The sequence below is a fragment of the Peromyscus californicus genome, unplaced genomic scaffold (assembly GCF_007827085.1).
Source record: "Peromyscus californicus insignis strain IS unplaced genomic scaffold, ASM782708v3 Scaffold_5__1_contigs__length_169319896, whole genome shotgun sequence".
Classification (NCBI taxonomy): Eukaryota; Metazoa; Chordata; class Mammalia; order Rodentia; family Cricetidae; genus Peromyscus; species Peromyscus californicus.
In genome coordinates this window covers 18,055,562-18,115,166 of record NW_026294573.1, presented here as the reverse complement: position 1 = coordinate 18,115,166, position 59,605 = coordinate 18,055,562, and the positions used below count along the sequence as shown (strand labels likewise).

Here is a 59,605-nt window from a genome sequence, read left to right as displayed (position 1 = left end):
GTGGTTGTGAGCCACCATGTGGTTGCTGGGAATTGAACTCGGGACCTCTGGAAGAGCAGCCAGTGCTCTTAACCTCTGAGCCATCTCTCCAGCCCCTCATTATGAATTTAATGAAAGTTTTGGGTCATCTGTGTTTTTGTTGATTTTTGAGAGTTTTTTTTTTTTGTATGTTGGGGATGTGAGCTTTTAAACAGGTATTTGATTTGTGAATATTTTCACCAGTCTTTAACTTGCCTTTCCATATTTTCTATCTACCTAGTATCTATTATATATCTGTCTGTCTGTCTGTCTATCTATCGCTCATCTCTCAGCAGCATGATGTGATCTCAAACTCTCAGTCTTCCTGTCTTTCTGTCCCAATGGCTGGGGTTACAGATGTATGCCAATATGTATGGCTTTGATAGGATTTTTTATCCAAGATTCTCATACCTGATTTGGTAGCTACTAATAAAAGTTTCATCTTCTGGCTGGGTGGTGGTGGTGCACACCTTTAATCCCAGCACTTGGGAGGCAGAGGCAGGTGGATCTCTCTGAGTTTGAAGCCAGACTATTCTACAAAGTTTCAGGACAGCCAGAGCTACACAGAAACCCTATCTGGGAAAAAAAAAAAAACCAACCACAAAACAGACAAATAAAAAAAGTTCCATCTTCTGATTTAGGCAAGGGAGAGAAGAAGCATGCTTTCTGGACTCACTCCTGTATGGACATATCCTCTTTTTACCATTTCTCCCATAAACCTCCATTCTCACTCAAACCACCATATATATACACACTCAACTCTTAGCCCCCTACTTCTATATCACAGTCTTAAACTGCCCAGGACCTTACAATTTTATGCCCAATTAAAGAGCCCACTTCAAAGTCTTGTCTCTACATCCATTCTCTTGAGGGCAGATCAATCTGCCTGTGCGTACCCTGAGAGATCGTGGGGAGATGGATGGAGCTTGGACCTGCGCACTGCACACCACACATGGCTATGAGGACACCCCTGGAAGAGCAGAATCCAGTGGCAATGGGAAAAGAAGGGGCAGGCCTCCATTTAAGCCAGTGGTTCTCAACCTATGGGTTGTGACCCTTGGTGGGGGGTTGAACAACCCTTTCACAGGGGTAACCTAAGACCATCAGAAAACATATATATTTACATTATGATTCATAACAGTAGCAAGATTACAGTTATGAAGTAGCAATGAAAGTAACTTTGGGGCTGGAGAGATGGCTCAGTGGTTAAGAGCATGGTTAAGAGCACTGACTGCTCTTCCAGAGGACCTGGGTTCAAGTCCTAGCACCCACATGGCAGCTCACAACTGTCTGTAATTCCAAGATCTGATACCCTCACACAGTCATATGTGCAGCAAAACGCCAGTGCAAATAAAATAAAAATAAATAAATTATATTAAAAAAACAGAAAGTAGCTTTATGGTTGGGGGGGTGGTCACCACAACATGAAGAACTGTATTAAAGGAAGGCTGAGAACCACAGATTTAGACTCATGCTTCAGTCCTGATCCAGGCTCACTACTGTATGTTTTCATGAGAGACTTATTTGATAAAGAGTCAGAACCTTGAGACCCAGACTATGGAGGCCTGTGGTTTACTGTACAGTTTAGTATGCTATTGTAGAATAGAACATACAATGTTCGTGCACCCAGGTGGTGGTGGTGCACGTCTTTAAACCCAGCACTCGGGAGGCAGAGGCAGGTGGATCTCTGTGAGTTTGAGGCCAGCCTGGGCTACAGAGTGAGTTCTAGGACAGGCTCCAAAGCTACACAGAGAAACCCTGTCTCAAAAAACAACAAAACAAAACAAGAATAGAACATACAAAGAAAGGGAGTGTAGGATAGAGAGAAAGACCACAAGATGCCCTCCTTACTTTGACAGGCTCCAGGCAGTCACATGGTGCACAGGCATACACAGGCAGGCAAAACACCCATACACATAAAATAAACTGGAGAAGACAAAGATTTGGGCTTTATTGAGCTTATATTTTGGTGGGGAGTTGGGCAAATATATTCATGTCCTATGAAGAAATCAAGGCATATCAAGGACATATCAAGTGGTAGAAATGAAGAAAATTGAAGCGGGGGTGGGGGGTTGGGAACTGATTTTATAGACAGTGGTCATGGGAAATGTCTCTAAAGAGGTGCTGATTGGGGTCCGGGAATAAATCAGTGGCAGAATAGTTGCCTAGCACATGCAAAGCTCTGGAATGGATCCCCAGGCTTGCAAACAACGGTTGATCTCTGAGCAGAGTTCCGAATGAGTGGGTGAGCTACCCGGGAGAAGGAGCTGAGCACAGGTAACACTGAGGGGACAGCGGTCAGGTGGCTGGTGTGGCTGAGCTCAGGGATGAAGGGGTTGAATGGTGGGGGCAAAAGTTATCTTTACAACTGTTTTATTTTTGTTGTTTGTTTTGAGACAGGGTCTCACACTGTAGCTTGAGCTAGCCTTGGAACTCAATGTGGGTAGCCCAAGCTGGCCTGGAACGTCCCATGGTTCTCCTTCTTTAGCATTCCAAGTGTTGGGATTATAGCTTTGAGCTGCATTCATGGGGTTAGAGTCTAGTTGTTGAGTTTAAGTATGAATTCAAATTTCAGGACCAGATAGAGATAAAGAGACATGGAAATTGGGCATGGTGGCACATGCTGGTTATCCCTGTGCTTGGGAGGTTGAGACAAGAGGATTGCCAGCCTTGGGCTACATAGTGAGATTTTGTCACACACACACACACACACACACACACACACACACACACACACACACACACACCATACCTAGCAAGTAGTGAGAATATCACTAATGTGGAAATGGTAGGGGCTGGAGTTGTAAGTGGAGTGCTTGGCTAGCATGCTCAAAAGTCCTGAGTTCGATCTCCAGCACCATGTCAACCTGATGGGATGATTGGGACAGTGCACAATCCCAGCACTGGTGAGGGCGAGTCAGGAGAATCAGAAACTCAAGGTCATTCTCAGTGCTACATAAAGAGTTTGAGGACTGCCTGGATTACATGAGATCCTGTCAAAAAAGAAAAAAAAAATAGTGCTAGCAAAAGCATGGAAAGGAATGAGGAATCCTGGATGGAGTGAGAGTGTTGTGAAGCATGGAATCCTGGAAACACCAACAGTTAATGAGCTGGAGGAGAGGACCCTGAAGGAAAGACCAGGACAGAAGAATCACGGGGCAAAGGACCTGTATATTTCAAGATGTTCTAATGTGGGCAAGATGTCTAGTGAAGTTTGGAATTTGGAAGGCTGTAAATGGAAAAACCTTATATTGTGGTTATTATTCATGATAATTACAGAGCACATGCCCTGTCCTGCAGTGGATATTTTAGCTTAAGGGTAATGAGGGCTTAGTTATATACACAGTCTATTTAGTGTTTTGTTGAATTTCAAAACATGTGCTAAAGTTAGACTGAACGCTGTAATTACTCCACAGCACCACACTGATGTTGGAAACAGGATTCACAATCCCTGTAGAATTGGATTTGTGAAGCTGTGTATTTATTTAATTATTTATTTAAATATGACTGGCGATACTTATCTTAGACTCTGACAGGACTTGAGTTAAAAAGTTGCACCTCTGTGGCCTGTGGCTCTTCTGCCTGCCTATGGGGGAGCCTGGAAATAATTAGGGTCAAAGGAGTTATGTGAAGCAGCCTGCTGGGATGCGGCTTCTGGAACAGAGGTAATATCTACTGCTGTTGCTTGTTCTGGTCTCTTTAAAATGGATGTGGAATTTGGTGTCACTGGGTGTGTGCTCTGAGACCATGGTTGTGAGTTGCCAGGGAATTTCACTATTGCAGAATGGAAGAATGTTGTGTCCGAGTATTTAACACTTTAAAATTGGATTTGATAATCCTAACTGGAATTAGAATTGACTGTTGCTTTTTTTAAATTAGGCTGGGAAAGGAGAGCTCTCTTAGCTAAATTTTCTGTTTTTCCTCCCAGTATTCTTCCTCTGAACCTAAGAAGAAAATTCACTGTTTAAAAAAAGGGGAGGGAAACTGAAGGGGTGGCTCAGGGGTTAAGAATGCAAACTGCTTTCCCAGACCACCTTAGTTCAGTTCCCAGCACCCATGTTGGATGCATCACAACCGCCTGTAACTCCAGTTCCAGGGGATTAGATGCCTTCTTATGGTCTCAGAGAACACTTGTATTCACAAACAAATTAGGTTTATTAGCCAGGCATGGTGGCGCACGCCTGTAATCCCAGCACTCGGGAGGCAGCGGCAGGTGGATCTCTGTGATTTTAAGGCCAACTTGGTCTACAGAGTGAGTTCCAGGACAGCTAGGGTGACATAGAAAGACCTTGTCTAAAAAAATAGATGTATTAACTTTATTTATGTATGAGTGTTTTGTCTGTCTGCATGCATGTATGTGTGCCATACATGCTTGATGCTTATGTAGAACAGGAGAGGGTCAGATTCCCCTGGAACTGGAGTTATGATGGTTGTGAGATACCATGTGGGTACTGAGAATGGAACCCAGGTCCTCTGCAAGAGCAACAAGTATTCTTAATGGTTGAGCCATCTTTCCAACCCCTAATTTTTTTTTTGGTTTTTTTTGAGACAGGGTTTCTCTGTGTAGTTTTGGTGCCTGTCCTGGATCTCACTCTGTAGACCAGGCTGGCCTCAAACTCACAGAGATTCGCCTGGCTCTGCCTCCTGAGTGCTGGGATTAAAGGTGTGTGCCACCACCACCCGGCCCAAAACCCAATTTTTAAAAATATTGCCGGGCGGTGGTGGCACACACCTTTAATCCCAGCACTCAGGAGGCAGAGCCAGGCGAATCTCTGTGAGTTCGAGGCCAGCCTGGGCTATCAAGTGAGTTCCAGGAAAGGCGCAAAGCTACACAGAGAAACCCTGTCTCGAAAAACCAAAAAAAAAAAAAAAAAAAAAATTAATGTAGGGGCCAGAGAGATGAAATCAGTAGTTAAGAGCACTTGCTGGTCTTCCAGAGGATGGGTGTTTGGTTTCCAATACCCATGTTGGGCAGTTCACAATTGCCTGTATTGCTTGCTCTAGGAGATCCCATTCTTTTTTTTTAGCCTCCACTGCGCGCGCGCGCGCGCGCATGCGCGCGCGCACACACACACACACACACACACACACACACAAATATCTTTTTTTTTTTTTTTTCTGAGACAGGGTTTCTCTGTGTAGCCATGGCTGTCCTGGAACTTGCTCTGTAGACCAGACTGGCCTCGAACTCAGAGATCCACCTGCCTCTGCTTCCTGAATGCTGGGATTGAAATATACACAAAGGGCTGGAGAGATGGCTCGTCTCAGCTAAGAGCACTGGCTGCTCTTCCAGAGGACCCAGTTCAATTCCCAACACCCACATGGCAGCTCACAATTGTCTGTAATTTCAAGATCTGACACCCTCACACAGACATACATGCAGGCAAAAACCAATGTACATAAAATAAAAATAAATACATTATGTCTTTAAAAAGTGAAATGGCAGCTGGAGGTGGTGCCTCACACCTTTAATCCCAGCACTTAGGAGGCAGAAGCAGGTGGATCTCTGTGAGTTTGAAGCCAGCCTGGTCTACAGAGTGAGATCCAGGACAGGCACCAAAACTACACAGAGAAACCCTGTCTCAAAAAAAACCAAAAAAAAAATTAGGGGTTGGAAAGATGGCTCAACCATTAAGAATACTTGTTGCTCTTGCAGAGGACCTGGGTTCCATATATAAATAAATACATGTAAATTTTTTTATTCCATGTATAAATAAATAAAATACATACTACAGCCGGGCAGTGGTGGTGCACGCCTTTAATCCCAGCACTCGGGAGGCAGAGGCAGGTGGATCTCTGTGAGTTCGAGGCCAGCTTGGGCTACAGAGTGAGTTACAGGACAGGTTCCAAAACTACAAAGAGAAACCCTGTCTCGAAAAACAAAAACAAACAAACAAAAAATTACATACCACAGTCTGGCTATAGAAAATAACATCTTTAAGCCGGGTGGTGGTGGCTCATGTCTTTAATTCCAGCACTCAGGAGGGAGAGGCAGGCAGATCTCTGTGAGTTCAAGGCCAGCCTGGTCTACAGAGTGAATTCCAGGATAACCAAGACAGAGAAACTCTGTCTTGGAAAAACAAACAAACAAATAAATGATTAATGCAAAATCTGGAGTCACAATCCTGACCAGGTATGGTATGTGGTGGTGCTAGCCAGTGATCTCAGTGCCTGTGGGTGGCAGGGGGAAGAGGCTATCATGCTGTATAAGACTGGTCCCCAGAATTCAGAAGAGGAAAGTCTATAGAGGGAGGTATCTTCCTGGCTGGAGGTGTCTCTTCTAGAGTGTAGAATAAGGATTAAATCGAGCAGGAATTTAGAGTTTCATCAGAGTTTGGGTCTAGATCCCCTCACGTCACCTGAGCCGTCTTACATGCCAGTTTCATTTTAACTCTGTAAGATGCATTTTCTCCACAAACCAAATTAATATTCCTAAGACATCTGGTTCCATATGAAAGCCAGCAATAGCATGTGTGACATACTCAATACAATAAATGATATTGAAAATTATCTATAAAGATGCTCCAATAAATGGAAACTCACTTTCCATTTAAAAATACCTTTGATGATGAAGGGCTGGAGAGTTGACTCAGAGATTAAGAGAAATTGTTACTCTTCCAGAGGATTTGAGTGTAATTCTCAGCACCTCCATGGTAGCTCACAACCATCTGTAATTCCAGTTCCAAGGGATCGGACACCCTCTTCTGATCTCTGCAGGTACCAGGCACACATGCAGTGCACAGAATACATGCAGGCAAAATACCCACATTAAAGAGAAGGAGGAGGAGGAGGAGGAGGAGGAGGAGGAGGAGGAGGAGGAGGAGAAGAAGAAGAAGAAGAAGAAGAAGAAGAAGAAGAAGAAGAAGAAGAAGAAGAAAACCAAAAATAAAAGCAAAACCAGAAAGAGTATATCGGCCAGACACAATAATATACACCTTTAATCCCAGCACTCAGGAGGCAGAGGCAGGCAGATCTCTGTGAGGCCAACCTGGTCTACTGAATGAGTTTCAGGACAGCCAGGGCTACATAGATAGATCCTGGCTCAACAAACAAAGAAGCAAGTCTTCATTCAGGTTATGAACAGCACATGTGAAAGCTTTTATCTGAATATTCTGGTGTCCTGGAATTTTTCTAAGATACAAAAGCTTATTTAAATTTTTTTTTTTTTGGTTTATTATCCCATCACAGGTATTCTGCCACAGCTATACTAAAATATACTAGCCCGGCTAAAATTTTTAAAAAAGATTTATTTCTTGCCGGGCGGTGGTGGCACACGCCTTTAATCCCAGTACTCGGGAGGCAGAGCCAGGCAGATCTCTGTGAGTTCAAGGCCAGCCTGGGCTGCCAAGTGAGTTCCAGGAAAGGCGTAAAGCTACACAGAGAAACCCTGTCTGGAAAAACCAAAAAAAAAAAAAAAAAAAAAAAAGATTTATTTCTTATATGTTTGGGTGCTTTGCCTGCAAATATGATCACATATCATCATGTGTGTCTAGGGTCCAAGAAGGTCAGATGAGGGAGTCGGATCCTTTGAAACTGGAGTAACAAGCCTTTTTTTTTTTTTTTTTTTTTTTTGGTTTTTCAAGACAGGGTTTCTCTGTGTAGTTTTGCGCCTTTCCTGGAACTCACTTGCTAGTCCAGGCTGGCCTCGAACTCACAGAGATCTGCCTGGCTCTGCCTCCCGAGTGCCAGGATTAAAGGCGTGGGCCACCACCGCCTGGTGTAACAAGACTTTTGTGAGTGACCATGTAGGTGCTGGTATTGAACCAGCTTCCAGAACTTTTTTATTATTATTCTTTCCCCAAGTTGGGGTCTGAACTTAGGGCCCTTTGTATGGAAGTACCCACTCTAACACTGAGCTACAGTCTCAGCTCCCAGCATGTCTGTGTTTTACATCCCATAATACTGCCTTGGTACTAAACACCTAGTGGGTGCCATAGCCTCTTTAGTATAGCTGTGGCAGAATACCTGTGATGGGATAATTTATAGAGAGCAAGGTTTTATTTAATTTTGTGTTTGCGTGTGTGTGTGTGTGTGTGTGTGTGTGTGTGTGTGTGTGTGTGTGTGTGTGTGTGAAGGGAGTGCAGATCAAGGGCAGAGGAGGATGCTGGATGTCCTGCTCTCCCACTCTCCACCTTATTCCCTGGAGACAGGGTCTCTCCTTAAGCCTAGAGCTAAACTGGCAGCAAGCTCCTGTGATTCTCCTGCCTCAGTGTCCTCATCAGCACTGGGGTTTACCGGTACATATGGTCAGGCCAGGCTTTGCACACAGGCGCTAGATTCAAAGTCAGGTTGTTTGTTTTGCTTTGTTTTTCAGGACAGGGTTTCTCTGTGTAACAGCCCTGGGTGTTCTGGAACTCACTTTGTAGACCAGGCTGGCCTCGAACTCCCAAGTGCTGGGATTAAAGGTGTGTGCCACCACCTCCCGGCTCAGTCAGGTTTCTAAGCTTGCATTGAGTCATCTGTCCAGCCCCGAGAACAGAGTTTAAATTTTTACAGTTCTGTAGGCAGGGGAGTCCATCGTAGTTGGGCACACGGGGGTAAGGGCCTTCTTGCGGTTGTTACCCTGTGGTGGAAGCTCAAAAGATTCAGAGAAAATCAGTCAGACATCAAACTCACAGCCTGAAGCCCTTCCATAGTCAGCATTAACCCATTGAGGGTGGAGTCCTAGTGCCTGAAACACCTTCCATTAAAGGCCCCACCTCTCAACACTGCCACAGAGGCGTCAAGTTCGGCACACATGCATTTCTGCAGATGCACTTTTAAAAGTGCAGGGGTAGCCGGGCGGCGGTGGTGCACGCCTTTAATCCCGGCACTCAGGAGGCAGAGCCAGGCGGATCTCTTTGAGTTCGAGGCCAGCCTGGTCTACTGAGTGAGATCGAGGACAGGCTCCAAAACTATACAGAGAAACCCTGTCTGGAAAAAAAAAAATGCAGGGGTAGATGATCAATAATTACATTTTGGTTTCTCGGGTTTGAGAAACTTGATCATCAGCTATACACTTGGAAGCAGATTCCTTGACCTCCACTGAGGTGGCAGCTGGGGTTGGGACAGGAGTGACAGGTGAGCGGTTTATGAATAACAGGAATTAGTCTCTTTGGGGGAATGAACGCTTTGCCCCCTGCGTAGATCCAGTGCCCTACCTACTCTGTGCTCCAAACTCTGGAGTCTCTGACTTCTGTTAACATGGCTCTCGAGTCAGATCCACTTTATTCTGTGTGGAAAGGAGCCAGGGAGGGAAACAAGCAGTTTCCCCGATCGTTCCAAGGGATGCTTTTCTACAGAAAAATCTCCAGCCAAACGAGTCAAATCATCCTTCAGTTGTGTTTTGATTAGAGCCAAGATGATCTAGCGACGGAGCCGGGCGCGTGGCGAAGGGTGTGTTTGGGAACCTACGCGATCCGGCCTGCCAGCAAGGCGTGAGGGAGGATTGGGGATAAGCAACTCCCGCGCCGGGCAGCAGCAGCAGCAGCAGCAGCGCCATTGCGGAGCGTGGCCGCAAGGACCCGAGGGGGCGGGGCTCCGGAGGCGGCCACGCGGCGCGAGGCCTAGATTTTCAGCCTCGTAACCGTGGTAGACGAAGAAGGAGGAGCTTCGGCCACGCAAGGCCTGCAGCCCCGCAGCCTCGCCACTACCAGGGGCTCCCACCAACAGACCCCTTTGTGTGCATGCCCCCGCCCCGGAGGCGCCTCAGCCAGTGGCGCTGAGAACCCTCATTGGCTCAGCCCGACGGCCACACCGATTGGCTCTCGGAGTCACCGGCATGGGGGCCGCTTTCTCTCTCTCTTATTGGCCCGCTGAACTGCCTATCAGACAGCCTCACGAGCTGATTGCTCGGCCGCACGGAGTCCCTGGAAGCAGTTCCGGGAAACCCCGCGTGCTGCCGGGATCGCGTCCCTGTCCATGAGGGGGGGGAGGGGGTGGCGCGCGCGCCATTTCTAGTCGTTTTCAAAGCGCCTCGCGCTGATTCTCACGGGCCAGGCCGCCGGCCCCCCGCTCTGCCCTGGTGAGTCTCGCGCTGGCCCGTGGGGGGAGGGGCCGGGAGTCCCGGTCTGACCGGACTCGGCCGGGCCCAGGCTCGGCGACCCGCTCTGCAGTTCGGGTCTTTGCTCCGAGGCCCGAGGGTGGGGGTGGGGATGGGCCGGGGGCGGTTTCTGCTCGGGCCGGCCGCGCAGCCGTGGGCCTGAGTCCTGCCGCTGCGCCTCCCCTCTTCGCTCCTTATCCTCAGCCCCTCCGGTGCCCGGCCCCTCGGGCCGCTGTCCTCCGCGCGGCCTGCCGGTCTCGCGGTGCTTTTCCCGCCTCCGCCCGCCGCTCTCGCCGGCCCGGCCGGGCGAAAGGGTTTCAGGCGTCCCCCTGACTCCGTTGCTTCCCCCCTAGGCCTGCGGTCAGGCCCGGTCCGCATCTCTCCGGGCCGCGAGTGGGATGTGTTGATAACCGGGTCGCGCCCGAGGGGGTGGGGTGAGCCGAGGGCGGGGTGCAAATCCTAGGGCTACCTGAGCTGGGAGCAAACTTTTGTGGGAGTCGGAGCCGAGGGGCCGAGGTGTGTGTGGGGTGCCTCCCACCCGATCCCCATCCTGCATGCTTGGAGCCGAGATTTGAAGGAAAAAATGACTACTTAGAGGCCGTGACACTTGGTTTCGAGCGGCGCCTGAGCTAGGTAATTCTGAGAATGTCATAGGCGCTCCAGATTGGAAAAGCGCTTCTTTTTCTTACACGGTAGTAACCATGTGGCCAGAATTTCAAGACGAAAGCCCAGGGTTCTTGAAAGGTTCAGGCCTTTCTTGTTACCTGTTTGAGATTTTTTTTCCCCCTGTCCTTCAGAGGCAGAATGTATGTGTCAGGAATCAGTCGTAGTGATTAAGGCTTGACACTACCGAGCTTTGAGATAACGGTTAGCTTTCGTTGGTTCTTTTAAAGCCCGTCTCTTAACATTTTGCTTAGAGATGCTCGCCAGAAGTCAGGGAGGAGCTAGTACTGACTTCCCAAGTCTCCCAGCGGCCCTTATAAATCTTACTTAAATGGCTTTATTTTGTAATTTTATTTTTTTTCTTTGCAAAAAAATGTTTAGGTTAAAGGATTCCAGTCACGTTAGTATATTTGCTGCATCCAGAAATATGGTTTGGCTGTGTGGCATTGTGTTGAATTGACATGAGTTTTAAATGGTCTCATAACATAAGTCTTTTAAATGAGTACTTTGTATTCGGCTTGAAGAGGCTTTTTTCCCCTCCTTGTTTTGAAGGTTTTATTTTCTGGAGTCTATTTTACCTTTTTTTTTTTTTTTTTTTTTTTTGGTTAAAGTTGACAAAATGGAAATTTTAAAACAATTTCAATATCGATGATAGTCATAAATATCTGTCTTGTGCTTAATACATAACTTGTCGTTTTGCTTCATGCATATTTTAAAAAACCACTCCACCTTAACAGTTGTTCATTGAACTTCTCCGTTAATTTGCCTCTCCTGTAACGAAGTATTCACAGGTGCAGTGCTGTGAAGGTCTTGTGATCTTACTGTAGTGTTTGGGAGGGATGGGAGGACACTATATGTTTGAGGATTTTAGAATGCTTCTTCATAGGACTAGATTGTATTAAACAGTAAATTATGCTCATCTTATGTGCTAATAGTTTCTTCCAGTTTTGGATGTTTCCATTATTTGCTAGTTCACCATACTCTGAGGCTTGCCTTGAGATAGATTTATCAGTCCGCGGCTCTCGACATTAGGGCTAGGGTGAGTTTTGTGATGATGGGAAGTCATGCTGTTCAGGTCATTCTCAGAGTAACACTGTTCACATTTTCCTTTCTCCTGTTGCCTCCCGCCCTCTTGTGCTTTTCCTCTCATTAACTTCAACTAAGTATCAGTGGGTGTTCAAATGCAGAGTTGTTTTATGTCAGGAAACAGCCCCTGGCATATTTGCATAGTGTTTGATGAGCAATCTGGAAGTGATTGGTTATCTTAGGCTTTAGTGCTTTTAGGTGTCTTGTGTTTTCTTCTTAGCTGGCTATCTCGAGTTTCTTTGAGGAAAGTAGGCACTTCTTGAGACTCACCTTCATCATGCCTTTATTTCAGTATGTGTCGCAATATCTTTATTGTGCCACCAGTTATCTTCATCACATTATGATTTCACCACAAACACACTTAAATTCCCTGACTTTGAGGTAGTATAGACTGGCTTTGTATGTTTTTGTGATTTACTCTCTCTTCAGGGAATTGGTCCATTTCAGCATTATATACAGGCTGAACATACAAAATGATTTTGGTAGGTTAATCTGAGAAATCTGGCTGAAGTTTATGCCAACTAGATAGTGTTTGTGAAGTTTTTTGGAAATTGTCCATTCTTCAGTATTTTTTGCAACTTTCTTTCACTGACAAGAAAAGTTTAATTCGTATGTCTGATCTTTTTTTTAAGCAAGAAGCAACCTCAACTATAGCTCACTTATTTTTATGTAGACTTTAAACAATGGCTTAGCTTTTAAAATTGGTCATTTTTTCTTTTAAATCTGTGAATGGGAATAGCGAATTAATCTTAGAACAAAATTAATTTGTGAAAGTTGTGTTTTTTAAGTGAGGTGAAGAGAACCTAAGCCACTAGCTCATTGAACTAGATACAACATGGATTTATTTCATACCTATGTTGTTTCTGAAGCAGAGCTAGGAAAAATGGAAAGTTCTTAAACCTTGACTAAGTGATGTGTGGGTGTTCATTCTGTTTTAAAGCAAACTTTAGAAATCTATTAAGCTGAGGGGCTTTTAGGATTTTGTGGTGGTTTGTTGATCTGCTCCCCAGAACACAATGGCTGCTTTTGTTACTCAGCAATTGTACCTTCAGTAAATTTAAGCCCTTTTAACTCAGAGTACATGAAGTTGCTTAAGGCTCTAATACTTCCATGTACATTTTCTATAGTTTCACAAGATTAATATTGAAAATTTAGATCAGATGCTCACAAAAGGCATAAAATATTCTGGATAGTTGTTATTAGCAGCATGTGTACAAATTAGTTCACATAAATCATGCATTGTCCTACAAACTAGTTATTTCTGGCTTAATGTAATATAGCTCCTGAATTTTTTCCAGCAGCATAATAAAATGGCTAATCAGGTGAATGGTAATGCGGTACAGTTAAAAGAAGAGGAAGAACCAATGGATACTTCCAGTGTAACTCACACAGAACACTACAAGACACTGATAGAGGCAGGCCTCCCACAGAAGGTGGCAGAAAGACTTGATGAAATATTTCAGACAGGTATAATATGCATTTCTTGTTTCTGACTGGTTATGAAAGTGAGGGCAACCACGTTGAATTTTATAGATTTTTAAGGTTAAATAATGCTTACTGTTTCTGTGTAGAGCTGAATATACTTTCCCTTCATGGAGGGCATATTGGGTTTGACTTTGATATTCCTATTTCATTATTTTGAAGCCTTCTTAGTGTTGAAAATGCAGTCTTAGTTGTTTCAGAACAGATCATCAGTTTGTCTTAGATTTACTACCAATTAAAATGTATGTTTCAGCATACCAAAATTTGCATTTCCCCCTTAACCTAAATCAGTCATCATTTTGCTTTACTTTTCTACTTTTAGCTTTTTTTAAAGTGACTGTTAAATCAGCTTAGGTATGATTAGGTGGCATAGTAAGAGGAATAGTTAGACTGTATTTTCTGAAACGATAATACATGTCAGACTTCTGGAGAGTTTGTGGCCTGTCTAGTTTCTTACAGACAGAAATTCACATCTCTCGGTAATTTGGAAGTGTTTGGTTTGTAACAGCTGTTTTTTGTTTTTGTTTTTTCTTTAATGTGTTAAGTCCCATGGTTAAGTGCTTAAGCAAATTTGAACATCTTAATATGGTCGGTTGTAAGTGGTTTGAAGTTTTAAAGAGGGAGAGAAATATTTACCCTTAGGGAATGGTGTTCGTAAATAAATGTGGCCTCCTTTGGGGCCATAGATGGAAACTTTCTTCCTCTGTGTTTGTGTGCCTATCCAGATCAGTAGAGAGAATTGAATTGTTTCTCTTAGAAATATGTCTTAAATACAGTAGACAAATAGCTGTGCTTTTTTTCCCTTAAAATATTTTAAATCTCAACAGCTGAGATTTAATTTTAGATACTAAAATGGCTTTTAAAAAATGACTCCTGGGTGATGGTCCCATTTGAAAACCAGTTCTCAGGAACTTTCTGTGACATTCTGCCCTAGAGAACTGGCAGTGATCTGCTTAGAGATGCTCCCTTGTATAGTGTTTCGTTACTGCTAAGAGGCTGATGGTCTGGTTGTAGGATTGGATTGATAGGATGGATTGATGATTGTCCTGAGTTGTGGCTTTGGGTGGTGATGTGAAATATTCAAGTAAGGAAACTTTAGTCATTTAGCCATGCTCATTTTGAGCTTTTAAAACATGGCATGGCAACATTTTTTAGCAATAACTTTGCAAGTGGCATTACATTTATTTTCAGTTTATTTACTATAGGAAATAAAGTTCTTTTTGGCTTTACCAAAATAGAATCACTTTCGGTGTTGGTTCATATGGACTTGGGGAGGGGGCTGTTAATCTGTCAAATATTTCTGTTTTACATTGGACCAATTCTGAAAAGGTGCCTTATATATTAAGTTATTTTAAACAGATATTCTTTGTGTCATTAAGTAGACTACATATGTAGAATGCAGCACATATATATATTCTGCATACTTTATTTAAAATTTGTAACATTTTTATTGGCATTTGAAAGAGATTGTCATTATTGACAGTGTTGTGAATGCCACAGCATCTTTTAAGTCTCAGCTTGTTACTTCAGAAGAAAAAGATTGGTTTGAAATACGGCTTCAGAATTGATTTAGCAAGCTGCACTTGCATTTGTAGAATAATTTAAAATTATGCCTTTCCACATTCTGACTGCAGCAAAGTAGATGCTTGGATAAACACATTTTAATTTATTTTTGGTGCTAAGGAAGGAAAACTTTTGACATGTCTTTGGAGTGGAAAGAATTAAGTAAAATTGGTTCTCATATTTTCTCCTACCTCTTCTATAGTAAACAATTATAACAACCTTTAATTTGAATATTCTGAAGAAATAGTGTATTCTTGCCACTCTAATACAAACCAGAATTTCTTAAATGAATGGTTCATCTGTAGTACAGTATGTGTATCAGACTTTCAGAACTTACTGCTGTTTGGGGAGTTGGAAAAAATTTAGGATCCTAAGTTTTTTTAAGTTAAAAATTCATGTTTATAGTTGACATTTTATGTTTGGTTTTTGTATTTATACTATCTATATCTTATTTGTATAACTGTGTATGCATATAGTTAAATGAGAATGTAATTTGTCAGAGATGGTATTGAATGTAACAACTCTTGCTAGGACAGTGTAGCTTGCCCCTTTTATTGCAATAATGTTAACCCTTTTCAATTTGATTTTTAGGGTTGGTAGCTTATGTCGATCTTGATGAAAGAGCAATTGATGCTCTCAGGGAATTTAATGAAGAAGGAGCTCTCTCTGTACTACAGCAGTTCAAGGAAAGTGACTTATCTCATGTTCAGGTAAGGTCAGTACTAGCAAACGCCTCTGAGCAGTTGATGATCCGCAGCTCTTGAACTGTGACATACTCTTTTCCCTGTGGGGAAGTGGTCTTTTTTGTTTGTGATTATCTCTCCTTTGAAAAACTTATGGGAAAAAAGATCAGTGTCAAAGAGTTTCAGAAGCATAAGCACAAGGCAAAAGCCTTCCTCCACCTTCTTATACAGTAAGTTTCTTCAAAAACTTAAGGCCATGGTTTGATTAGTGTTACTATTAAGTTTTATATGTTTGAATTGCTTACATTTAAAAAATACTTTTGGGTTATTTGATCTATTTTTATGTGAGAAATACTTTTAGACATCTTGGAAAGATAGTCCAGCTTCAATTAAATATTAACAAATGGAAGATCATTTTTTTCCCAGTTTGGAAGGTAAGCTCCCTGAGGCACTGTCTTAATGTCGTCTGCTCCAGCCTCTGCTACATGGTGACTACTCATCAAAATATTTGTTGAATGAATGGAATGATTATTAAATTTCACTGTGTATTTGACCCTTCAGAGATTCCTGGTAATTCTTCCTTTTGGATTGCTTGCATGTTTTAGAACAAAAGTGCATTTTTATGTGGAGTTATGAAGACCTACAGGCAGAGAGAGAAACAGGGCAGCAAGGTGCAGGAGTCCACAAAAGGGCCAGATGAGGCAAAGATCAAGGTAAACACGACTGGGGGGGTTACAGTATTGATGAGAAGCCCTAATTCAGACTCTTCCTTTTCTGACTGAGGGGCATGTTTATTACTTTCTTTATAAGCACTGTTTATGTTTTGTTTGTTTGCTACAGGGTCCCATTATGCAGCTCAAGCTGGCATGGTACTCACTATGTATCCCAGGCTGGTCCCAAATTCATGGTGATCCTGCCTCAGCCTCCTGAATGCTAAAATGATAGGCCTGAGCTATCCTGTCTGGGACTTTTTCCCCTTGGGAAAGAGCTATTGTATTGTAACTTTCTTCCTTTTGAATTTCCCCTGACCTCAGTTTATAAAGTGGTAATGTTTGTGCTTCCCTCCTGGAGTTGTGAAGATTCAGTGGATTCATATGTAAAGTGTCCACCCTCCCCAGTCATTATTATTATTTAGATAACTGCTTTGAAAGGCAAATAGGCTTTCCTGAAAGACCTAGTTAAATGGGTATTGTTGATGTTGCAGAGATTACCCCCCAACCCTAGCCCTGGGGGTCTGACCCAGAGCCTCACACATGCTAAGCAAGTGCTTTATCCTGGTCTGTACTCCCAGATTTAATTGGAATGGTATTGAATGTTGGCGTTGTTTGTTCAGGTGGTTTATGTTTAGTATAACTAGCTTTGTAAAGTGCCTTTATACTTTTCTCCTCACCATTTGTAAAATGACCTAGTCCCATTCTTTTAAAAATTCCAGACTACTATATAAAAACTCTGTTTGGCTGACCAACCTTAAATTGGGGGAGAAAGACCTCTCAAAGACCCTTAAAACCCCCAGCCCTTGAAGACTTCGGCTTCTTGAGTACCCTCTCTGTTTTGAAGAGGATCTTTCTCTGTGTATCCCCACTTTTCACATCCCTAATAAAAGCCTTTCTTTACTGCCCCCAATTCTGGTTTGAGGTAATAGTTTAAAAATTTACATTCTCTGAATAGTTGAGTACCTGGCTATTTTAGTAATGGGTATATTATAGAAATAATATGTGTATATTTTTGTCTTAGTTAAGCGTCTCTATTGTTTTGATAAAACACTATGACTAAAAGCAATTTTGGAAGGATAAGATTTATTTCATCTTACACTTCCCTATTACAGTTTATCACTGAGGAAAGTCAGAGCAGGAACTCACGGCAGGAACCTGGAAGCAGGAATTGATGCAGAGACCATAGAAGAATCCTTCTTACTGGCTTGCTTCCCATAGTTTTTCCAGTTTGTTTTCTTATATACCCCAGACCACCTGCCCAAGGTGGCACTGCCTCCAGTGTGCTGAGCCCTCCTATATCAAGATTAGTTAATCAAGAAAATACCCCAGAGACTTGCCAGGCAGTTTTATAGAGGCATTTTTATCAGTTAAGATTCCTTCCCAGATATACCTAGGTTGTGTCAAGTTGACAAACCAACCAGTACAATTGCTAATTTGTATGTTATTTGTATAATATGTATATTTGGTTATGTTGCTGTTACATATATATTTGTGTTTAAAGGCTTTGAGTCAAAGGTAGAAAAATGGAAGGCCCAAGATGTCTATCCCTGTGGAATCCCAGGGTTAACTAAACCTAATACACATAAATGTGGTATTGCTCTGTGCAATTAAAAACCTAACGTGCAAAGCTCTTCTCTTACTTGGTAGATTGCAGATTGCAGATTGCCGGGTTTTTTTTTTTTTTTTTTTTTTTTTTTGGTTCTTTGAGACAGGATTTCTCTGTGTAGCTCAGGCTGGCCTCGAACTCACAGAGATCCACCTGCCTCTGCCTCCTGAGTGCTGGGATTAAAGGCGTGTGCCACCACTGCTCGGCTTGATTGCATATTTTGTTTGCCAACAAAAGATGTTCTATAGGCCTTTCATGTGAATGCTATCTATATATAGTGCATGCTCTTTGAGGGCAAGGGCATATTTTCTTTATTTTTTGGGGGGGTGGGGTGGGGTTTGAGACAGGGTTTCTCTGTATAGTTTTGATGCCTGTCCTGGATCTCACTCTGTAGACCAGGCTAACCTTGAACTTACAGAGATCGGCCTGGCTCTGCCTCCCGAGTGCTGGGATTAAAAGTGTGTGCTGCCACCGCCAGGCTAAGGGCATATTTTCTTTTTTAGGTTTATTTATTTATTATGTATACAGTATTCTGTCTGTATGTGTCCTTGCAGGCCAGAAGATGGCACCAGATCTCATTACAGGTGGTTTTGAGCCACCATGTCGTTACTAGGAATTGAACTCAGGATCTCTGAAAGAGTAGTCAGTGCTCTTACCCGCTCAGCCATCTCTTCAGCCAAAGGGCATATTTTCTCTGACTTCTCTTAACCAATGTTAATGAGATAGGATGATAATCAAGAAATAGTAAGGTTTCTTCTTTTGAAATCTGAGTATTTATTTGGTAGTTGCCAAATTTAGAGTCTATATTGTGAGATTGTCCAGTTTTTCTGGAGCTTGTGTTATAGTAAGAATATGCAAAAAACAAATGGAACTGGAGTTAAGGACAGTTATGAGCCGCCATGTGTGTGCTGGGAATCAAACCTAGGTCTTCTGCAAGACCAGCAGGTGCTCTTTATTACAAAGCCATCTCTCTGGCCACCCCCTTTTAGATATTTTATTGTTTTTAATAATATGTATAGGTGTGTGTCTGAGTGTAGGTTTGTGCACATGACTACAGTGCCCATGGAAGCCAGGAGAGGGTATTGGACACCTGGACCTGGAGTTAAAGATAGTTAATTATGAGATATTTTACCTGGTTGCTGGGAATTAAACTATGGTCCTCTGCAAGACCAGTAAACTCTTTTAACTGCTAAGCTATCTTTCTAGCCCTTGTTTTGTTTTGTTTCATTTTATTTTTCAGGACAGAGTTTCTCTGTGTAACATTCCTAGCTACTCTAGAACTTCCCCCTTGTAGACCAGGCTTTCCTCAAACTCACAGAGATTCGCTTTCCTCTTTCTCTGCCTCCTGAGTGCTGGGATTAAAGGCATGCACCACCACATCCAGACCCCACACCAGGTTTTTATGTTATACTGGGGATAGAACCCAGGGCCTCATGCTAACTAGATAAATACCTTTATCAACTAAGCTATATTTCCAGCTGCCCGCTTTTAATCTAACCATAAAATACATTTCATAAAATGTTATAGTAACTTTTAGAAAAGATTAATATATTGATTTGTGTGTGTTTATAGTTTCAAGTATAACAGATGTGTAATTATGTTTAGGCTTTGCTTGAGAGGACTGGTTATACTCTGGATGTAACCACAGGACAGAGGAAGTATGGTGGTCCTCCACCAGACAATGTGTACTCGGGTGTGCAACCTGGAATTGGAACAGAGGTAAGTGTTCATATTCCTTTGCCAAAAATCTTTCCAATCTATTAACTGTATTATCTAGTGTATGATGTGGGTAAAGTACTTCATTCCTTTCAAAGTGGCTAGTGTTATATTGGTGATATTTATGTGCACTTTGTATCATTGTTAGCAAGGATAATCTTGGTATAGATACTTTTTTTGTTTTTGTTTTTGCCTTTTGAGACAGGGTTTCTCTGTGTAACAGCCCTGACTGTCTTGGAACTTGCTTTGTAGACTGTGCTGGCCTTGAGCTCACAGAGATCTGCCTGCCTCTGCAACCACGTGCTGGGATTAAAAGTGTGCATCTCCAAGCCCAGCTTGATACTTTTTAAAATTAAGAAATAACAGATAAGAATTCTTGGAGCTTACTGCTAAAGGGAGAAATAGTTGTGGTTTTTTGGTGTTTTTTTTTGGTGCTAGACATTTGAGTTTGGGGCCTCATGCATTCTGAACATGTGTTCTACCACTGTTCTATGCTCTTGACTCAGACAGACCTTTTATTTGAAATGGTATCTTAGTATGTAGCCCAGACTGGTCTTGAACTTGCAAGCCTCCCTTGGGAGTGTTGCAGTTATGGGCATATGCCAGTGTCCTCAGCTCATGTTTATTTTAAGACAGCTTATATGTAACCCTTCCTGGCCTAAAGTGCTCTATGTAGACCAGACTGGCCTTGAACAATTGGCAGTTCTGTGTGCCTCCCAAATATAGGGGTTGTAGTGCTGGGGTGAGCCATCATGTCTGGCTCCATTTTTGTTTTGTAATGTCAGTATTTTGTAAACTGTGCTTGTCATTACTCTTTGCTTTCTCTCAACACATAAAATGCATTTAGTAGTTAATGAGAAACATTGTAAATGGGAGGGAATTCCACAAGGGAAGGTGTAGCTGTAGAATCAGAGAAAAAGAGTTGAGCATATTGGTTCATACATGACTAAAGAAGTGGCTCTTAGGCTTTTGTACAAGTTTCTCTTGTACAAAAAGTTTGTACAAAGCAAGTTCCAAGACAGTCAGGGCTGTTACACAGAGAAACCCTGTCTCAAAAAACAAAAAGTTTCTCATACTGCTGGAGTGCGGGGGTGACAAGTTTACTCCATACCAGGTTTATGCAGTGCAAGTTTATGCAGGAGCCAACCCAGGGTTCTTGTGTGCTAGGTAAGCATCCTACTCATTGGGTTCCTCCCACATCCTACAGCCCTAGTCCATGTGCTTTTAATTGTAGCATTCTCTGATCTTTTAAATGGAGAAACTAGGCAACAAAAAATAACCTGTTACAGCAGGGACTGATTTCTGATTTGATGTCTCCATTGTCTATATTTAGTACTTAGCATAGTGCCAGGAACACACTGCACACAGTATTTGATGAAAGTTTGTTTTTTTTTTTTTTTGGTGTGTGTGTGTGTGTGTGTGTGTGAGAGAGAGAGAGAGAGAGAGAGAGAGAGAGAGAGAGAGGTGTGAGTGGTGTGATGTAGGATATGTGTGTAAGAGTACAGGTGTGTGGAGGGTGGAGGTCAGAGAACTGCTTTTGGGAGCCTGTTCCTTCTACTGTCAGTTCTGGAGATTGAACCCAGATCATCAGACTTGTGTGGCAAGTCCACGCTTGAACTTGCTATCTGGCCTCTCAGATACTGCGATTACAGGCATGTGCTACCTTTCCTTGTTTGTAGGAATTTCTTAAATAAACAGCATGATGGAGGTGAGGAGAATAAGGGTAACTCTTAGTCATGGTGTCTGCTCATTATTTGGGGAATAGTATCATTGTTAGACAGTAGAGTTAAATGTTTAGGTTGTCAGAGTTATAAGAAATTAAAAATTTACTCTCCTATATGAACAGTTTTTAAGGAGACAGTGACGTTTTTGTACTGTTAGAAATTGTATGATCATAAAAGCTAAAACTTACTTTTCAGATGACCAAAACCAAAGATCATAATTTTTTTGTTTGTAAATGGATAAGCAAAGATGACTGTAGTTAGCATTACTCTAAAGAAAAAAGTGTGTGTATGTCTGATGTGTAGATGTGTGTGTGTGTGTGTGTGTGTGTGTGTGTGTGTTTGTTTGTTTAAAAGTAGAGGACAACTTTGTGGAGTTGGTTCTTTCTTTCTTTCCACCCTTACCTGGGTTTGAGGATCCAGCTTAGGTCCCCAGGCTTGTGTGGGAGTACCTTTACTTGCTGAGTCAGCTCACTGCTCCCGTCCCTATTTTATTCTCTTAGTATAGTATGCTCAGTGCCTTTTGTTCTTTGACCTTCTTTATCATGTTATAATAGTTAATATCTCTTTCTTAGTGTTTGATAGTAAAAGAGATTCTAAGCATTTTTGGGTTTAGAAACACTAAAGCCATCTGCATATTATTAGTTTGTTGACTGTTTTAAAATCATACAATGTGAGCCTGTTAGAGGACTCAGGGGATTAAGGTGCTAATTGCCATGGCTGATGACCCGAGTTGGATCTCCAGGACACATGATGGAAGGAGAGAACCAACTCCTGAAAGTTGTCTTCTGACATTAACATGTGTGCCATGGTGTGTACTCCCATCCCCAATATAAATGTAATAAAAGAATAAAATTGTGATTATCAGTAGGGTTGGAATTGGGATTCTGAGGCATCTAGGTTCTTTACAGAAACATGTATCCTCAGTGAAACATGGGATACAAATAAGTAATATTTTGGTCTTGTTTCTCTCTTGACCTCTTGTTAACAGCTTTCTCCATCCTTCACTATTTTTTTGGGCAGGGAGGTGGTGGTGGTTTTGGGGACATTTTTCTATGTGGTCCTGGCTGTCCTGGAACTCCCTTTGTAGACCAGGCTGGTCTCAGAACTCAGATCCATCTGTCTGCCTCTGCTTCTCAAGTACTGGGATTAAAGACATGAGCAACCGATGCCTGGCCCCATCTTTCACTTTTTAATAAATAATTTTAATTGCGTATATGTATGTACATGTCACAGTGTACATGTGGAGATCAGAGGACAATTTGTGGGAATTGTTTCTCTCCTTCTACCATGTGGGTCCTGGTAATGGAATTCAGGTCGTCAGGTTCTGTGCAGCAAGTGCCTCTACCCAGTGAGCCTCTCACCAGCCCCCATCCACCCTTCATCTTTTCTGTCTGTCTCTCTCTTCTTTTAAAGACAGGGCCTCTCTACATAGCTTGGCTGTCCTGGAACTCATCATGTAGATTAGGTTGGTCTCAAATTCACAGAGATCTATCTGCCTCTGCCTCCCGAGTGCTGGGATCAAAAGTATGCACTACTATGCCCCGCTCTATCCTTCATCTTGGTTTTTCAAGACGAGGTTTCTCAGTGTTTATAGCCTTGGCTGTCCTGGAACTTGCTCTGTAGACCAGGATGGCCTGAAACTCACAGAGATCTGCCTGTCTCTGCCTCCTGAGTGCTGAGATTAAAGGTGTGCACCACCACCACCTGGCTTGTTTATATACTTTTAAAGCAATGTAGAAATGTGGTTCAGTTGGGCCTGGTGGCTCAAGCCTGTAATTCAAGCTACTTGGGAAGTAGAGACAGGAAAGTCTCAAGTTCAAGCCTGTTTGGGCAGTTAGCAAAACCATATCTCAAAATAGAAGGGAAAAGAGGCTAGGGCTGGTGTGGTTGGTGAGGCGGCTTACACTTGTAATCCCAGTTCTTGGGACAGGTGGATTACTGTAGGTTTTGAGGCCAGCCAGGGCTATATAGATCCTGCTTCAAAAAACAAACAGATAAATAAATGGAGAGAGGGAGGAGATAATAGTTAGTGGTAGAGTTCTTACTTAATATGTTTAAGGCTTTAGGTTCTATCCTAACAGCACAGGAAAAAAAAAAAGAGAGAGATTGTGATCCACTTTTTGAACTCCCAGTGTTTTTTTTTTTCCTACTAGTTTTAGTATTGTTTTTACTTGTTTGAGGCAAGGGTCTCATGTACCTCAGGCTGTGTTTACATTTGTTGTGTGACTGAGACTGTATCAGCATTTGTGGCTTAGAGTTTGTTCTTAGCATTAGAATTTTTTTTTTTTTTTTTTTTTTTTTTGTTTGTTTTTTTTGGTTTTTCAAGACAGGGTTTCTCTGTGTAGCTTTGGTGTCTTTCCTGGAACTCACTCTGTAGCCCAGGCTGGCCTCGAACTCACAGAGATCCACCTGCCTCTGCTTCCTGAGTGCTGGGATTAAAGATGTGTGCCACCATTGCCCGGTTAGATTTTTTTTTCTCTTATAAACACATACAAGAAAACTGGATTAAAAATGGAATCAACTGCTCCATATTTTCCTCATTCTTAAGATATCCTGAAACACTTCTAAGAGGGCAGCTCAGTTTAAAAGTCGTCTTCACTGTTATACCATTCAGCATGCTTGTTGAGGCCAGAGATTAATGTTAGGTGCTTCCTCAATTGCTTCCCACCATATATTTTTTAAAAAGGTTGAATTCTTACATATATATAGAGGCATCAATTCCTGGAACTGGAGGCGCAAGGTGTTGTGAGCTTGTGTTGTGGGTGCTAGGAATGAACTTGGGTTCTTTGCAAGAGTACCAAGTGTTTGTAACTATTGAGCCATCTGTCCAGTCCCTCCCTATGTTTTAAAATTTTATTTATGTTTGTGTGTGTGGTGGTGGGGAGCATGTGTTCCATGGTTTGCATTTCATAGTGTGCATGTGGGGGTCAGAGGACAACTGTATGGAGTTGGTTCTGTCCTACCTTTACGTGGATTCCAGAGATTGAACTCAGGTTGTCGGGCTGAGTCATCTCACTGGCTCTCCACCTTATTTATTTATTTTTAGTGCATTGGTGTTTTGCCTGCATGTATGTCTGTATGAGGGTGTCGGATCCCCTAGAATTGGAGTTACAGAATGCTGTGAGCTGCCGTGTGGGTGCTGGGAATTGAACCTGGGTCCTTTGGAAGAGCAGCCAATGTTCTTAACCACTGAGCCATCTCTCTAGCCCTGCTCTCTCCACATTTTTGAGACAGAGTCTCTTAATGGGTAAAGTGCTTGAGGCCTGAGTTCTAATCCCCAGCATCAATATAAAAGCTAGGCTTAGTGGCACATGTCTATACCTCAGTACAGGGTCAGGGGCAGAGACCACTAGGTCTCTGTAGACCAGGCTGGCTTTGAACTTAGAGATCATCTGCCCCCTCTTCCTGAGTGGTGGGATTCAAGGCATGCCCAGCACCTGGTTTGTTTGTTTGTTTTTTCTATGTATATGTGTATTACCTGTTTGTGGCAGTCTGCAGAGGCTCTAGTTATCAGACGCCCCAGGATCTACAGTTAGAGGCAGTTGATTGTAGGAATTGAACTTGGGTCCTCTTCAAGAGCTGTACATGCTCTTTAACCACTAAGCCATTCTTCAGCAGAAACACGCATCCTTCTTGTACATTTCTCATTCTCAGGATAATGCTTAACAGTTTGTTAATGAGTACATACCTCTGGAAGTAACTTACAGAAAGTACTATCTAAAGAGTAGGCTTAATCATCTTCAAGTTCAGTTTTAATATTGCTCCATTCTGAGGCACTGACCTCAATCAAAACCAAAAAAAAATTTTTTCTTCGAGACAGGGTTTCTCTGTGTAGTTTTGGTGCCTGTCCTGGATCTTGCTCTGTAGTCCAGGCTGGCCTCGAACTCACAGAGATCCACCTGGCTCTGCCACCCGAGTGCTGGGATTAAAGGCGTGCGCCACCACTGCCTGGCCTAAAAAATTTTTAATGATGGCTTTAAGAAAACAAAAACAAATACTGGAGTAGGATATGGTGGCACGTGACTAATCCCAAGGTAAATATTTGGGAGGTGAAATCAGGGGATCAAGACTTCAATCTGTAAATATCTGATATGCAAGATATCTGCTATGCGACCCCTGTGAAAGAGTCGCAACCTGCAGGTTAAGAGCCATTGTATTAGTTGGCTATTTTGTAGAAAGATTCAGAAGAAGTGGTGGGTCATTCTTCATTTTATTAATGTTTTTACAGAGCTTGTAGGTTTAAGAGACTTTCAAGTATATGACTTTGAAAGTCCTGCATTGTGTATGGGGAGAAACTACTTCTGCAGTAGTAAACCTAGAGATGGGGAGTGGGCTCATGCCAGCACAGGTTGAACTTTTACTGTTAGAGAATAAATTGCTTGTTTTTCTTACTCCTTTCTGTAGACTGAGTTATTAACCAACTTCTAACTTATTTATTTTTTAATATATATTTTAATTTTAGCTTAGCTTAGTGAAACAAGCTTGTCTAGTTCTAAAAATAATGGCACAAATGTTAACAAAGTAGTGTAAATAAATATCTGTAGCTGTGCTGTAAATATTTTCAGAGTATCACTGATTTTTGCTTTATCTGTATTTCTACTGAGTAGGAAGAAATCATGAATCATGAACGATATAATTATCAAGAACCATTTTATTATAATTGGAAGATAGAGCAAAATTTACTTTTACCTTCTAGAACCTCCCCCTCCTGGGCAGTGACCTCCCTAGATATTCTGTATGTGTTAACTAGACCACATTCTCTGCCTTTAGCCATATTCCCAGCCTCCTACACCAGTATGATTTTGAAATCCACAAATACAAGTAAATTCATATAAAAATGCTCTAAGCATGGGTTAGAGATACAGTTCTTACGGGTACTTGGCTACTGTGTGTGAGGCTCTAGGTTTAATTTGTAGTATCCTTCAGATGGATTATAGGCTAAGAATGTAATTCAGTTGGTGCAGTGCTTGCCTCCATGCGTGATCCTTGTGTTTGATGCACAGTAGTGCATAAAGCAAACATGGTGGTATATGCTTATGATTGCAGCACCAGGACAGAGAAAGAAGGATCAGAAGTTCAAAGCCATCTTCTGCTGCACATTGAGTTGAGGACCAGTCCTAATATACATGAGACCCTGCTTAAAAAAGAGGGAGAGGACTGGGTGGTGGTGGTGCATACTTTTAATCCTAGCACTTGTGAGGCAGGTAGATTTCTGTGAGTTCGAAGCCAGCCTGGTCTATGGAGCGAGCTCCAGGACAGCCACGGCTACACATAGGAACCCTGTTCCTGGGGTGGGGGGTGGGGGGCTAGAGAGAGGGCTCTGTGATTAAGAGCACTTGCTGCTCTTATAGAGGACCCAGACTTGACTCCCAGCATCCACATGGATGCTCACTCCAGTCCAAAAGGATCAAGAATTCTATGTCATTCTTAGCTACATAGTGAGCACATAAGAGCTTATTTAGAAAAAGGGGGGAAAAAAGATTATATGGACTCTCTGCTGTCATAGAACTTGAACCTTGAATGTGTGGTTAGAAAATGAGGAAATTGGCTCACTAATTAGAATACTTGTTCCAAGTAACTAGAAGTATAGATTTGAATCGGTCACCTCTTACTAAATTAAGCCACAATTGTAGCCTGCCAGGATTGTCCTGTTAACCCTGACTGATGGGCTTGGTCATACAATTCATTTTCTACCATTATCAGTATGCTTCCCTTATAATGTAAATCATACCTAGTCATTTTTCTGCCCAACACATCTAGAAAAAAGTTCTAAGCATGGTTTAACCTAAGATGGCACTGTTTTCTGACTTTCCACCACTCTTCATTGAAATGGACAGCTATAGCCTTTGGGCTGCCTTTCCCCCCACCTCCCCTCTTTATTTTTTTTTTTTTTTTGTTTGTTTTTTTTGTTTTTCGAGACAGGGTTTCTCTGTGTAGCTTTGCGCCTTTCCTGGAACTCACTTGGTAGCCCAGGCTGGCCTCGAACTCACAGAGATCCGCCTGGCTCTGCCTCCCGAGTGCTGGGATTAAAGGCGTGCGCCACCACCACCCGGCTCCCCTCTTTTTTTTAATAGCCAGGGTCTCTGGGCAAAATTACAGGCTAGGCAGGAATAAAGGCGTATGCCATTAATAATGATTTTTCTACTTATTTGTAGTGCTAGGGATTGAACCTAGGGTCTTTCTTGTTCGAAAGATGCACTCTACTATTGAGCTATATACTCAGTCCTTTCAGAGTGCTTTTGTTACTTTATTCATTATCTGTGGTTTGGGTCATTGTTCTGAGTTTAAAATATTGAGGTAGATGAGTTTTCACTAGAAAATTTCTCTCATATATATTAAATATATGTAAATATATTAATTTGCTGTTTCATATTTGCAGCTTATAAATGTTATATCAAAAGATTGTTTTAGACCTGGGCAATATGGTACACATCTTTAAACCCAGTCAGTACTCAGGAGGCAGAGGTAGGTGAGTTGGAGGCCAGTGTGGCCTGCAAAGAGAGTTCCGGGGCAACCAGGGCTACACAGAGAAACCCTGTGTGGAAAAACTAAAAGACAACAACAAAAAGTTGTTTTAATGTTAATGTTGGAGAAACTTGAAAATTTTGATGTAAATGCTGATTTATTTTTACTTTAATGTTATAATTTTATAACTGAGCTTTGTAATTTTATTTTTTTCTTTGTTTATAATTAAAGAAATGCCACTTTCTTAAATGGTAAAAAAAGAATTGTTTTCATACTTTAAAATTAAACGTGCTTGCCAAGCATGGTAGGTACTTAGGAAGGAGGCTGAAGGAGGAGGGTCATCTAAGCACAGGAGTTGGAAGCTGGCCTGGACAACATAGTAATGCCTCATTTTCAAATAATTTCCTTATAAAGGAATAGACCGAAGACAAGAGTTTTTTGAAAACTATTAAGGTTGTCTTTTAAATAATGAAGACTTTAGTATTGAGAAAACTCAATGAAAGCCTGGTCAATTTCGTATTAAATTATTGTTATATGAAAATGATGAGTGTTAGCCAGGGTGGTGGTTCATGCCTTTAATCTGAGCACTTGGGAATTAGAGGCAGTCTGATCTTTGGGGGTTCGAGGCCAGCATGGTCTATAGAGGGAGTCCCAGGACAGTTACAATCCTGTCTCAATAAACAAACAAATGAGTGTTGTATTTCTATGAAGGCACAGATGAGCTGTTCTGTCTTCTTTCTTCTAAACAGTGTCTAACTGTATAGACCAAGCTGGCCTGTAATTGACAGTTAGTACAGTTTTGTGCGGCTACCAGTTTCCATTTTATGTATATACTTTTTGTTGACAACACTAGGCTTTTTTGTGTTTGTTTTATTTAATTTTTGTTTTTGTTTTTCAAGGCAGGGTTTCTCTGTATAACAGCCCTGGCTGTCCTGGAACTTGCTTTGTAGACCAGGCTGCCCTCTAACTCACAAAGATCCTCCTGCTTCTGCCTCTTGGGTACTGGGGTTAAAGATGTATGCCACCATGCCCAGGTGTTTATTTATTTGTTTTTTTTGTTTTTTTTTTTTTTTTTTTGAGACAAGATTTCTCTGTGTAACAGCCTTGGCTGTCCTGGAACTCCTCTGTAGACCAGGCTGGCCTTGAACTCACAGAGATCTGCCTGCCTCTGCCTCACAGCACTGGGATTAAAGGTATGCACCTCCACTGCCTGGCTTTAATTTTTTGAGACAGGGTCATACTGTGTAATCTTAGTTGGGCTGGAACTAGCTGTGTAGACAAGGCTGGTCTTGAACTTACAGGACATCCACCTGCTTCTACCTCCTGAGTGCTGGGATTAAGGGTGTGTGCTACCATGCCTACCTGACTTCAAGGTTATAATAAAAGAGTTCATATTTAATCTAAAACAGATTCAAATTGTCCTCATTCTACCTTAAGTACCTTATGCTTTTTTTTTTTTCCATGGGTTTTTTTTTTTTTTTTTGATTTTTTTCAAGACAGGGTTTCTCTATGTAGCTTTGCGCCTTTCCTGGGACTCACTTGGTAGCCCAGGCTGGCCTCAAACTCACAGAGATCCACCTGGCTCTGCCTCCCGAGTGCTGGGATTAAAGGAGTGCACCACCACCGCCCGGCTACCTTATGCTTTTTATCCCCTGACAAGACAGGAATTCTGCCTCTGCCCCTAAAATGATATGCTTACATTGGATTCTAACAAGAACATTTTATTTCAGGTCTTTGTAGGTAAGATCCCAAGAGACTTATATGAGGATGAGTTGGTACCCCTTTTTGAAAAGGCTGGTCCTATCTGGGATCTGCGCCTCATGATGGATCCGCTCTCTGGTCAAAATAGAGGATATGCATTTATCACCTTCTGTGGAAAGGAAGCAGCCCAGGAAGCAGTTAAACTGGTATGTGATAAATATCCACTGTCCAGGAACTTACCATTTGAGAGAATAAACTTCAGTTCAAAAACATTTGTAGTTAACATTGTTTCATTTTCTTTAGTTACTGCTCTTAGTATCTTTATATTGACTGAGTTGGTATGTAATCTTTGCTTTATTTTTTCTGATTATAATTCTAAGTTAACAGATTGGTTAGCACCAAAAAATTCAGCAGGGTTTTTTTTTTTTTATTTAATATCAAGATAATTCAGATTTTTCTTTTAGATAAAAACAATGTCAGTTCTTGCTGTTAGACTTTAGGCTTGGCACTCAGTATCATGGAGGCTGAGATGGTTCTGCAGAACATAACTGGATGACGACGACTTTTTTAGGACTTGGTTTAGGAAACAGTGTGAATCTGTTTTATTTTTGTCACAATCTAGCTATACAATTTAAAAAAAATGTATTCTAAATCTCCCTTTTTTTTTGTAATAGCCTTCTATAGTTTTCTTTTTCTCTAGGGCTTATTTCCATCTTGTACTTGTTAGAGCAGCAGTAGGTTTTACGGATGGCTTGTGTTCTTACTGTATGCAGGTGACTCTCGCAGTCTGTGAAAGGAGCAGTGTCAGTGTTTCCTGGCAGACTCTTGCCAAGCATCTGAGGGCATATGCCAAGTGGTAGACAGTTCCTGCCCTTTCAGCACAGCTGTATCCATCAAATGTTTGGTTTCATTAGTGAGCTCTGAATTAGTTCTTTCCTGGTCTGGCCCAGGTTTTAGTTTTTCTGCTGGATTTTTTTCTTCAAACTTGTTTATTCAATATTAAGAAAATTTCCAGGCTTTATTTTCTCATTTTTGACTGTATATGGGTGACACCCCTCCCCCACAGGGTTTCTCTGCGTAGTTTTGGTGCCTGTCCTGGATCTTGCTCTATAGACCAGGCTGTCCTCGAACTCACAGAGATCCGCCTGACTCTGACTCCTGGGTGTTGGGATTAAAGGTGTGCATCACTGCCGCCCAGCTATGGGTGACTTTTTAAATCATCTTTTTTAGTAAACTAATGGTAAGTAATGTTAAAACATAAACTAAAATTTATTAAAGAATCTGTCACTATAGTGAGTTCAGATAAAACATTTTTTATTGTCTTCATAAAGTTTTGAAAGTGTTTTGGTAGTTTACAACTTTATTTAGAATTGAGGTTTGTATACAGTGTGAAACTCCTGTAAGTTTCTTTGGCATTGATTAATCCTAACTGTTCCTTTTTACATATGATTGTTTTGGCTGTTGCTTATGTATATCTAATTTTATACTCAAGGACTCTGAATAGTTTCAGGTATTCCTTCTGAAATTCTCTGGAAAAGAATTTTCAGGTAGATAAGATTGAAATATGTAGCCAGGCAGTGGTGGTGCATGCCTTTAATCCCAGCACTTGGGAGGTAGAGAGAGGCAGATGAATAGCTGAGTTCAAGGACAGCCAGGGCTACATAGAGAAACCCTGTCTCAATCTCCCTACCCCCAAAAAAGAAAAAGAAATATTCAATGTTAGAATGAATATCCTTGAGCCCTTTTTATATGGAGGAACAGAGGTTACAAAACCAAGCTATAACTGGAGATTGTAACAAGGTTAAAATACATACTCATGTTTTGGCAAGCTTTAGGGAGCTTGGTGAGTGAGTGACCTTAAATTGTGGGGCTCTTTAGATTTATATCAGTTGTCCTCAGTCTGGGGTGGTTTGGGGGTCTCTGGTTCTTTTCTTCTTTGCAGTGTGACAGCTATGAGATTCGCCCTGGTAAACACCTGGGAGTGTGCATTTCTGTGGCAAACAACAGACTTTTTGTTGGATCCATTCCAAAGAATAAGACAAAAGAAAACATTCTGGAAGAGTTCAGTAAAGTCACAGGTAAAACAAAAATGCATTTAGAAGTCGGTTTGTGGGAATTGTTGTATTATTTATAAATATGTGTTGTCCCCCCCCCAAAGAATTAGTCTCCTATATCTAAATTGTTTCCTTTCTACTTTAATAGTGGTTGGACTGAACACGTGTCTTAAGTATTCTTGATTTCATGGAATTTCTTTTTCACTTTGTCTTAATCGAACCTTGGTTTTTGCCAGAGCCTTTAATCTGTAGCCCTCAAGTGAAAGCTTTTTCTTTCAATAACTTTAGGATTAGGGAGAAGAGGGTTCTCATTTCTTCCTGTTGACCTGTCTATGTAATTTTTAAGAATTTCTAATTGAATTTATTCAGTTGATTGAGAAGTACATTTGGTATCACAGGTCCACATACTTAAATCACTGGAGTCATGCATCCAAGTGCATGCTTGTACTCCTTGAACTTGGAGGTTAGGAGTTTGTCAGCAGAACTAACTCAGGGACAGTCTGGGAAACAGAAGACTTTATATATAATCTGAAAGAATTGAATAAAACCATACTTTGATTTATTACAAATGATTCATCTTATTTTCCATTCCATTTCACTTTTTATGTGGGTGCTGGGGATTTGAACTTAGATTCTCTTGCTTTCACAACAAGTACTCTTACCTACTAACTGAGCCATTTCCCTAGACAGCAAACATTTCACTTTTTTTTTTTTTTTTTTTTTTTTTGAGATAATTTCTAGCCTTGGCAGGCCTAGAGTTTGCCGTGTAGACCTGGCTGGCCTCAGTTACAGAGATTTAGCTGCCTCTCTCTATCTCTGCCTCTGGAGTGATGGAATTAAAGGAGCGTGCCACCACACCTGGCCTGCATTTCACTTTTTAAATGTTGAGATTGGACCAGTGAGATGGCTCATCTGGTAGGGGTGTGCTGGCTGCAGGCCTGATGATCTGAGTTCAATCCCCTGCTTACACAAGTTGGCAAGAGAGAACCCACTCATGAAAGTTGTTCTTTGACTTCCACAGATACATCATGGCATAGGAGTATCTGCTGGTATGCCCGCTGGCATGCTGTTTCTCTCTTTCTCTCTGTGTGTATGTGTGTATCTCCTTGTCTCTCTCTTCCCAATCCTTTCTCTTGCTCTCTCTTGTACACATTAGATAGATAGATAAATGTTGGATTATCATTTGAAAACACTATTTTAAGACCATGGCCACTTCTTCTAAAAAACACTACATTCCTTTAAAATCTGTATAGATAACCCATCTAAGGCCAGACTTCAGTTATCCAGAATAGAGCTGGATCTTTTCTACAGAAATTCTACTCTGAAACCTTAGTTTCCAAAGCTCATTGTGTTGGTCAATTGCTCTACTGACTGTTTATGTAGCAGTTCCTTTCTGTTCATGTCCTACTTACTTCTCCAGCATGTGCTTATTAAAATGCCTGCTAAACACTGGGATACAGTGGTAGATAAGAGACCTATTCTTTGCTATTCTTTGTCTTTATAGAGTCTACATCTGGGAAAAGAGTTAAGATAAAATATTAAAGAGAAATATTTCCACATTGTAGTAAAATATTATAAAAGGAAAATACAGAATATTTAGCTACAAAATATCTACTGTCTGTTCCCATGGTTAGCTTTTCTGATAAGGTGTTATTTCAGTCAAGACCTGAAAACTCAAGACTATACAGCATACAAAAGAACAGAGTGCCCCATGGTTGAAGAGATGGCTCAGTGGTTAACAGCACTGGCTGCTCTTCCAGAGGACCTGGGTTCAAGTCCCAGCACCCACTTGACAGCTCCCAAAGAACAGAGTGCATTCCAAAAGAGTAACATACATCAAGTGTCTGAGTCAAGAAAAAAACTTGTGTTTTTTAAAACTGTATGCGTGTTGTTAGGCCCAAGGACTTCTTCTATCCTTGTAAAGGGGAGTGCTAACCTTTTTTCCTTTCATACAACACAAGAAATAACTTTTTATGTTAAAGTAACTAATAGAAAGCTAATGTTTGTTTAAAGGTAATTTAAAGCAGAATTATGTGAGATAAAGTAGGCAGGGCTCTTTTAGACCATGTAAGAAGTTTTTATTTTATTGCAAACAGAATGAAAAGTGTTTGAAGGTCTTAGGCATGGAATAACAGATGTTTCATCTTTACAGATTCTGTAGATAAGGGCTTAGAGCTTATCAGAATTAGTAGTAGGTTAGAGAGAAGCATGGATCAGGGCAACAGTTAGATGGGAAAAAGTAAATATGTTGGATTTGGACCATAGAGATGAAATAAAGGGAAAAAATACTATTATTTTCTGACTTGAGGGCTTAGCTGATATGGATGATTGTTTATTAGATAGGGCTGCCTAGGGAAAATAGATTTGGGGTGTAGTTGTGCTGTTTTGGACATGTGAAATTCATCCAAGACATTTTAAGCAGCTGATAAACCTGGCTCTCAGAGAAATCTAGGCTAGAAGAAAATGGAAGCATTTGTTTATAAGGGTGTAGAAAGTTCTTGGTTAGCACACGTGGAGAAGGGACAAAGGAAAGGACTAAGGTTGGAGGACGTGAGACAGTTGCTGATCATCTTTGTCCATGGCAAAAATAGTAGCTATTAAGTTGGGTGTAAGGATGGTGTTTGTTTATTTGTTTTTGTTTTTTGTTTGTTTTTTTGGTCTGTGATTAGTTGAAAGGTAGTTCCCTTGCATTTAAGTAATTGGAGTCTTGAGGTTCTGTTAGTGTTTATAAATTATGAGGTCATGTTTTATCATTAATTGTACAATTTCATAGTAGTTGGACCTACTTTGAGATTCTAAAATTATTTTTTAACATTAAAAACAGGTTATAATTTAAAAGTCCAGGGTTATTTTAAACAGTAAAATATTTTCTCTGTAGAAAATAGTATAAATGATAACATTTCCCAATAAGCCCTTTTAAGCCAAATGATAGCTGGATTATATATATAAATATTGATTAGATTCTGGGATACAGAAGAAACCTATCTTCATCTGTTCAGACAGAGAGCTATGTTTTACTTAAAGTTGTGTAAGTGAGGTTCCTAATCATCTTCCCTTTCACTGTTTGATTTACGGCAGACATTTTTCTATAGGTTAATCCATATTCTAAAAAGATTTTAGCCTCCCATCCTGAAAGTATGGCCAGCATTTTCTTTCATCAGCTTGATATGGTACAAATTCTTATCCTAATAGTGAAATGTTTCACTAAAGCTTGCCCAGTGCTTGGGCAAAACCAAAACTTATTATAAGCCACAGTCATCCTAGGGTCTCCCCTGCTAGGTAGCCTCCCTGGATCTGTGGGTTGCAGAGATTCTAAAATTAATAGAGAACACATAATACTGTCCCAAACCTGCATTGAATAATGCTGATCTAATGTTTACTACTATGAGGCTTCTTCAATTGTTTTTTTTTTTTTTTTGCTCATTGGCAAGTGGATTTAGGTCTGCCTAATCGCTAGACGTGTGGTGGATGCTTTTGGCTTATATATCTGGCTGTTGGTTTAACAGAGGGTTTGGTGGACGTTATTCTCTATCATCAACCCGATGACAAAAAGAAGAATCGGGGGTTCTGCTTCCTTGAATATGAGGATCACAAGTCAGCAGCACAAGCCAGACGCCGGCTGATGAGTGGAAAAGTAAAAGTGTGGGGAAATGTAGTTACAGTTGAATGGGCTGACCCTGTGGAGGAACCAGATCCGGAAGTCATGGCGAAGGTAAATACAGCTGCTGGGCTGCGAGTAGGGTACCATTTCAGTTTTGTATTCACAGCTCAAATTTCATGATAGTAAATACAAAATGTAGCTCTTTACTGTAATTGCTTAGAAAAGCAAAAAGGAGTCTATGTAACACTAAATGTGGTAGCCTGTCTTAGCAGCTGGTTAATTTCCTCCAGATCAGATATGCTAAAAGAACTGAAATCCAGTTTCTTCAAGTAAGTATTTCATACACACTGAGCATTTATTTAATGTTAGTACCATGAAAAATAACAATACATTGGCCAGAAATAGTGTGTTTTTTCTTTTTTGAACAATCTCCCTATTTAGCTCAGACTAACTGTGTAGCGCAGGTTGGCTTCTAACTCAGAATCCTCTTGCCCAAACTCCTGAGTGCTGGTAATACAGGCATACAGGCATGAACCAGCTCATGCTATGATTTTTATTATATGAATGTGAATTATACTTTATTTAGATTTTTTTTTTTTCCCAGACAGGGTTTCTCTTTGTAGTTTTTGTGCCTGTCCTGTATCTTGCTCTGTAGACCAGGCTGGCCTGGAACTCACAAAGATCCGCCTGGCTCTGCCTCCCGAGTGCTAGGATTAAAGGCGTGTGCCACCACTGCCCGGCTATACTTTATTTAGACTTATAGTTAATTTATTTTAATGTATCCAGTTTTTTTCCCCTATGAAAAAAGACAAAAAAGATTGCTATGCTTGTTGATTTTTTGGTCATGGCAGAATAGACTTGACAGATCCGACAAAGAGCCTGTCCTCAGTTTCCTCATTGTTAGGACCTTTGCTTGGGAGTCCTGGTTCTTAGACTTTTTTTTGGATGGTCCTGGGACTGAAGGGATTCATCTACTTCTTGCAGTGAGTTTGTGTATTTCAGTTATGTCTCTTTCCTCAGGGAGGGAACTTTATCAATAACCTTAAATTAGTATTTGAATTTTTATGACTGAAATTTTTTGTTTTGAGTTTTTTTTTTATTCCAGATTTGAAAGAGGCTGATGCTCCCTCTGACTAGTTTGGAGATTCTGGTCTATATTAGTATGATGTAATCGCTTTGTATACAAAGACATTTTGAGGTTAAGCAGATATGATCCAGAGAGGCTCTCAAGAATTCTGCTTCCTGGTTTTTGTCTCACATTCCTTGAGTAGATGAGTATCCAGGGAAGGGACTAGGAATCTGAATAGTCCTGGTTGTTCGTTCATTCGTTCTTTCTTTCTTCCTTTCTTTCTCTCTCTCTCTCTCTCTCTCTCTCTCTCTCTCTCCCCTTCCTTCCTTCCTTCCTTCCTCTTTCTTTTCTTTCTTTCTTTCTTTCTTTCTTTCTTTCTTTCTTTCTTTCTTTCTTTCTTTCTTTCTTTCTTTCTTTCTTTCTTTTTCTTTCTTTCTTTCTTTAGTTTGATTTCAGTCTTCATTGTTTCTTCTTCTAGTACATTGTAGCTTTGTGCTAACTACTGGACCTTGAATGCCATGTGTTTTACTTACAGGCTTCCATTGGTTTATTCACCTTTTTAAACTACACTATCTGCTCTGACTATCTGTACAGACAAAGCATATCCTCTGCTGCCATTTTAAAAAGAAAAATATCTAAAAGTTAAAAGTTGTATTATGCATTGGGATTAGTAAGATTCCCCAGAGATCTTCAAAATAGAACTAGTAATTTTGCTTTATCAATCACTTTTCATTGAATCCTGCTACATTTTCAAGTGGAAGTTCAAAATAAATCCTCTCGCCACCATCACCCACCAGAAAATGGCAAGATTTTAATCTTTCAACTATTGTTTTTTGGTTCAAAATACGTTTCAGTTGGTAGAGCGCGCTTGCCCATCATACAAGAAGCCCTGGCCTCCACCCCCAGTACCAAATAAAACTGGGCATGATGATGGTAGGTAAAGACATTAAGGTTAGAAGTTTAAGGCTGTTGTTGGCTACATAGGTAGTTTAGAGACCCTATCTTTAAACAGAAGGAAACTTTCCAAAATCCATGAGAAAAAAAGGCTTCAGAGTGGCAGGAGGCCTCTGTGAACTTGGAATTGAGTAAAATTGATACCATATTTCCTCTCTAACTTAAAAAGAAAGCTTATGTACTTTGGTAAAGCTTCGCTTCTTTACTCATTGGTTTCACAACTTACCTTTTAGCAAGTCAGGTCAGTTTTACAGTCAACTGGAACCTAAAAACCTAAATGTAACTCTTAGAGGTACCCATTTTCTTACTGACTGTATGTAACTTAGAATTTCAGTATGTTTTTGTAGTGCTGGAGTTCAGGCCTAAGACCTTTTGGTGCTTAGCAAGTGCTATTTATACAAAGGAGGTAGACTCTAGAACTCTGTTGAACTTGTATTTATCTTCTTGTTTTGGTGCTGCAGACCAAACCTACAGCCTTATACACGTGGCTCATATATGTGAGCCAGCACTCTATACTGAGTTAGTTACACTTCCATCCAAGTCCAAGGGAGTAGCTTCCTTCTTTTCAAAAAATGAATAAGCCAATGGAAGCCTGTCTAGTCTAGAGGCTAGATCTCAGTCTGAAAGCATGGAAAATATAAAGGCACAGGGAGAGGTTTAAAAAAAAAAAAGTGTTATATTTTTTTCCTCTTTGAATTAATACAATCTTTCCAAACCTGTTTTTTTGTTTTTTTTTGGTTGTTGAGTTTTGTGGGGTTTTTGTTGTTGTTGTTTTGAAGACAGGGTCTCTTTATGTAGCCCTGGCTGTCCTAGAACTCACTATGTAGACCAGGCTGACCTCAAACTCACAGATTTGCTTACATCTCTGCACACACACACACACACACACACACACACACACACACACACACACACACACCCCTGTGCTGTGACTAAAGGCATGTGCTATTATTCCTGGGCTCAAATCTTTCTGAATCAAAAAGACCTTTATCTGAGGCAACAGCTTGTGGGTGTGCTTTTTTTTTTTTTTTTTTTTTTTTTTTTGGCTTGAATAGTTAGTTTCTTAATTCAAAGATAAAAAATTACACAGGAAAGTATACACAAGTCCACCACATCATGTCTGCCATGATTCCTATAAGGTACCTAGTTTTAATAACCTATGGTTTACCCTTTTAGCCTTACTTAGACAAGTATAGGCAAATAAAAAGTATATGTAATTTTCCTTAATTCTCAGATGAGTGGCTTTAGGCAGCCTTTTGTGTTTATTAATCTGTATTTGCTTTATTCACTATTCTGTGTGATCAGCTCTGGGAAGACACAGCATTATTATGTGTTAACACTAAAAAGTTACATGATGCTGCCAGTTAAATTAGCATGGTGGTTACTCATCTGTTGACTGTAAGTTATGTCTCTGCTTCAGAGATATGACGAGTTGGGAAAGAATGTCTCTTAGCATCCGTAGATCATGGCGCTCTTTCAGTTCCTATAGCACCTCTTATTTTTTAGTCTCCATAGTATACTCAGTCCTAGATAGGCACTGGATTGTAAGTATAGTAAGTAAGAGTGTCCTGTGTGTGTTGATACAGAGCAAATATGTTGTGGGATAGATACTTAGGAGAGAATTGAGTCCAAAGGGTAAATGCAGTTAAGATATTCCCATACTTTCCTCTGTGGCATGTGTGTGTGCCTCATACTTGACAAAATAGTACACGATCAGACTTCTATTTTTGTTCAGCGCTGCAGGTGGTTTGTTTCTACTACTAAGTTTGTGTTTGAGAGTTTAATATATGAGGAGTTACATGTATTTCTTGATGAATCATGTCATGAGTTTTGCTATTTTTCTATTCATTTGTTGAGCTTTTTCTTGTTTTCTGATGCTCTGATGCTTCTCTTTGATGTAAGTTGCAAATTTCTTTTCTATGTTTATCATTTGTCTGATGACTTTGCCATATAATGCTGTTCTCAGTAGTTGGTATCATTCCTTTATTTGGGTTCTAGATTTTAAGTCATAAGGCTGCTCCACACCAACACATTTTTTCATTTATATTTGTGACTTGTAAAACTTAATCTTTTGAGATTATATCATTTCCCTCTTCCGTAACACCAATACTTTCTAATGGAATCCCCCTTGTTTTCCTCTACTGTGCAGCGCCCACGTTCTTTTTATACTCTTTTGATCTGTTTGGAGTTTATCTGGGTGTATGGTGTACAATATGGACTTTCTTTTTTTCTCCATTAATGCTACTCTAAATGATTTAAGCATTGTAGTTTGTTTCTAGATTTTGTTCTCTTTCTCCTCAGCCCAAGTATTTCCTTGTATAGTTTTTAAATGAATATCTACAGTTTTAGGGGTGAAACAGATAAACTTGTTTTGGGGGGTACTTAGTAGCTATGATAAATATAATTATTTAACTAAATAATGATTTATTATTTTTGATCATTATTAATTATGATTTATATGAATTAATAATGATAATTATGTGTTGGTGCCTTATAGGTTTTGTTCAGTTGAGAGAGAAGGCAGGAGTCAACAGTTTGTATAACTTGGTTACTTTTTAAAATCCTTAGTAAAGTAGCAGCTAATGCGAGAATCATTTCTTAATGTTTCCAAGACTTTCTATGACTGTACTTTTAGACTTACTAGTTTAGAGTTGAAAAGTCAAAAGCCTGTACATGAAGACAAGAAGTATATTTTAAGGTTTGAACTAAAATTTAGGAGTGCCAATTTTGTGTGTTTATTGCTGTTAGGTGAAAGTTTTATTTGTGAGAAACTTGGCTACTACGGTGACAGAAGAAATATTAGAAAAGTCATTTTCTGAATTTGGAAAACTGGAGAGGGTGAAAAAGTTGAAAGATTATGCCTTCGTTCATTTTGAAGATAGAGGAGCTGCTGTTAAGGTAGGAGCTTCAAATATGGTAGACACATAACATAACTATTTTAAGATTTTTTTTTATGTTTTGTCTTGTTTTTTGTTTTTGAGACAGGGTTTTTCTGTGTCGCCCTGGCTGGCCTGGATCTCACTCTGTAGACCAGGCTGGATTCAAACTCATAGAGATCCACCTGCCTCTGCCTCCCGAGTGCTGGGATTAAAGGTATGGGCCACCACTGCCCAGTTAAGATTTTTAAAAATGAATTATAAGTTAACTAGATGTATTAATTTATGTGTGCGTGTCTGTGTGCGGGTGTGTGCATATGTGAGTGTACAGATGCCCAGAGAGGTCCAGAAGAGGGCGCTGGATTCACTGGAGCTGGTGTTCCAGGTGGTGGTGAGCTACCTAGTGTAGGAACCAACTTAGGTCCTCTAGAAGAACATTACACTCTCCTAACCTGAGCCATCTTTCCAGCACCATAAAGTAGATTTTAGTGATTGTGTGTTTGTGTTGCCGCAGTCTGAACCCAGGACCTCATGTGTGTATATATATGGCAAGTGCTTTTCCTCTGAGCCACACCCAACTGTAGTCTTTTTTGCTAAACTCTGAACTTTTAAAAAAAAAAAAAAAGTGGAACCAGGCAGTGGTGGCACACGCCTTTAATCCCAGCACTGGGGAGGCAGAGGCAGCTGATCTCTGAGTTTGACTCATCCTGGTCTACAGAGCGAGTTCCAGGACAGCCAGAGCTACACAGAGAAACCCTGTCTCGGAGACAGACAGACAGGGATGGTTTTTGCTTTCTTGTTGCTTAAGGCTTCATTAGCATTTCCTGTGCTCTGCTTTTAGTTTGGGCACATTAAATTCTGTTAGATGGTGAGGGAAAATTAAACTTAGTATCTTGTTGAATTTCACAGCTATATTCAGTTAATCTTTGCATTTCACATCTATGAAACATCTGTGCAAGACTCGAATGTTGAATACCACACCTTTATTGATATCTGAAGAGTTAGTTTTTGTCTGATGTGTATTGATGCTTACATGATGGATTGCTTCAAGAATTACTTGGAGTTAAGGACTTTGACTAAATGCAGCTTTTCTTTTTTTTTCCCCCCTTAGAAAATCTTTTAGATTTATTTATTTGTTTATTTAATGTGTATGGCTGTTTTTTCTTCGTTTGTGTATATGTACTTCATGTGTACCTGGTGCCCTCAAAGTTCAGAAGAGAGTACCAGATCCTCTGGAACTGGAGTTGGGGATGGTTGTGAGCCATCATATCAGTGCTGGGATTTGAACCTGGGTCCTCTGCAAGAGCAGCAAGTACTCTTTACTGCTGAGCCATCTTTCCAGCCCCTCTTTCACCTTTTAAAATATTATAGTAAAGTATTGTTTCTTGTTGTCTATAGTAATTTATGTTTAAAACATAAGGTGGCCGGGCGGTGATGGCACACACCTTTAATCCCAGCACTTGGGAGGCAGAGCCAGGCAGATCTCTGTGAGTTCGAGGCCAGCCTGGTCTGCAGAGCAAGATCCAGGACACACACCAAAAAAAACAGAGAAACCGTGTCTCAAAAAAGCCAAACCAAACCAAACCAAACCAAAACATAAGGTGAAGGAAAGAGGTGGTTTTTTTTTTTGTTTGTTTGTTTGTTTTAAAGGGGGGGCTTACTCTTGTAAGTTAAAATGTTTACTAAGAGTCAAGTTTTTTTTTTTTTAATTTTAGTATATAGTTATTTTGCTTGCATGTATGTCTGCACTATGTACATGCATGGTGCTCATGGAAACTAGAGGGGATGTCACATTCCTTGGAACTGGTGTTATAGATTCCACATGGGTCTTGGAATTGAGCCCAGAGTTCTCTGGAAGAGCAGCCAGTGACCTTAACTGCTGAGCCAACTCTCAAGTTCCCCATTTATATTATGTTTTAAAATACTGTTTCTTATACAGTAAACTTCCTTTTGTAATTTAGGCTATGGATGAAATGAATGGAAAAGAAATAGAAGGGGAAGAAATTGAAATTGTCTTAGCTAAGCCACCAGACAAGAAAAGGAAAGAGCGTCAAGCTGCTAGACAGGCCTCCAGAAGCACTGCGTGAGTTTATATTTTGCTATTGGAATAAAGGACACTGGTAACATCAGATAATAAAGGCAGTATGAATCTTGAAGTAAACTGATTTGTTGTTGCTTTTCTCCCTTCCCTCCATTTGCTAGGTATGAAGATTATTATTATCACCCTCCTCCCCGAATGCCACCTCCAATGAGAGGTCGAGGTCGTGGTGGAGGGAGAGGTGGATATGGCTACCCTCCAGATTATTATGGCTATGAAGACTACTATGATGATTACTATGGTTATGATTATCATGACTATCGTGGAGGCTATGAAGATCCCTACTACGGCTATGATGATGGCTATGCAGTAAGAGGAAGAGGAGGAGGAAGGGGAGGGCGAGGTGCTCCACCACCACCAAGGGGGCGGGGAGCACCACCTCCAAGAGGTAGAGCTGGCTATTCACAGAGGGGGGCACCTTTGGGACCACCAAGAGGCTCAAGGGGTGGCAGAGGGGGTCCTGCACAGCAGCAGAGAGGCCGTGGTTCTCGTGGAGCTCGGGGCAATCGAGGGGGCAATGTAGGAGGCAAGAGAAAGGCAGATGGGTACAACCAGCCTGATTCCAAACGTCGTCAGACCAACAACCAACAGAACTGGGGTTCCCAACCCATTGCTCAGCAGCCGCTTCAACAAGGTGGTGACTATTCTGGTAACTATGGTTACAATAATGACAACCAAGAATTTTATCAGGATACTTATGGGCAACAGTGGAAATAGACAAGTGAGGGTTTGAAAAACGATACTGGCAAGATACGATTGGCTCTAGATCTACATTCTTCAAAACAAAATTGGCTTAACTGTTTCATCTTTAAGTAGCAGTTTGCTGCCATTTGTATTCAGCTGAAGAAATCACTATGTGTATATACTCAAGTCTTTTTATTTTTCTTCTTTTCTAAATGCTCTTGGACATTATTGGGCTTGCAGAGTTCCCTTATTCTGGGGTTACAATGCTTTTATCGTTCCAGGCTTCATTTAAGCTTCAGAACAAACTGTTAAATCATGATTTTGCAGAACCTTTGGTTTGGACAGTTCTGTTTTTTTGGATTTGGAATAGATTACATAGGAGTATGAAGTATGCTGTAAATAAAAGTACAAGCTAGTGCTCTGTCTTAGTAGTTTTAAGAAATTAAAGCAAACAGATTTAAGTTTCCTTGTATTGAAAATAACCTATGACTGTATGTTTTGCATTCCTAGAAGCAGGTTAACTGTGTTTTTAAATTGTTATAACTTCACACCTTTTTGAAATCTGCCCTACAAAATTTGTTTGGCTTAAACGTCAAAGCCGTGACAATTTGTTCTTTGATGTGATTGTATTTCCAATTTCTTGTTCATGTAAGATTTCAATAAAACTCAAAAATCTATTCAAAACATTACCTATTTCAAATTCAATTGTGTCCTAAAACATTATTTTATTCGTAATCCTTGAAGGAATACTGTTTTCAAAGTAGAACTGCCTATGTGAGTGATCAAATTCATGAAAAATTTCTTGTCTAGTCCATCATGTATTGTGGATACCAGATTTGAGGATTATTCTAAATTCACATATTCCAAATAGCATTTCATTGATTGGTGTTCTCTCATAATCTCTAATAATTTTGAAATTTTATCCTTAAAACAAAAACAGACTCAAAGGTTTTGAACAGGTACTGGATAATTTTCATTAAAGCAAAATGGAGCTGGGGAAGCAGAATACAATTTATTTTGACCCATAGTCTTTCAAATCAAGGATAATTTATGACTGAAGACTTTATTTGCTGGATAAGTAAATAGAAATACAGAGAAAATTTAGTATTGTGGTGTCATTTGCGCTGTGAACTAAACTTCAGTTTTAGTGTTGATGGTCAGCACCCCTGTTTCAGTTACTGGACCATGATTCCTATTGCTGAGTACACTTGCTTTGGGAAGCAGTCATGCCTTAGAAGAGGCTTTTAAATATCAAGTAGTTATGTCTCTGGCTTTCTGCTGAATCCTCTTTATTTTTAAATTTTTACTATGTCTACTGGCTAAATTTTTGTTGGCCAAGTAATAACATCTATTTCCTTGTTTCTTTTAGAAATTCTAATTTATTCTAATGACTTTTTGCTGAATGAAAAGAGCAGAAGAATGTAAATTTTCAGTTAAGTTTTTTTTTTCCTTTTGGTGCTGGGAATTGAACCCAGGGCCCTGTACACATGCCACCATTGAGCTATATCTCTAACCCCTCTAAAGTGTTTCAAATTATAAGACATAAGCTGCTGGGGAACTAAAATGGACTCCCTTGTTTTATGCTTTGTTCCTGTTTGGTGTCTTTTGTGGTCACAATTTTAGATTTTGGAATCATAAGCCATTTAATTCCTGTCAGCACAGTCAATCATATTTTCAGTTTCGTGACTTCATTTTGAATTTTAAAAATTAAAATTTGCCGGGCGGTGGTGGCGCACGCCTTTAATCCCAGCACTCGGGAGGCAGAGCCAGGCGGATCTCTGTGAGTTCGAGGCCAGCCTGGACTACCAAGTGAGTTCCAGGAAAGGCGCAAAGCTACACAGAGAAACCCTGTCTCGAAAAACCAAAAAAAAAAAAAAATTAAAATTTGCTGATGAAAGCCAAATACCACATTTTTTTCAAAGTTTATTGACATAGCATAATAATTTAATAGGCTTTATTAATAGTCTTATTTTGTAGAAGTTGATAAAGGAATTATGTGGCCTGTTGTTATAAATTAAGATGGGTGTTACTTGGTAAGGTTTAGAGTCCAGTTTTAAATTTTTCTTATGGCCATGTATACAAATAGAGCAGATAGTCTTTAAACGCTGCTTTTAAACTTTGAAAATATAATTTGAAACCTTGAGTGTAAATTAGACTTAAATCACTAATTTTTTCTTGGAAAGAACAAAATGTACAAGTTACATTTTCATTGCTAATGTTTTTTTAAATATATGTTATGGGCTAACAAGATGGCCCAGCAAATGCTGTCAGACCTGACTCTGTGAGTGTGACCTCAGAGCCCACAGTTGTCCTCTGACTTCCATAAATGTGCTGTGACACACATGCTTCACACACAATTAATTGATTTAAAAAATGTTTAATTAAATGTTTGTCATAAAGAAAGTTAGGAAAGGAAGTAGAAGTGATTCTGAAAAAGCAGTTCATTATGCTTCTATCAGTGACCCTAAAAATATAAACTAAGTAAAACCAGTAAAAACTCAAGTTCCATTTCAAAATCCTTTAATTGTACATTCTATTTCAGATTTTAAGTGGGCACTTCCTTTTATGTCCCTCTGACTAATTAAAGATATATCTACAGATACTTCCTTTAATCTTTGCTTTAAAAGTTTTTATTGTTAAAAATCGGTGACCCTGTTGAAAGTTTTACTTTAGAGCTTTTCCTGTTTGATGTCACTTGAGTTACCGCTTGAACATTCACCCCCTCCAAAAAAAACCAAAAAAACCAAAAAAACCCAAACCAAAAACTCAGTACTCACCTTTTCATGGAAATTGAACAAATATTAATCAAAGAAAGTTGTAGATTTGTGCTAGGGAATTTTATTTATTTGTTTATTTATAAGTAAATAGGCACAGATTATGAATTTTGAGGGATTTGATTTCCTATTCGTCTACCTTTCCATCTTTTTTTTTCTCCCCAACCTAGTTGAAGCTTTTTTGAGCCTGTCAGATGAAATAAGTGTTGGAAGTAATACCTATATTGAGGTAGACCTCTTTGTAGGTATCCTCCTGCGTTAATGAGTATATTCCTTCCCCATAATGGAATGCTAATTTTTATTTGATCACTCATTTATAGCAGTTGTTTAAGTATGTATATTTATATGAAGGTGTTCTAATTAAAAACAAAAAAGTTCTAATAAGTTGCCAGATTTCTAATTAAATTCAGATTTACCTGATCCAAAAAGATAAGAAAAATGAATTATGGTTTTAAAATTCCTTTTTTTAAAAAATATACAGCAGATTTGTTTTTCATTTTTCTTAGTTAAGGGGGTTATTCTGCAAAAGAAAGCCCAATGCTTTCTCCTAATTAGAGATAATTTTTTTCATTTGACTGGTTTAGGATATGAATCCTCTTACAGAGATTAGCATGCATCAAAATAAATTATGTATTTTAACTTATAGGAGAGAAGGGACATAAAATTCCACTCTATCATAAAGCCTTATAAAATTATTCTTGAAACTCATTACATCATTTGCCTCCTGCCCATTTGAATATAATCATACCTATGTTTTATTAATTGTGTATTATTTGTAGAACAAAACCCAGTAAATACTTGCTATAAGGCTATTCCTTGTTTGTTCTAAAGACTTACAAATTTATTAAAAGTTTGCCTTACAAAGTCTACTTTTCAAAGACAATCTAACAAGTTGTCCTCAGGACAGTCAGCTGTACTTAACTGTTTGCGCTGTACTTTGATTTGGAATTTCCTAAGTGAGCAGTGAAGAGAAAGCCTTATAGAAAGACTGCACTGGACCTGTAAATGTGTTTCTGTTTCTCTAAGATGGGAGCTTCTGTTAACTTAGGGTCCAGTTCTGAGTAAGCCTGTGGATCACATGACTGCTGGGGAGTCCAGAATAATAGATCCATGAACCAAACATGTTTAATTATGCATTAGAAGTTTGTTGGTCAGCTCTTACTTTTTGAAGTGCAAAACCAAGCTTTAAAAATACTACTTAATACATTGGTCAGTAATTTAATGTTAATATTTAATTTGAAACAGTTGCTGGTACTCTTCCTAGAAATTTTTTTTCTTTTTTAAAATACATTCTTATATGCATATATATTTGTTGTTATTGTTATTTTGAGGTTACCAGAAGCTCTGGTTTTGTTTTGTTTTTGCTTTTTTTTTTTTGTTTTAAATCATTTTCAGATGTTGTCCAGAAATCTGCAAGTATTCTTTTCCTGTTTTAACTCCTTCCTTTTATCACCTGACTATCAGGGAAGCGAGGTTGAGGCTGCCCTGCCCTGACATGTCATGATGTCGACTTGCTAGGTGGGGTTCGCTGGGGACCATAACCAGTGGAATTGTTGGTAAGAACTTTATTTTTCCTATTTCTTTCTTTCTTTCTTTCTTTTATTTCCCTTTTTTTTTTAATTCATTAGTGGGGAATTAATTGTGGGAAAATGCTGCCCATATCTTACTAGTAGGCAGTTATGTTGACCTTATAGAAAAATAAAATTTTAAATACTATTTGTATTCTCAGTAGGAACATATAATAAGGACTTCACTCATTCTTAGATTAGTAGGTCAACTGGAAAGGCCTGTAGATATTAATGAAATATTCCCAGGTATAAATTATTGAGATAGAGATACTTTACAAATCTAGAACATCTGTTGAAACAATAATGACATTTTATTTTACTGTTATTTTAGCCTCTGTTATCTATTATATTTTTGTTGGATAAGTTAGTTTATTAGTATTTTAAGGGATTTATTGCATACTAATTTTTAGTGAAAAAGAGAAGGTATTGCCTAGACTGGAGGGTTTAAATGGTATATTACATATTTTTATTTCTATAAAATTTTGATATTATAGAATTAAACTTGAAAGTTTTAGCAATTTAATAAAATAGCAGTATTGATTTAAAGATATGTTAGGACCTTGAACATGAACAGAAACATAAAGGTGGACTTGAAGGTGTGGCTCAGTGAGAGCTCATACTTACTATGTCTGAGGTACTAAGTTCAGTCTGAGGCACCGTTCTAGATAAAAACCCGTTATAAACCTATCACTGTCAAGAATAGTAAATACTGCTAGAATTAATGCTCAAAATCTAGACGATACTAAGTAAATTCTGTACTGCATGTGGTGGTGCTCACCTGTAATCTCAGCACTGGGGGGCTCTGAGGAAGGAAGATTGTGAGCTCCAGGCCACCCTGACGTAACACAGTGGGAACCCAAGGCTCAGGATGTAGTTGAGCGGTGGAGCACTTCTGGCATACCTAAGGATCTATCTAGATCAATACCTAGTAGCACAAAAATTTTTTTTAGGCAACAATAACAACAACAGAAAACTTATCCCAGCTTATACTCAGGGAATTTCATGATGATTATGTATAAATTGAGGGAAGCCAATTTAATAACTATACAAAAATAATTTCAATATAATTTGTAACAGATTAAAAGTAATTATGGGTTTCCATGTCAGGAGAACTGTTCTCAGTATTCTTGTGGAGCTTAGCCTTTTATTGGCAGTATCAGTATAGACAGAATCTGGTAAGTGTTACACATGTGTGAGTCAGTGTTGTGAGTATAAATGCTTAGCTCTCAGTTTGCTTTAGAATGGCTAGCTGAGTATCACAAATGACATCAACCAGAATGACTGGCGATTTCAGGGTTGGGTTCAAGTTTTGTGTTTCTTTGTACACATTTTATACATGTTGTCAGTGCTAGAAGAAAATCAGGTGTAGAACTTGAATGCTTGCACCAAAAAGCATGCCTCTTGGGAACTTTGTTGGTGTTAGGAGCACTCAATTTTGATGAGTTTGTATAAGTTAAGAGAAATAATAGTGCACATTTTTTGACCTTTGCATTTGCAACAAAATACACTTAATGGGACCAGAAAGGGAAAGGGGCACTATGGAAGAACACTTAAATTGCTCAAATAAGGGCTTCCATTTCATGTAACAGCTGTGTCAGGATCCCAGAACATTCCTTACCTTGATTTCTCACAGGTAAAGGCCGAAAGAGAGAGCCAAAGAGACTTCTCTGGCCTGCTGAAGAACATAGATAGACTTGTACTTTAAAGAGTCACTACAGTGTTTGGAGTTATGTTCTCTGGCTATTTCTAGAATTGAACTGAAAATGCCTACAGACACTAAATTCCTGGTGTGCATACAGTAACATGAGCTATTTCCAAATTGGGAAATTTACAAGACATTTTTTCCATTTAATTATTTTAAGAAAAACCTGCTTTTGGTACAGTGTTTATGTACCATAACTGTATTGGAATATTTGTACAATGTTAATATTTTTAATAAAATTTAACATGTTCAAAATGTTGTGTTGGTGATTTGGGGTGGGGTGTGATGGATTCAGTTGTGCAAAGCAGATTCACTAGCTGTGAAATTCAGGTTTTTATAGTCAATAGGAATTCCTCCCAAATTTGGTACTAACCTATTTGAAGTAAGCCAGTCAAGGAGTAGCAAAGTAGTTACTTGTACTGAGTTCCTGGGTGCGGGTCTTCCTGGAGGGTACTTAGATTACCTTGGATGAGACCTGGGCTCGAATAGGTCAGGCAGGAATATTGAATTTGGCATTACAGGTTACCAGAAAAGTTTTTCTGAGAAAAATTTAACAACCACATTAGAATTGATCTTGAGAACCTATGAAGGGGCAAATGGAAACACCTATATGGTGTTTTCAGTAGGATTTTTATTGCCTTGAGCCTGTAACATGATGTACCACAAAGAGAGGTGGCAAGAGGGGGTATTTGATGACAGCTGTGTTGGAGGGTTTGGGTGTGTAGTTGAGGAATACTACCAGTGAGCAGGAAGTTCCATGTGGAGAGTTCTCTGTGTGTTCAAGTAAGTTCAGTTTCTGTTTTCATACAGCTCCCATTCTCTTGCAGGTTTCCTTGATATGGCCAGTTCTCTTCTGTTACTTTCCTTGAGGGTGTACTCATCCTTACCAATGGTAAAGGTGGAAGTTCTGCAGCTCACAATGAAGATTTACCTGAAGTCCTACACCCAACCCTCTTTGTACTGTGCCATTAATATAAAAAAGACTTAGGGGAAGGTCATGGGGGTCGAATGGTCAAAACAAATTGAATGAGTAACAAGGAGTCCTAATATATTCTGTCTTATCTCTTGAATGAAGATTGTTGATAAGTGTGAGTTATAAATAAGATGAGACTGATAAGGCCTTCCCTGGGATCACTGGTTTTAATTTACTGGTTTTTTGTTTTTGTCTTTTCTATTGGTCTCCAAGACAAAAGATGAGTGAACCAGGAAGGACTGTTGTCAAAGCAGACTTACTTGAAGCTCTCTCAGATGTTGTCATAGTCAGTGTAGGTAGGGCAGAGGCCAGGCAAGTACAGTGTAAGTACTGATTAGGCCCTACCCTGCTTAGCTCCAAGATCAGATGTGGGCCACAGTTACTCTGAGATGTCTGTAGGCCATGTCTGCTGGTGTCTAGACCCTGAATTCATTTAATTCTTTGTAGAAATGAGTATTTTCCTGTGCAGTTGTATTATTGACATAGAAGGATATCTTGTACCTGTATTTATGAAAATACTGCTTTTCTATTTAGAAATTTCAGAAAAAATAGGGCCATGTATAAACATTTCCTGCAAGAAACTCTTATTTTTTCTTTCAACTATTTTGCAATTCCCAGATAATGACCTAACTTGTTTTTTTTTAACAAGTCGTAACTATGTAGCCCGTGAACTCAGAGATCTGTCAGCTGCCTAAGTGCTGGGATTAAAAGCATATGTCACTATGCCTAGCCCCAGAAGGTGACTATTAGGGCCTAGTGGTTAGTAGGACAGGGGTCTGTGATAATAGTTCAGTGGTGAGAGGACTAACTCCTGTGCATAAATCCCTGGGCTTAATTCCCAGCCTGATGGGGAAAATGAGAGGCTAATAAATTAAGTCACAACATCCAACAGTTAGGCTCACGAAATATCTGAGGCTAACCTGGGCAGCCTATATAAAAACTTTACAGCTTCATTCTTTTAAAATCACGAAGAAGCTGATCATCTTAAAACTCAGCTGCACAATTGTGGGTGTGAGGGTCAGTCCGGAAAGCTGCAGTACTGGTGGGAAGGGCTTGGCCTGGAATTTCCAGCTGTGCAGAGGGAGAAGTAGTATTACTTACCTTAGATGGAAAGGAACTGCATCATTTCAGGTCTCATAATATTCCACAGAGGGCTTTGTCTCTGCCCATGTGCTTTTGGGAGATTAATTTTATGTTCAAGCCAAGAATTCTGTAAGTCTGTATATTTCAGTTGACTAGATTTTTAAATAGATTAAACAGAATATATTATATTTCAAAAACTTTATTTTCTGTTTAAAAATTTGGGCTTTAAAAGGAAGTCTGCTTTCTATTGCTCAAAATGTTATCACAACAAATCCTGTCATTGAACTTGTTAGGTATAGTGGGGCTTATTTATTTGGCTTTTGTTAAAATACTTAAGTTGGTTTGGTCAGAAGAACTTAAATGCCCTTCTAGCAAATCATGGTAAAACTCAAAGATTTTGAGCCCGGCAATGGTGGCACACACTTTAATCCCAGCACTCAGAGGCAGAGACAGGTTCTCTGTGAGTTCAAGGCCAGCCTGTTGGTCTACAGAGTGAGTTGTAGGACAACCAGGGCTACACAGAGAAACCCTATAACAAAAACTCTAAAAAGCAAAGCAAAAAGTGTTGGTGTGCCTCCTGTTAGGAAATAAAGTCCTGTTGATGCAGTCAGTGTTCTGGAGGCTGTGGCAGGAGAATCAAAGTCTGAGACTATACAGGAAGAGTCTATCCTTCAAATATATGTTGTGAAGAGGAATGTAGTTGTGTTCCTTCATTGTAATCATTTCTATTTGATTTTTCCTAAAGGAAAAATTGCTGAATGAGACCATTTATTGTATATATCAAAATGATGGCTGTGTCATCCTAGCTACACTAGACTAAGCTGGGGCAGGAGGATTACCATTTTGAGGCCAGCTTGAGCAATATATAAAGACTGTTTTTTAAAACCTTTAGAAGGAACAGTGGGGGTTAATTAAATGTTTGAAGTTGTTCATGTCACAGTTCATCACTCAACAGTGCTCCTCAAAGCTGGTGTATATGGAAGCCTTTTGGGAATTTTCCAATTTCCTCTTTTCTCGGAGTCCATTTCCCAGGCTAACACTGGACTTCCTGATTGATTGGGGCGGGGGGTGGTGGTGGTGGTGGTGGTGGTGGTGGTGGTGGTGGTGGTGGTGATGGTGGTGGTGATGATGGTGGTGGTGATGTTGAAATGATTTATCTGATCTGAGAGTCTTTCTTCTGTTTCAGCAAGCTCTTAGGTGATGCCAGGGTCATGATTATAACACATTTCAGGGACTTAACAAAAGAAGATCTTAGTAGAAAACCTATCAAAAAAGTCTTTGATGGTTGTTATTTTATATATATATAGTTGGGTTTTTTTTTTGTTTGTTTTTTTTGAGACAGAGTTTCTCTGTGTAGCCCTGGCTGTCCTGTAATTTGTAGACCAGGCTGGCCTTGATCTCAGAGATTAGCCTGCCTCTGCTGGGACTAAAAGTGTGTGCCACCACTCCCAGCTTATTATTGAAATAGTCTCACTGTGTAACTCTGGCTGTCCTGGACTCGTATATATACCATGCTGGCTTCAAAATCAAACGTCAGCCTGACTCCTGAGTGCTGGAATTAGTGGTGTGTACTACCATGCCTGACAATAACAAATTCTTACACTGATTTTCCTAGATCTAGTTCTTTTCAGATTTTTAAACTCTGTTATGGTTTGAGGGCTTGGTTGTACAGCTCCAGCTTTGCCACCTAGCAACGTAAAACACTGGTAAAGACTGCAAATGTCACTAGTGCTTGGAGTCCCAAGGAAGGGATAAGAAATTAAAATGGACTGGAAGGTATTTTAATAGTTGTAGGGGGTTAGGAAATCAGGCCACTGAGGCAGGGTCACTGCATGCTTGCTTAGGAGTGAGGTCAGAAGACAGGTTCAGGAGCTCCTGAAGGTAGAAATAGATTCAGAATGGGGATGTTGACTGGTTAGCAAGAATATCAGTGGAGGTTGGTTGGTTTTGAGATCTGTTTTTGACCCTAAAAGAGGCCGAGTAATGCTAACTAAAGGGGAACTCAATAGAAATGACCTTTTGAAAATAACATTTGTAGGTTTAGAACAGATGGGAAAAGCTTTAAAAGGCACAAGCATCCATCTTTCCATGAGAGGGCCTGGATGACTACTGATAAAATACCTGACTTTCAATTTTAAAATTTTATTTTGAAAAGCAAAAATTGATGAGGTATGGAAACAAATACTCTGTTTCCTTTTCATGGCAAGCTTTTTTTTTTTTTTTTTAAATGGTAGGTTGATAACTACTATGAGTTCTGTGTACCATCCTTTGCTAAGCAGATGTTGTACTTGGAATCTGCAGCAATGTAAGGTAGGTTTTATATATAAGCAACTCAGAGATGGAAGGTAAGTAGAAAGATTTGTAGCTAGTGGCAACCAACCTTACGATTGTTATGTAGTGACAAGGCTGGAATTCAAACCTTGACTCCCAAGTATTCCTGTACTTTTATTTTGAAACAGGTGTAGCCTAGGCTGGATTTGGACTAGCCCTGTAGCACAGGTTGGCTTTGAATGCTGATCATTCTGCCTCAAGTCCTGAAGCCCTGAGATCACAGGCATGTACCACTCTGCATTGTACGGCTAGCTTAACTACTACTACTATTGGAAATAGACATAAAATGAAGTAAATGATAAATAATTTAATATGTACTTTAAAGCTATATTGTGTGCAAACTAGAGCTGCCCTAATTTGAATTTAAGTAAAATAGGTTGGGTTATGGTTGAATGGTAGAACATGTGCTTGGCATCATGTACAAGACTTTGGATCTGTCCCAGCACCAAAGATGAAGAAAAAAGGTGAACGAGTTCTACCATTTATTTAAAATTTAGGTCAGTAACTGGACATGGCGGCCCACACCTTTAATCACGAACTTAGGCAGAGTCAAGTGGACCTCTGTGAGTTTGAGGCCAGCCTGGGCTACAGAGTGAGTTCCAGGACAGCCAGGGATATACACAGAGAAACCCTGTCTTGAAAACAAGATGAAACAATTGAGGTCAAAGTATCATTAGATTTTGGTCTGTGAGAAACTCAGTTTGGGGCTGCAAATGTCGCCCAGTGGTAGAGAGCTTGTCTGGTGTACACAAAGCTAGGATTTGATTAAGAAACCAAAGAAAAAAAAACTTAGAGAAAAAAAGGAAGCTAGTTTTTCCCTAGGCAAGCTTATATTTGATTTGAAAAAGAAAGCTCCCTTAAAAAAAAAAATTATGTGTACGGATGTTTTGTAGGTCTCTGTGTCTGTGTACCATGTTGGTGCCTAGTACCCTTGGGTCCCCGGGACAGAAGTTTTTACATGTGTTTGTGAGCCACCATGTAGGTGCTGAGACTCAAACTCTGATCCTCTGGAAGAGCAGTCAGTGCCCTTTACTACTGAACCATCTCTGCAGCCTGGAAAGCACTTATTTAAACATCTGAATTTATTTTTATTCCTGAGTTCTATTTAGTAAGTCTTGTTTTGTTTTGTTTTTTCAAGACAGGGTTTCTCTGTGTAGTTTTGGTGCCTGTCCTGGATCTCGCTCTGTAGACCAGGCTGGCCTCGAACTCACAGAGATCCGCCTGGCTTTGCCTCTCGAATGCTGGAGTTAAAGGCATTCGCCACTGCTGCCCAGTTTAATAAGTCTTTTAAAGTACTAGTTTATTAAATTATGCCGTCATCTTCAAGTTCATTCTTTCTACATTTTTAAAGGAAGTGGTGAAACTTTGCTAAAGGACTTTACCTATTAAACCTGTTGGTATGTGAATGTGTAAAATACAAAGCCAGGCCTGCTTGTACATGTTTCTAATCCCAGCACTAGGGAGGCAGAGGCAGAAGGGTTAACACAAGTTCAAGGCCACCCAACCAGGGATACATAGTGAGCTACTATCTCAAGGAAAACAAAACAGTAACAAAATAGAATTACATAACAAGCCCTGAATTAGTGTGGAGAACCTACTTTTAAAAAAATCAATGTGGAGAACATTCTCTAAAAAATTCTGTCTAAGCCAGGCATCCTACAAATGCCTATAATCCCAACACTCAGGAGAGCCGAGTTAGGAGAACCAAAAGTTAGAGGCCAGCTGGGACTTCATCCATAGTTGAAAGTTGGGGCTGGGCGGTGGTGGTGCACACCTTTAATCCCAGCACTCGGGAGACAGAGGCAGACAGATCTCTGTGTGTTCGAGGTCAGCCTGGGCTACAAAGTGAGTTCCAGGACAAACTCCAGAGTTAAACAGAGAAACCCTGTCTTGAAAAACCAAAAAAAGAAAAAAGAAAAACTATTTTCAGCTAGGCTTGGTGGCACATGCCTTTAATCCCAGTAGAGGCAGAAGCAGGTGAATCTCTTGAGTTTGAGACCAACCTCATCTACAGAGCGAGTTCCAGGACAGACAGGGCTACACAGAGAAACCCTATCTCGGGGGGGGGGGGGGGGGGGGGGGTTGGAAGAAAAAGGGAAAATAAGCTATTTTCCCAAATGTAGAAACTGGTAATTTCTGGGCATTGGTGGTCCACACCTTTACTCTCAGCACAAGGGAGACAGAGGCCAGCCTGGTCTACAGAGCAAGTTGCAGGACAGCCAGGGCTCTTACACAGGGAAACCCTGTCTCGGAAAAAACATAAAAAAGAAATAATGGTGAGTGAAAAAAAATAATAGCTTTAGGTTAGGGTATCTTTGTCTTTGCTATTCTACCTCTTGAATATCTGAGCAAATTAGAAAATGATACAGAAGGTGCTAGGGTTCTAGCTTGTTTGGTGGTAGGACTAATTACCCAGCCAGCACAGTAATACTTAGACACTATAAGGCAAGAGCTGAAACCTTCTATTTGCCACACCTTCACCTTTGAGTTTATCTAGCTCTCCTTAAAATGTTCATCAGATTTTGAGTGTGTGTGTATACACGCATAGTGGTCTTGTACATACTAGGCAAGTGCTGTACGCATACAACCCAGCTATATTCCCAGCCCTTGAATTAAGCCTTACTGTGGGGTCCATGAGTGGTTTTGAACCCACACATCCTCCCATCTATGCCTCTTTGGTGGTGCTAGGGTTACAAATGTGTATCACCACACTGGGCCCACAAGGCTGCTTTGGGTTAGGGTAGATTACATGGCTGCTAGAGGAAGACAATACATATGATGTGAAATATGACATCAATAAAGGATATATCCAATCTTATTGGAAAGTCACCTTCCACAGAGTACTTGGTTGGTAATGTGCTTCCTCACCATGTGTGAACTCTTGGGTCAGAGGGTAGTATCTTGTGCATTGGACTTGGCAATGCACTTCTGTAATTCTGGGGAGGCTGAGACAGAAGGGTCAGAAGTTTAGGGTTATCCTCAAATACAGAGCGAATTTGAGGCGGGCCTATAATCCATGAGAGCCTATCTCAGAAGAGGGGAAAAAGCTTGAGTACTGGGGTGTTAGTTATTACCCCAGGTTTATTGCTATTTTTTTAGGAATAGCATTTGTATTGCAGTGGTACTGTGTGTGTGTGTGTGCGCGTGTGTGCGTGTGCATATGCGGCCAAACATGGTACACATCTATAATATCAGCACACAGGAAGCTAAAGCAAAAGGGTCACAGATTCTAGGCCTGCCTGGGTTTCATGGTGATACTTCAGTTTAAAAAGATGCCTTGGGCCGGGCGGTGGTGGCGCACGCCTTTAATCCCAGCACTCGGGAGGCAGAGCCAGGCAGATCTCTGTGAGTTCGAGGCCAGCCTGGGCTACCAAGTGAGTTCCAGGAGAGGCGCAAAGCTACACAGAGAAACCCTGTCTCGAAAAAAACCAAAAAAAAAAAAAGATGCCTTGGGACCAGCAATGGTGGCTGATGCCTTTAATCACAGTGCTTGGGAGGCAGAAGCAGGTGGTCGAAGCCAATCTGATCTATGTAGTGGGCGCTAGGCCAGCCAGGGCTACATAGTAAGACTCTGTCTAAAAACAAAAGATACCTTGGTATGATGTCACATACCACCTATAAGGCCTCAAAAGTCTGAGGTAGCAGTCTTCAGTTTGAGGCTAGCCTGAACTCCATGGTGAGTGAGATCTTGTCTCAAAAAACTAAGGGCTGAAGATTTAACTCAGTGGTGGAGTGCCTGTTTAACATGTTAGAGGCGAAGTCAGCCTTTACCCAGGATGCTGCAGTAGCTCCAGCCACTTGCTCCTGCTTCCATGGGGAAGATGGGATTGCCACTGAAAATAGCCCCATTTTGACGAGTCTGCTCTTGTCAAAATGGGGGCAAAAAGCAAGAAGAAAGGGAAGAGGTGGCTCACCAGCTAACCTTTGGGTGGCACGTACGTGAAAATAACAGCTCTTTCCACTGCAGACCTACCTTTAGTTTCAGCCGCCACCCCCACCTCCCGGCTCAATGTCCAGGAGCTTGGCAAAGTCTTTAAAGGAAGGGGTAAGAATACCTATGTTAGAAGTGTAGGAAAGACACTTTTTTCAGGTAAAGAAGGGTGCTGTGTAGAGGTAGAGCTCTTTCCTAGAATGCTTGGTCACGGGATGAAGTAGCAGCCTGCATTAGGGAAATGGAGCATAGTATTATGCAGGTTGTGTTCTTATCCTTTCTATACAGATCACTTAAACTAACAAAGTGAGTGTTTATTTCTTAAGGACATAGTTGTGGAAGAATAGGAAGCCTGCCTGGAGGCATATTTGCAGCAACTGCTTTATATCCAGGTAGCAGAAAAGACTCAATGGTACTGGGACTTTTCAATCCAAGGACAGCATCTCCAGAGGAGAGCTTTGCTGTGATTAGGCTGCAGATAAGATTCAAGAACTATGTTTTATTAGTGGCTTGGTCATTGGGAAGGACCTGGACTTACTCAGTGGTGAGTATTTGCCTAGGATGTGTGAGGCCCTAGGTTCAGTTCCCAGCAACACAAGCACACACAAGATCATGGAAAAGTAGGAAGTACAGGAAAGTGAAATGCTCAGGATTTTTTCCCTGGCATGGCTCCTTAATGTCACACAATTAACATCTCATCTCGAAACTTAAATGACCTTCATAAACACTCAATTATTACTTAAAGAGGCATTTCATGTGCTAAGACTTCAAAATTGACGTTTTCCAGGGCACAGTTTATATCTGACCAAATTAGAAGACATTGCCTTTTAATGTCAGCCATTTTATCTTGATGTTAACAAGGACTAATGTTTAAATTCAGTTTTATTCTTGACTTGAATCCTGGAACTAGGAGGAAATGTGAGGCAAAACCAGAAGCATTATTCAAAATATCTCTGGATCTGGTATGTGTGTGATTTTTTTAGACAGATTATTGGACCTGTCTCAGTCAGGGAGCATTGAGTGTTATGTTAAAATAATGGTGTTGCTCAACAATGACAAAAAGGCAGGCATGGCCCACGCCTTTGATTCAGCACTCCTGAGGAAGAGGCAGGGGATCCCTACGAGCTCAAGACCAGCCAGGGCGACACAGTGAGATCATGTCTCAGAAAGTAAAACAAAAAACAAGTGTTGCTCATATTTGAAATTGTTTTAAAGAACTATACAAACATTTGAAGTGTGGTTAGATTATTGTAGCCACTGAGAAACATGGCTGCTACCCTGAAAACCTATGTGGTTCTTACCAAGAGTAATTTGACTTATGAGAGTTTATAGGCATCTTTCTCAGGAAGAGTTGATGTCCTTGGAATTTCTTTCTTATTACAAGGGCCTCTCTTTTTCTTAGATTTATAAACTAGGTAGGAAATGAAACAAAAATGATCAGTTATCCAGGTCATCAAAATGGTTGTAAGAAGGCACAGACAGATTGGTTGTGTTTGTTATTGGGCCTCCTCTGTGTGAAGCTAAGCTTCTTGAGGTACCAGTGAAACTTGAGTGTTACAGAAGATAAACACTGATGGTGAAGGTGAAATTGACCCTGTAAACTCCCAGTGCTGGACTTGAGGCCTGGGACGGGTTGGTAGAGTTGCATGAAACTCTGGGTTTGACCCTTAGCACCTCATAAACTGGGCATGGTAGCACCTTCCTATAATCCCAGTACTTAGACGATGGAGGCAGGAGATCAGAAGTCCGCAGTGACTCTTGGCTACATACCAAATTCAAAGCCAGCCGGGGCTACCTGGCCCTAAATCAAAAAATGCCTTGGAAATTGCTGTTGCCTGTTAACGACAATAACGTGAGCTAGGATGTAGACGTCTACTTTAGTTTCTTGGCTTAGTGTACCTAATCTAGGGTGTGTTTCAACCCTGCAACTAACTTTGTTTTTGCCTTCTTTCTAGATACCGATTGTAACACATGTTCCCTGCCACACTGATAAGTTCTGAGTGTGTCTTTTATTTGAAAGGATACTTACATGCACATTCAGTCTTTGATGTGAATATTCCGTCGAACCTGTAGGCTAAAACAGTTCAATGATACATGCAGCTTTTTCTCTCACGCCTACTTAAATTTGAGCTGAAACCATTTGAAATATGATTCACTTTCTTCTTGAGTTCTACCTTGTTTTTCTTTATAAAGTAAACATAGTCAACATGAGCTTTGCTGTCAGGATCTGACATTAACAACAATGGTTGATGTGTCTGATCCATTGAGTCCAGTCTTGACTATTTTAAATCAGCTAGCTGTCCTTCCTGTTCAGTGAATACCACATCATGAGATTATGCGTTCTTTACACTTTTGGAATACCAGCCCAGAAATTGACCATATGTTGAAAGACATTTTGGACCTTTTGGGGCGTGGGGTACTAAAACCAAAATACGGCATGGGGTGCATTCTTAGTTTTTATTTTCA

At 40.3% G+C, this 59,605-nt stretch overlaps 1 protein-coding gene and 1 pseudogene across 1 annotated transcript; one reads left to right on the top strand and one right to left on the bottom strand.

Moving 5' to 3' along the window:
- The first annotated feature begins 9,887 nt into the window (after positions 1-9,887).
- On the top strand, positions 9,888-43,466 carry Hnrnpr (heterogeneous nuclear ribonucleoprotein R). Its single transcript, XM_052716225.1, has 11 exons — positions 9,888-10,021; positions 13,087-13,255; positions 15,425-15,543; positions 16,122-16,229; positions 19,441-19,554; positions 29,471-29,647; positions 31,384-31,519; positions 35,002-35,207; positions 39,868-40,017; positions 41,957-42,078; positions 42,198-43,466. The coding sequence occupies exons 2-11, from the start codon at positions 13,099-13,101 to the stop codon at positions 42,808-42,810; spliced, it is 1,902 nt and encodes a 633-aa protein (XP_052572185.1). The 5' UTR covers positions 9,888-10,021; positions 13,087-13,098; the 3' UTR covers positions 42,811-43,466.
- LOC128098093 (uncharacterized) lies at positions 33,351-33,453 on the bottom strand (annotated as a pseudogene).
- Positions 43,467-59,605: the final 16,139 nt, after the last annotated feature.

Excerpts from the sequence above, each read along its gene's own strand:
- Hnrnpr (XM_052716225.1), top strand. The coding sequence starts at position 13,099 with ATGGCTAATCAGGTGAATGGTAATGCGGTACAGTTAAAAGAAGAGGAA. Across the intron at positions 15,544-16,121 it reads GTGACTTATCTCATGTTCAG|AACAAAAGTGCATTTTTATG; the intron begins GTAAGGTCAGTA and ends TGCATGTTTTAG. Across the intron at positions 42,079-42,197 it reads CAGGCCTCCAGAAGCACTGC|GTATGAAGATTATTATTATC; the intron begins GTGAGTTTATAT and ends TCCATTTGCTAG.